This window comes from Pteropus medius, unplaced genomic scaffold (assembly GCF_902729225.1).
Source record: "Pteropus medius unplaced genomic scaffold, Ma_sr-lr_union100, whole genome shotgun sequence".
NCBI classification, from domain to species: domain Eukaryota; kingdom Metazoa; phylum Chordata; class Mammalia; order Chiroptera; family Pteropodidae; genus Pteropus; species Pteropus medius.
In genome coordinates this window covers 20,244,582-20,316,670 of record NW_024351073.1, presented here as the reverse complement: position 1 = coordinate 20,316,670, position 72,089 = coordinate 20,244,582, and the positions used below count along the sequence as shown (strand labels likewise).

General features: G+C 42.6%; 3 long non-coding RNA genes across 4 annotated transcripts in view; all 3 read left to right on the top strand.

Moving 5' to 3' along the window:
* The first annotated feature begins 46,804 nt into the window (after positions 1 to 46,804).
* Positions 46,805 to 52,867, top strand: LOC120586261 (uncharacterized). Of its 2 annotated transcripts, XR_005648663.1 has the most exons (4): positions 46,805 to 47,428; positions 50,058 to 50,510; positions 52,004 to 52,025; positions 52,125 to 52,867. It is a non-coding gene; the product is annotated as an uncharacterized LOC120586261 (long non-coding RNA). The 2 variants fall into 2 exon arrangements; XR_005648662.1 differs by lacking the exon at positions 52,125 to 52,867 and having other exon boundaries at positions 52,004 to 52,084.
* Positions 52,868 to 54,733: 1,866 nt separating this feature from the next.
* On the top strand, positions 54,734 to 60,253 carry LOC120586263 (uncharacterized). The gene is made up of 3 exons (XR_005648665.1): positions 54,734 to 55,394; positions 58,667 to 58,828; positions 60,150 to 60,253. It is a non-coding gene; the product is annotated as an uncharacterized LOC120586263 (long non-coding RNA).
* A 9,872-nt stretch (positions 60,254 to 70,125) lies between these two features.
* LOC120586262 (uncharacterized) overlaps positions 70,126 to 72,089 on the top strand; it is a 36,961-nt gene continuing 34,997 nt past the window's right edge. The window contains exon 1 of the long non-coding RNA XR_005648664.1: positions 70,126 to 70,231. This is a non-coding gene — a long non-coding RNA (uncharacterized LOC120586262). The remainder of the gene's footprint in view (positions 70,232 to 72,089) is intronic.

The following is a 72,089-nucleotide window of genomic DNA, read 5'->3' as shown; positions in this document are numbered from 1 at the left end:
AAAATCTCAGTTTAGAGAGAAACAATGTTTCTGTGGAAATGAAAAGGTGGCAAATTTAGGATCAACGTTAGAAGCGGAAGTGGGAAGGGTACAACTATCTGCACGGGGGTCTGAGTAGTAAAGCGCTGGGTTCCTCCCCTATGGGGATGGAGGGGGCAGGACTGCAGCCCCCCCCCGCCCCCATGCCTCATGCTGCTGTCTCTGTCCAGACATCGCAGCCCCCGCGGTGCGTCACTGAAGAAGCTTCAAATCCGAAGACCGTCACACTTTCCGGAAGGCTTTGCACAGGACAGAGTCTGTAAAAGTGGGGCTCCAGGAACTGCAGCTGTTTCTGAGGTTCTAAGGGACGTCTTTGGGACATAGAGTTTTCCCCAAACGCTTTGCTTGACGTGGAGGAGGGAGAAACTGCTTCTTTCTTCATTAAGAATAAATTGAAACCGATTCTTTCTGATTAAAGACACTTTAGTCTTGGGGGGTTTGGTTCTTGTAGAGTAAAGACACCCTTTGGGGGCCCTTTTCTCTGTCCCTATTTCATGAAAAAGAGGCCTCTGTGGATGGGAATATGGGCTCAAATGATGGAAAGAAAAGTTAGGAGGGAATGGAAACAAAATAGTGTAGTATACAGGTATTCATTGCTTTAAAAAGCTTTACAGCATCTCTAAGTGCTTGTTGGTATTTAAAATAAAGTATATGCTGTGTACTATATATTAACTGCTATTACAGCTAATCAAAATAACAGGAATGCCTTAATATGGCCAAACACCTTTTCCCTGGTCGTCTCATACACACTACAATTTTGTGTGTGTGAGTGTTTTTTTCCTCGATGTGTTTGTTTGAATCAAGATGCAAACGAGGCCCCTGAGAGACACTGGGTGACATTTCTCTGACGTCTGTGTTACCCGCCAGGTCCTCCCTGCAGTTCTCTGCTGAGACTGGGCATTACGCCGCAGAGCTTCCGGCAGCCTGGCTTTTGGTGATTGTTCCTCGTTGGGACATTGAACCTGCCCCTCTGTCTGCTGCCCTTCCTGTGAAGTGGTAGGTAGACGGGTGATCTGATTCGGACTTCGTTTGTTTGGCAAGGCTGCCCCTGTGAGCTTCTGGCCACTGGAAGCTCACGAAGGTCACCTGGCTCTCTTCGTGGTGTCGGACACTACGAATGAGCGTGTTCTTCTTGGTTTTGTTTTCTTTTACAACTGTTGAGAAATGTAAAAACTGTTCTTAGCTTGAGGGCTGTAGTAAAACATTAATTCATTGGTGCTGGTCTAACTCTTTACTCGTCATTTATCAGCTGGATTATTTCCACAAAAAAAATTTTCCACGTTATCACTTATTTAATTTCCCTGAGGGACAGTTCATTTAGAAAAGGTAGGATAAATGGTTGAATTTTTCTCTTTAACAACTGATTTTAATAACGATGAGTTGGTTCTCAGACACCAAAGATAATCAAGATTTTTTTTTGTTTTTAGTATCATTATGAATTTATGGATTTAACCCTATTTGACACGTTTCAATCTGACGCATTTATCATCCTTGTCAAGGACCGAATTTGCCACCTTTGACCAGATTGGTCCCTGAATTTTTCAAAAACTGTTTTATTGAGATATATAATTCACATTCCATACAATGTATCCATTTAAAGGATATATATAATTCAGTGGTTTTGAGTATATTCAGAGTTGCACAGCCATCATCCGAATTAGATTTAGAACATTTTTGTCACCACAAAAAGAAACCCTGTACCCATTAGCAGTCACTCCTCCCCACTTCCCCCAGACCTAGGCAATCTCTAGTTGATTTTCTGTCTCCATGGATAAGCCTGCTCTGGGCCACCCACGTTATGGAATCGCACGACATGTGGACTCTTGTGTCTGGCTTCTTGCACTTAGCAAAACGTTTTCAAAGATCATCATGTAGCAGATATCAGTACTTCGGTTTTTTTTTTTTATTGCCAAATAATATCTTATTCTATGGATATATCACATTTTATTATTCATCCATTGGTTGGTGGACAGGTGAGTTGTTCCCACTTGGACCCCAAGTCGTTTTGATAGAACCCTAGCAGTCTTTGATAGCTTCCCTGCTTTCTGGTATGATAAGATGTTCAGAATCGTCTCAGACATTTCTGCCCTGGACTCGGAAGAGCATTTATTCCCTTTAGTGGGAAAAAGGATGTCAAGACCAAAATTTGGGTGCGTGGGATTATCATTGCTATTGGGCTGGTCATCGATTCTAGGACTTGGCAGTAGACAGCGCTCAGAGAGTTTTGTTAGTTTATGTGTTTGTTTATTTGCTGTTTAAGGTAAGCTCTATCCAGTGTTCATCCTAAAACTTTCAACTCAAAGTTAGGGATGTGGTGTTTTTTACTAAGGCCCATCAAGGCTAAAATTCCAGGTTCTCAATGACACCAGTGCAATCGCTCATTTGCATCATCGTATCACACACACACATGCAAGTTTTAAATCACAATAGCAACACTGGCAGGAGCAATTTATTTACTGAAGACAATTAAGATTTGGTTGAAGTTATTTTTGCCTTAGAGAATTGTCACTGGAAGTGTACAGTCAGAAATGTGTTTTAGCAGCGTTTGAAAGAGTTCCTTTGTGAGGTCATGCTATCAACTGGATATACCATTTTAAGTCCATGTAGTTCCCTTTATTTCTGACGTTTAGGGATTTTTTTAAAAATTAGCTTTGTTTTATGACTTTGTTCTAAAGTTAAATATACAGAATAAGATTTATTCAAAGCAATCTAGCTTCTAGCTTCTGTCTCTACCCCTCTATTTAATTCCTCCTTTCTACAACCATTTAAATATTTTTAAAATCTTTTTATTTAAAAAATTTCTCTATTATTCATATCCCCACCCTTTTTTTTCTAGCTTGCCATATTTATTATTCTTTGCCTTATTTTTTTCCGTGTGGCCATAAATCCTAGAGATCACTTCATAATAGAAATCTTCCTCACTGTTTTTGTTACTGTTGCGTAGTACCTGAATAGTTTGTAGGTGTACCCTAGTTAATTTGCCCTGTATCAAATCGATGGACATTCGTGTTGTCCCAAGTTTTGTGCATTTGCACAACTAGAGCTATAAAATAGACTTTTCAATGCAAGTGTTAAAATTTTTGCTAGTATATCATTGGGTTAGATTCTAGAAGTGGGATAAGGAAACACACATATTGTCAAATTTTGGACTTTTGGCAATTTATTAATTCATTAGGGGATGCAAAATGGTGATATTTAAATTCCATTATTCTTCATTTATTAGCTGGAACAGTTCTGTAAAGAGAAAGTTCCCTTTATCACCCCTTTGACTATACCGAAGGACACTGTTTAGAAAAGGCAGGATAAATGTTTGATTCTTTCTCTTTACTAACTGATATTCACAATAATGAATTGGTTCTCAAGAATCCTTCAGGGGTGACTAATGAAGACTTTTTTTTGCTTTTCTGTATCATTATGAGCATATTGATTTAACCATATTCAATGTGTTTCAATCAAATGATATCTCAGTGTAATCTTAATTTGCATTTTCCTTTTTATGAGTGAGCTTGAGCATCTTTTCACTTGTTTAAAAGTCAGTCATTTATTTTCCAATAAGCTATCTATTCATATTTCTAGATTACTTTTTGGTAGAGTTGTTGACCTTTTTCTTCTTTATATTTAAAACCTCTTTATAAATTAGGCTTATTGGTTGTCTGATGCGTGTATTTTTTTTCTTAGTGTGTTGTTTGTCTTTCTACTTTGCTTATGCTCTCTTTTGAAATAAAAACATTTTTGATTATTGAATTCATTAATCTTTTCACTTATTGCTTATAGATTTCAAGTCATAATTAGGAAAGTTTATTCAGTCTGAGGTTATAGAGAAATTCACTCATATTTTCTTCCTGTATCATATATATATATATATATATATATATATATATATATATATATATATATATATATATGTTTAACTACATAGCATTTGCAATTTATCCTGGTGTGAAAGATGAATAAAGATTCAATTTAATTTTTTTCCCTGTGGCTATGCAGCTATCCCAACACCACCTACAAAAAAGTCCATCTTCTCCCCATCGACTTAAGGTGTTGTTATCTTTACTGTACACCAAATATTTATATTCATGTGAGTCTGTTTCTAGATTTTCTATTCTGTATTATGTCTGTCTCCTCAAGCACCAATATGTAAACGTCTAAATATCCAATCGGTCCAGCCACTCTCTTCTTCCCCCATTCCTGTTCTTTTTCAGGGTGTTAAGTTTGCTCGTTTGTTATTCCAAAGAATTCTATAATTGACCTTTCTGGGCCAGAGAGAAAACCCAACAATTTTTAAAATTTAGATCATATAGAATTTATATATTAGCTTAGTGAGCACTGATATGGTTTTGATATCCAAGAATGTGGGATGTCTTCCCATTTGTTCGAGTCTATTCTTGTGTCTTTTGGGAGTGTTTTATGATTTCTTTCATATGGGTTTCAAACACTCCTCTGTAAGATTTATGCCTAGTATTTTCTTCTCTTTTTTTGCTTTCATTAATGCGACCCACCTTTAAATCTTCTTACTAGTTTTTGTTTATAATATATAATGGGTATTTATTTTTATTTGTTAATTAACAAAATCGCTACCTTACAAAAAGTCTTTTATTGTCATAGTTTCTTTTCCTTAGATTCTTTTGGGTTTTCCAGCAATGTAATCATGCAGTAAACATTTTCTTATATTAATAACTCTGTAGAAATGTTTGAAATCTGAATTTCTGAGTAAGTATGCCTCTTATGAACCATGTGAATGGAATCAATACAATTGCCACAACTTTCTGGCAATGTGCTAGGAAAAAAATTATCTGCAAGGAAAGAAAATAAGGCTTTTGAAGTGCTCAAACTGGCAGCCGAAAGTTATAAAATTAGAGATAGCATGCAAAAATGTGTAACGAATGTTCTCTGTCTTTCTCCTTTTTCCTGATGGCTCTTCCTTCCTCCTTTACTCAGTTTTCTTGAACGTTAACACAACATCTAAGAATGGTCATCCTGCCAGATCTACACATCATTCTGCCATTTTAGGCTTCGTTTGTAGTCGCTCTTTCCTTTGTGGCTTGTGTCTCCTTTGCCTTTTATTGCTTTTTTTGGTCTTATACCTTTATTCTTCTAGAATTTCATTGGTAAGAACATTGGAGTATAATTAGGACTAAGAAAAAAAATTCAATCCAGGAAACGGGGTATTAAAAATATTATGTGAAAACATTTTGCTATACACGTTTAAAGTTTTGTTCTTAGAAAGACTGATTTTGTGTGTAATGTAAAGCATACAGTACCTATCTTAACTTATCCTGATGATCTTACCTAATAAGAATAATCTCCCTTTAGTGGGCAGCTTGTATGTGACAGAGCCTGTGCTAGAAACTAACCCATTCGTTCAACAAATTTTTATCGAGTTCCAGGTACCCTTCAAAGTGCTGTGGATAAAGCCTGCAGATTCTCAGTCCTCATTGAACTTACATTCTAGGATAAATGAAATTAATCAACAAAATATATAAATCTATCTCAGCTCTACTTCTCTAGAAAGTAGAGGTTGGGGGCAGAGTGAACAGTGACTTTTACTTGGCATGAGATGGGAAGCTATGGGTAGGAGGTGTTGGAGCAGAGAAGTGACATAATCTCACTATGTTGTCACAGATCATGAAAACCCTGCAAAGTCTGTGATTCAGGCTCAAGAAATGGAGTAATTTCCCGATGGTCACACAGAGAGAAGGTGGTGGAGCCAGGTCCCCTTACTCTAAAGTCCTCGCTCTATCTACGAGGGTATTTCTTTCCAAATATATTAGTAGCCGAGTTGTTATTCTGTCTCTTTTATGCCTCCTTACAGGCCTGCACTTTTCTGCTGGATGGAGAGTTACGCTGTGTTAGGTCTGTATTATTTCACTCATACCAAAAATATTTAGTCACTCCCTGCTGTGTGCATTGCTCCAGAAATTGTACTGTGGGGAGTAAAACAAGTGGAAAACAGGGTCTCTACTCTCAAGAAGTTTATAGACAAGCTGTAAAGACAGAATGTGTATTTAAATTATTTAAATCTGATGATTTTCACTTTTAGGGGGTTCTTACTTGTTTTGTTTAATCACCTGAAAGAAAATTCCTATTTCTTTTTAAAGAACAGCCACATGTGAGAACTGGAAGCAGACAAAATATGAGATTTCCTCTTTGATTTTATGGATTTTGACTTCCAGCTTGACTCTTCAGTTAACATATTAAAAGATAACTCTCTCCCTCCTCAAACCTAAGCCTTGCAAACTCAACCTGTGATCAGAAAATCCAGCTGTGCATTTGCTATTTCTCGCCTCATTGCCAGGAATAAAGATTCAGCAATCTCTGCTCAACTGACTGTTGCCAGTGACACCTGAGGCAAAGTAAAAACTAGCTCAGCAGTTCTGTTCCAGCTGAGCCACTGTGACAGAGCGTTAGTCAAAGCGAGACAATTCCTGGGCTGCCTCCACCTCCCACCCATCACTGGGATGGGAGGCTTCTGGGGCAGTGGGCAGATTTCTTCAGTTTTAGAATCTGCCCTCTCACTTGGAGCAGATGTGACAAAGCTAAAGAGAGAGTATTGAGTCAAATGACTATCGTGTTTACCTTTGGCCACTGTGTCAGATATTTTTAGGACTCGAGTCCAGCAGTCATACCTGTGGCCTTCTGGCTAAAGACTCAGGAAAGCATTACATTCTAGTAAGAGAACCAGCTCTGGTTACAGACTGAAAACGCAAGGATTTGGGGTCTACCTCTGTAGCAATCTGTCTATGGACTGTGCCATCTCCAAGAAATGATTCACGAAGTCATCTAATTTTCTAAATAACCCACACGAGCTTTATTTGGATCTTGCAAAGTCTACAATGGGAAGCCAACAGAGCTTCCCTGGGCTCTGTTGTTCTTAAAACATCTGTATTCTGCTTGAGTTTGCCTCCTTGCTCTACATGAACATGCATAATCTCTCTGGCTCTACAGATTAGAAGAAATCCATGAGTCCTATTGGAAATAAAAATGACCTCATTTTTAGCTCATTTGGTGTGAGATAATGTGTTCTATTAAGCCAATATCTCCATACTGGTTCCTTGTAGCTATTCTTTAATGTTCAGTAGTCCTGGAAACACATTTTCTTTGCCAATCATAGCTTCTTCTTACATGGTGATGCAAGTCACCCATCTGTTTATCCATCCATCCAACCGTCCACCCATCCAAAGAGTAAGTGCTTATTAAAAGCCTATTATATTCCAAGTGCTATGAAACCCAATATTCATTCCCCTCCTTGGGAAGGGTGATGGTTCAGGGGGTTCATATTTATGCCTTTTGTTTTCCTATTTGTGTGTTTTTCTTGTGATAAGTTTATGAAAGAGGAATCTTTCCAGGGAAATATGGTTTCTTTACTGATCAAGTTTCTAAAGTTCTCCAAGATTCAATTAAATGTCGTTATAACTAAGATGTTTTGATTTATTTGTATGGAAAAAAACTACTTAGGAATAGTGAACTTTCTCCCTCCAAGGAGCCACAGTGATAGAAATAATTTTAAGAAAAATTATTTTAAATTTCTTTCTTAAGAAAGTAAGTTGTTTGGGCAAGTTCCTCCATACTACAAAAATATGCAATAATGGTGTCAGTTTCAGAAATAAGACTGTGGACGTGACTGCTATATTAACTAGCTGCAAATTTCTACCTAGAATAAAGTACATTAGAAGCATGCAGAATTTAGCCTGCCAAATAGTTTTGCACTGGTTATGGAAAAATTATAATTCTGTTTCATACATAGCAATTGGGTTTAAGTATGGTTTCATACCAAAGAGTATACAGCATAAGAATGTATTTTTTTTTCAATTCTCATATCATTTTACTTTATTTCTCACTGAAAATATATTTTACAGTCAATTCCCATCTAAATTAAGTTTTGGGTGTGTGCAAAGTGTGTATTCAAATGAAAGTGATATAGCAGATTGTGGTCATAGAAGGATGATGAGGCTTGGGATGAAGAGTTCAATGGGTAGTCTGCTATGACATATCTTCCAATGAGAAGATTCCCCTATTCTATTCTAAACTATCGTGCACCTTTGGACTTCTTGTCTCGTTCCAATGTGTGCCCCATTGTAGCAGTGATTGAAGAAAGAACAGAGCAGAACCAAATGCAGGGAGAGTTAAAAGTTTCATATTTCACATTCTACCTTCTCCGAAATCAAGATGTATCCTACAATTGTTGTGTGTTCGATCTGTTGAAATATAGTGATCGGTGGGCTGGAATGCAGAAGTCTTAATGCTGGCCAGTTAGTCAACCATGGTCGTGTCTGTTTCAGCTTGCAATCCCTGCTGTTCTAACACATGCATAGCAAACTCCTAAGTATATATTATTGAAGACAAATGCTGAAGAAATATAGCCGAAGAATACTGAATGACCAATCATTTTAAAGAATAGTGTTAGCTAATTTAATCAGCTAAGAGGGAAGGTCCTCTTTAAATTAGATTAATAGTCTCATTTGAATAATTTAATCCACATGTGATTATTCATGTACGATCCACTTATGGTCTCTGCATTGAACAGTGAATAAAATATATCCTTGAAAATGTTTCCAAGTTCCCTTAATTCTGAGAGTCTTGGAGTTATTACCTTTGAGCTTTCAGAAGATCCCCAGGTATGGTGACTCCTGAGAAGCCAGCTAGTTTCCAGGACCGGCCAACAGTGAGATGATACCTTGGATTCTACCCACCCCAAGGATGGAGATGACTCCTCGGGGTCTTTAGGTTATCTCCCAAAACAAATATATATACTTTTGGTGCCTCCTTTGGGAGCTCATGATACAGTGGTGAGCAGGACAGATGAAATCTCTTTTCTGATGGAAAGTTCTGGAATGCTGGCACAATGCGTGTAGAAACGTAAGTGCGATGCCCAGCATTCAGCCGGTGTGCCATAAGTGCTAGTTTCCTTTCTTCCCAGGTAGAGTTCACGAGCTAGAAATGAGCTCCCCCCACCCCAACATTTCAATCCCCTGATATTGTTTGCTTGCAGCGAAACTTTTGCCATGATATACTAGAAAAAGACATGTGGTTGCTACCAACGGGAGCCTGGCTGGAAGAAGCTGTAGCAGGTGTCCTTACATATTAAGAGTCCAAGAACGTGTTCCTAATCCTTTAAGAAAGCCATTACTTGGCTCACTGCAAGCTAATTGCATTTGTTCAGTCATTGTGAAAGTGGATGCAGATGGGATGAGGAAACTAAGGAACACCCTACTGTTAAATCAGAAAGAAAGCCACTTGGTCAGGGTGCACTGTTGCCCAGGGGGAGGTTTTTACCAAGAACTGGGAAATTGCCTAGTAAATTTCTCTTTTCTGCCTAAGTAACACTTTTAATTAATTTTACTGACGTACTCCTCCTTAAACACAAAAGGTGCGAAGCTATAAAGAATTGGGCTTGTTGACAGTACCTTCCAGAGTCAAAAAGTAAAGATGAGGAAGATGGATTTGTCCTGTTTTTCAGTCTGGGACAAAGCGTTATTGTGTTAGAATCTGCATCTTTAATAATGAGCTGCAGTGGTGGCAATTTTGTCTTATTAACTTATTATTTCTATATTGGTGCTTTAAGGGCTTATTTTTTAAAATAAAATACCATAATGAGATTAATGATAAAAAAATGAGAATCATGTTTTAATGAGAAGAAGTACACGACATTATGATAAAAAATATGTGGGAACTCTCTATTGAAAGGAGACAGGTTATAACTCTAACGTAGTTTCTTCTAATAAAGCCCATCTATTGGTTGGTTAATGAAGCCATATTGTTCTCTTTTCATTAGTAATTAAATATAAAGGTGTAGTGTCATTTAGTAAATTTCTTCCAAGTGGCAGAAATTCTAATTGGCTTCAGAGTTTGGGGAGAGATATTAATCCTGATTATTAAGGCGAAGAGGAATTTTCATTCAAAAGGCTAATCAGCTTTCTGTTCTGCTTCTGTAAATACGCTTGCTGCGTGGGTTGTACTCAAAATTGACTAAGGACTCACCTTCCCTTTTGTTTGATCTGTCTAAGTTACAAATGTAACTGTTGGTACCCCCTAGCAACTCTCGCACTTTGTAACACTATGTAACTGCCCCTAACCCATAGCAACTTCCATCTTTTGTAACACAATTTGCAACCATAGCAATTCAGGTCGCTTTGTAGCAGCCTGAGTTCAAATTACCCAATCTGGCTGTGCCAAAAAGGGTCTATACAAGGAATCTTGCAACTGAGCTCGGGGCTCAGATCTTCAGAGTCCCTCTGGCAGGGTTAACACCATGCGGCTGGGGAGGGATAATACAGAGTGGGACATCTGGGAAGAGAAAACCAGCCCTACCCGCCAGTCGTCTGGTCAACCAGTTGGCTAGTCACCCACACAGGTGAAACAACTTATTCAAGTTACACAGCTGATCAGAGCAGCTCCAGGACAAGAACCTAGGCCTGCCTAACTGGTCAGGGCTGCTTCCACCTTTATGAAGAAATATTATAGTCGCCCCTCTTAAATATCCTGAAGGGCCTGTAAGGAAAGAACACTCGGAGGGCTTGTCAACTCCTGAGTTTGTTTGTGGGACAGTTTTTATGAACTACGTATTTCATCTCCAATGGTTTGGTTTCCAGCTCCAAATGGAAAGTAAGGCAGATGGCACCTTTTTATGTTAGGATCAGAGGATAAATGGGTTTGCATGGCTTCTTCAAGGTGCTAAGGTCTTCAATCAAGAAAAAAGGCTCTATCGTGAATAATGCTGTGATACACGCGGGAGTGCAGATATTTTTTCAATGTCTGTTTCATTTGCCTTTGGATATATACCCAGAAGTGTGATTAGTGAATCTTTAGTATTTCTACTTTTAATTTTTTGAGGGCAACATGGATGGTCCTAGAGGGCATTACGCTAAGTGAAATAAGTCAGTTAGAGAAAGATAAAATACTCTAAGACATCACTTACATGTGGAATGTAAAGAAGTCAAACTCATAGAAACAGAGAGTAGATTGGTGCTTACCAGGAGCTGAGGGGTGGGAGAAATCAGATGTTTGTCAAAAAGAATAAACTTCTAGTTAGAAGATTTATAAGTTCTGGGGATCAAATGCCTAGCGTAGGAATTATAGGTAACAATACTGACTATATACGTGGAAGTTGCTGAGAGAGTAGATCTCAAATGTTCTCATCGCCACAAAAAATGGTAAATAAGTGACATGATAGAAGTGTTAGCGAGCTGTGGTGGTAATCATGTCGCAATACATCAGTGTATTAAATCAACACGTTGTACGCCTTCAACTTACACAATATTATGTGTGAATTATATCTCAATAAAAGTGGAAAAAGGAAAGAAAAAAGATTCTACTACAATTTATTGCAGCATCTGAAAGCGTTGGGGCTAAGGCTCCTGTGGCTAGGGAAACTAACTGTCCGGGTTTGCCTACGACTGAGGAAACTGGAACTCTCCAGTGCTAAAACTGAGAAAGTTCTGGACATACTGGAACAAGCTGAAATCACACACATGCGCACACATGCACATGTGCACACACGCACGCACGCACACACGCACATGATATATGATTCATTGATCTGACCTTAAAATGTTAGCTACCTTGTTAGCATTTTGGGCATTTGATCACAATGAAATAAAAAGGTGGTAAAATACTTTGACTAAAACCTCATTCAAAGTTTGCAGATATGTAAATGTCTGTCCTCTGTATCATAATTTGGAAATTGTTTTATACTGTTGACCACGAGAGACATACAGCACCGAAGTTTCTGAAGTGAAGCTTTTCAAAGTTTTAATGATTCAGGAAAGGGTGATGACGGACTCCAAATCACAGCGCTTCTAAAAATTCTTTTTTCCCAAGTCTCAAAGTCCATCTGTTTTTAAACCATAAGGGAGCTGCTGCCACTTTTATTAAGCTGTCGTCTGACCTAAATCGCAGTTATCTAAAGTGATACTCCCCCCACCCCCCGCCACCCCCACTCCTGCGTTCCACGGCGCGGTAACCATAACTACTCCTTATCTGGGAAATTGCATGTGGCTGCTTGCTCCTCCCTCGCTTAATACACGGAGTGGATGTTTTGACTTTATTCTGAAGCGTCACAGCAAGTGGCTGTGTTTCTTGGACATGCGCTTCCTCTTTCTCTCTCTTTTCCCTTTCCTCCGGCTGCAGTTGTGGATACGCCGACATCCCATTTCCAGCGGGAGGAAGAAACCTGCGATGGGAGGAAGGTTGTGTAAGTTTGCTGGTTATTTTTGTTGATCGTGACCTGCAGCATCCATAGAGATATTTGTCGTTGTCATTGCGGGTCTCAAAATGAGACAGAGCCAGGGTGTCTAGATGCGGTTGTTTGACTCGTCTGTGAAGAAAACTTCTTCCTGAAATTTAAGTTCCATTCTTTTTTTCTGACTGTCTCATTTTCTTGCACATCTGCCTTGATCTGGGTCATAGTGTGGCCGAGACACTGGATCTAAAAGGAACATCTGTTAGGAACAGTTTTCAAAAGACTCATCAGATTCTTGAGTTAGGGGGTCTCAGCTCCATGCTCTTGGTATTTATTCAAGTGTTTTTATTTACATCTCTTACATTTTCTCAGTTTACTTTTAGCCATTACATTCAGAAGAAACACGAGAGACATAAAATAAAGTGGAGTGGCCTTGGAAGGGTTAGAGAAGATTAACGCTGTGTATCTTTAGGTGTTTAGGGTCTTCTCTTTTCTTCCTCTTCTGAGCTTCTTGATTTTCTTTTCCTTTATTATCTAGTCAATGCCAACACTCGCTGGGCTGGCGATGAAGCCCCCACCTGAAGGAGTGATTAGGGGCATTCCAGGTAAGAGAATGAACAGGAAGGACCTCAGGGCAGAGTTCTGGCAATCTGAAGTTCACAATCTGGCATGTGAAGAGTGAGACTTGGGTGTCCAGGACAGAATCTGGGAAATATCGTGGAGCAGGGGAAGCAGACTTCTAGGAGAAGGAAGCTTTTGTTGCACAGAGTTAATCCCTTGTGTGTTTGGGATGTAGGACTGTGTGTGAATGAGATACTAGGATTCAATAGTGCAAAAGGGCAGGAAGAAACCAGAGGGCCGGCGAAATAAAAAGCCCCAAACAAACACAACTGAACCAATGGACTTCTTATCGTTTGTTCCTAATCATCATGAAGTCCAAATAACTTATAGGTATAATGTGTCAGATTTGCCCTACAGCAAGTTTACTTGTCTGCAATAGAACATTCTACACAATCCTGGCTCCTGCATGTGTAGAGGGGCATGTGGCCTCCCAAATGGGTGGACCCCAGGGATGATGCACTTTGCAGGCTAAGGCTCCATGGGCAAAAGGATCCTTCGCATGTTCAGGTCCTCAGAGCTCTGTCGTCATGTCCTATCCTTTCAGGCCTCTCCTTGGGGAGAAATAGGATTAAGGGAAGGGAAGAGCAGGGGACGGGAGAGGAGGCAACCCTCCATATACCCTCTTCTGACCCAACCTCATGGCTTCCCGAAATGACTCCAGCCAGATTATCTGCAGGACAAGGCTTAGCAAGAGCCGACAGGACATCTTCTTGCACATCAAACCTCTTCTCTTGGCTTTGGCCGAAACTCCATTCATTTGGACTACTGCAGACTCAAAGGCTTGCCGTACAAATATAATGGGAGACAATCGGTTTGGTGCAAAAAGCTTTCTGGCAAAGTCCGAATGATGGAATCAGACCCTATCTTATTTTAATGGGGAGGGAGGAGGGATAAAGGAACTGTGTGGACATAAAATAGTGTTTTCTCTTCCTCTGGACGGGTTTATTGAAGTTCAAGGCAAAAAGTGGCCATAAAGTTCACATAGGCCAATATGGTCATTTCACACGAGAGGATCGTGTGCTCCCAAAGCTTAATGCCTCGCTAAGAGTCATTGAGCTTGTCTATAGCAGAGGTGAGTCCAGGACCAGGTCTCCTGATTTGCAATTCTGTATTCTTTTCACTGCAGCACATTGTTTCCAATGTCCACCAGGGCAAAATGAAGACCATGGGCCATATTCCTTTCCGAAGCTCTGTGCAGAGGGTAACTTCGCAGGGCGGAGGGTGAGGGCGCTGAGTTGGGAAGCCTTAAAGAGGACTGGGAGCAGCCTCATCAGCTGTCTCCTAGTTCTGCCTCTTCCTGCAAATCCTCCCCAGGGTCCTGCATCTGAGACACCTCTGGGGGCTTAATGTGACTTTTTCTTTTCTTTTCTTTTTTGCAAACTTTCAAGTTTCCAGTGCTTTAATTCTGGTCTAAATGTGATCCAGTTAATGATATTTTTTCTAGCTGAATTTTCTTTTTCATTCTGATTTTGTCCAAACAATTGTTTTCTGCCTTGTCTTCCCTACCCCCCACCCCTTTTTTTTCCCCCTGAGGTTTTTATGTTAGGTTCCATTTTTCAAATTCAGGTGGGCTCCATTGCCTTTAAACTTTTGCCAAGCTTTTTATTTTTCCCTGTCTTGGTTCAGTAGCAGAGTCTCAAAACTTGATGTACAATGAATGGAGACCTAATCGCCATGGAGCCCAAGGAGAAGATACCTATCAGGTCCACACCGGTTCTTTGCTGTGTGATGGATGCCACCGTGCTGAGAATCTTCAGGTGGTGTTCATCTCAGTGCTCTTCGGTCATGTAATCGAGGCAATTAGCTTACTACGCTCTGTGCCTAAGTCTCTTCATCTAAGAGTGATAATAGCTCAAACTATTTAACTCACAGTGTTGTAAAAATAAAATGTAGATATTAAGACATGGCTGTAGGTCGAAAAGTGCTGTGCCAATATTAGATACTGCATAACTGGACCATCCATTTTTATTTTTTGAGAATCTTAAAGGTCTATTGAATATCATTAAATGTAAGCCAGATTTTATTTTAGAAAATGAGTTAATTAAAAAAAAAAAACTCATGTTCTTAAAAAATGAGAGATCTAATTATTTCAAACAAAGAAGAATGGTTTTATTTTATAACTCTCTAATAGTTCTCTGCCCTCTTGGAATATAATGACACGTTATCATACTGTTTATTGCTCTTTAGTGTGTGGAGTGTATGGTAGAGTATTATGGAGTAGCTAGATGGCCAATTCGCTGGACCAAAAATGAGAGGACAAACAAGCTGCTCTCAGTGTCCACTGACCATTCATTCCAGTGGTTCGCATTATGGAGCCATTTCAATGAGTTCATGAACCAGGGGTCATGTGGAGTAGGGAGCTACAATTCGTGTCTCAGAAACCCATCGCTTTTGGATCTGTGACTTGGAGAGCCACAAGTTCTTAAATATTAAGTTCTTAACATATATAATATGTATTTATACTATACTCCTTTTATGTATTGCTATGATTTAAAAAAATAATTTTTAATTTTTCGATTATAGTTGGCATACCATATTATATTAGTTTCAGGTATACAATAGTGAAGATATTTATATGACTTATAAAGTGATCACCCAATAAGTCTAGTACCTATCTGATACCATACATAGTTATTACAATATTATTGACTGATTCCTTATGCCATTCTTTATATCCCCATTACTATTTTATAACTACCTATTTGTACTTCTTAATCCCTTCTCCTTTTTTATCCACCTCCAAAACCCCTCCCACCTGACAATCTTCAAAATGTTCTCTGTATCTATGAGTTTGTTTCTGTTTTGTTTATTTTATTCTTTAGAATCCACATGTAAGTGAAATCATATGACATTTGTCTTTCTCTGTCTGACTTACTCCACTCAGCACAATAGCCAAGGTCCATCCAAAATTTCATTCTTTTAAAATTTTTAAAATTATTTTAAAATTTTTTCTGGCTTTTTGAATTTTTGCCATTGTATATATGTACCACCTCTTCTTTATCCATTTACCCATTTATGGACACCCAGGTTGCCTCCATATCTTGGCTACTGTAAATAATCCTGCAATGAACATATGGATTCACATGTCCCTTCAAAGTAGTATTTTGGGTTTCTTCAGATATAGAATTTCTGGGTCTTTCTTTGCCTCTTGTTATAGCCTTTGTTTTAAAGTCTATTTTATCTGGTATAAATATTGCTGCACGCTCTGTGTGTGTGTGTGTGTGTGTGTGTGTGTTCTTATTTCTATTTTCATGAAATATCTTTTTCCATCCCTTTACTTTCAGTCTGTGTGTGTCTTTTGATCAGAAGTGGGTCTCTTGTAGGCAGCATATGTTAGGGTCTTGTTTTCTTATCCATTCAGCCACCCCATCTTTTGATTGGAGCACTAAATTCATTCACATTTAAAGTAATTGTTGATAGATATGTAGTTATTACCATTTTATTATTTCTATTTTTGATCCTTTTTTTCTTCTCTTTCTTAAAGAAGTCCTAACATTTCTTCTAATACTGGTTCTGATGTGGATGAATTCATTTAGCTTTTCATGTCTGGGAAGCTCTTTATCTGTCCTTTGATTCTAAATGATAGCTTTGCTAGGAAGAGTAACTTTGGTTGCAGGTCTTTGCTTTTCATCACTTTGAATATTTCATACTACTCCCTTCTGTCCTGCAAAGCTTCTGTTGAGAAATCAGCTGATGGTCTTATGGGAGCACCCTTGTAGGTAACTAACTGCTTTTCTCTTGCTGCTTTTAAGATTCTCTCTTTGTCTTTAAGCTTTGGCATTTTCATCATGATGTGCCTTGGTGTGGGACTTTTTGGGTTCATCTTGCTTGAGACTCTGAACTTCCTGGATCTGTACATCTATTTCCTTCATCAGATTAGGGAAGTTTTCCATTATTATTTCTTGAAATAGATTTTCAATTCCTCGTGTTCTCTCTTCTCCTTCTGTTAACCTTATGATATGAATGTTGGTACACTTGATGTTGTCGCAGGGGCTCCTTAAACTATCTTCATTTTTTTGGATTCTTTTTCTTGTTACTGTTCAGAATAGGTGTTTTCTGCTACCTTATTTTCTAAATCACTGATTTGATCATCTACTTCATCTAATCTACTGTTGATTCCCTCTAATGTGTTCATCATTTCAGTTATTGTATTCTTTGTTTCTTACTGGTTCTTTTTGTGTTTTCTATCTCCATTTTTATGTTTTCAATCTCTTTGTTAAAGTTCTCACTGACTTCATCTACTCTCCCCCTAAGTTCATTGAGCATCTTTATAACCAGTGTTTTGAACTCTGCATTTGGTAGATTATTTATCTCCATTTTGTTTAGTTCTTTTTCTGGAGATTTGTTCTGTTCATTTGGGACATGTTCCTTTGTCTCCTCATTTTGGCTGCTCCCTGTAATTGTTTCTATGTATTAGGTAAGGCTGCTATGTCTCCTGGTCTTAATACGATGGTCTTATATAGTAGATGTCCTATGGGACCCAGTGGTACAGTCTTCCCTGGTCACCTGAGTAGGTGCTCCAGGTGTGTCCCTTGCATAGATTGTTTGGGTCCTCCTGTTGTAGATGAATCTTGGTTGCTATTTGCACATCATTGGGAGGGATCAGCACTTGGGCTGATGGGTTGTGAGGACTGGTAATGAGGGGTTTACCGTATGGAGCAGGATTTACTTTAGCAGGGGCTCTGGCACCTGCCAGCCTGCCAGTCTTCTCTTTGGGTGTGTCATTCTTGGATGCAGCCCTGGTGCTACTCCAGCTCAGTAGAAGCCAGCCACTGAGTGAGCTGGCTTCAGGATCTCCTGGGAGGGGACTTGCTGCAGGCCAAGTTCAGCCGTAGCCTATTCCCTTCCCAGGGCAACCTGGTAAGAGTCACCAAGCAACCCACAAATGGATATCACCTGTGCTGGGCTTAGAGGTGCTCCAAAAGGCCACACCCAAAACTGAGGCTGGCCGCCACTAGTGCCGGCCTTGGGGATGCTCGGAAAGATGTATGGGGCACACTGAGGCCAGGTGCTGCTTGTTTGGGTTTTGTGAATCTTTGATAGATTTTAGGAAAGTCCGCAGCATGAGCTGAGACAGGCTATTTGTATGCAAAAGCCACTGGAAGTGGCTTGGGCGGGCCCACACTTTGGAATGGGCGGGGTCTCAGGGAATCATCTCGGTGGGGCGAGCGGTGTTAGCTAGGGTGATGGAGACTCAGATATGGCTGCCACCTGTGTCTGCACACCAGGAGTGGGGAGGGCTCAACAAAGGAATAATGGATTCTGCTAGCATTTCTGTTTGGGAGAAAGCTGCCCCTCCAGCCCTTGCCCTGCAGCCAGACAACTCAGCTCTTCCCCACGTGTCCCTGGCACCTCTTGAGCTGCTGCCCAAGTGCTGGAGCCTAGAGTGAATGAGTCCATCAGTGGTAAGTCTGCATGTAGGCCCCTAAGGAGGAAAGTCAGACTCTCTCAGCCTGCCATCTCATTCAGCAACAATTTCCAGTGATTTTCACAGCTAGAGTTTGTGGGAGACTTCTCTTTCCAGCACTGGAACCCTGGGCTAGGGAGCCTCGCTCCTCTGGGGGGACCTTTGCAGCTGAGATATTTCTCCTGATTCTCAGTCACCACATGTGGGTGTGGGACCAGCCTGTTTCATGTCTCTGTTCTTCCTATCAGTATTGAGGTGGCCTTTTATATATGTCCCTAGTTGTAGCACTTCTGTTTAGCCAGATTTCAGGCAACTCCCAGTGATAGTTGGTCTGTAGTTTAGTTGTAATTTTGATGTGGTCATGAGAAGAGACAAGCACAGCCTGTATCTACTATGTCATCTTCGCTGGAAGTCTCTTAACCAATATTTAAAAAAATAGTGTACCTCTCCCATTTTCTACTTCTCCTTCTGAAACGGTTTTTTAGTCATTTGTTGGATCATTTCATTTTATTCACTATGATTTCTCATGATGTTCATTTGTATGTATATATACACAGACACATATGTGTGCACAAACATATATATATATGTAGTTTTAAGTTTATATTTTATTGAATACACATGCAATGTTTAAAAGCCAGATGCTTTGACAAGATAAAGAGTAGTTCCTGTCTCATACTAGATTCCAACTCCCAAACATACCATTTCAACTCTTTTTTTTTTTTTTGGTTTCTTTTAATATTTACCACCATATTTCTACAATATGTGAATGCTATTATTGAGTTTCCAGGTTTCGAGATCATTACTGATTTCTTACTACAGATGAGGAATTAGCTCTCTTGTATAGCTTCTTGACTGCCCTCTCCTTTTTTTTTCATTGTCTTTCAAACTTATCATGGAAATTTTTCTTTCTACCATCATGTTTTTATTTTTCAAAAGATTGCTGTTGTCCCCCAGTTGTTTATTTTTAAATCATCTCCTGTTTTTTTGTTTAATGTTTGTGCTGGCTTCTCTTATAAGTCAGGGCATTAGTCATAGTTTTTTTTTTCCTTCTTTTTCTGTTTCTTTTGCTTCTGTGCATTGTTTCCTTTTACTCAGAGTTTCTTTTCTTTTCTGTTTTCTTTTTAACACACAGAGTTTCCAATCAAATTTTTAATCATCATTCTTCAAAATGAACCCAGCCAAAAATTACTAGACAGTGGAGGAAAGCATTTTATATATAAAAAGAGTAAAAATTTTCTCTTGAGTTGCTCAGTTTCCCAAGAAGACATTCTGCACATTCCTGTCTGAGATGTAGACCTTGGCTGTCAATATTCTTAAAGCCAGATGTAAGAGGGGGCCAGGGCCTCATCTTGCAGTATGTAGAATTTCACTTACTCCCTTGGTTTTTAGCATGATTCTTGTCTCAAGCTTAGCCGTGGTTTGCTGAATCCAGAGTCCATTTTGTTCAACTTCTCTAGAGCGTTTTCTGCTAGGAATGTGAGGGGGAACTGGATCCAGCCTTTACTCATTCAGTATTTTTCATCCAGTTCTAATTTGAATAGTACATGCACTCTTGCTTTGTCATGCCAGCATAAATCAGCCTACTTTAAGATTTGCCATTGTTGGCTTAGAGTTGAGCTTCTTCTGGGTGAAACATTATTACTAACATATTATTACTGCATCTCTTCTCTCATTCTGTTTGTCATTTCGGGTTTCAACTTCCTTTTTACCACTATCTGTTTGGTGGAATTTTCAGAAAGGAGGGGTGATAAATGTTTATGTTAAAGCTGCCATGTTTAACTAGAAACTCTCTGTCTAAAAATATACCTCATTTTCTCTCTGTGCTGCTTTCTGGACAATTTGTTCAGATTTAGAGCCATCAGTTGGTTAACTCTCTCTTCAATTTTGTCGCATCTGCTATTTAGCTGAGTTTTGAATGTTAATGAACATATTTTTCTTTTCTAGATGTTCTATTTCACCTGTTAGAAAAATCTGCCTCTTTCCCCCCATGTTTTCTTGTTCCTTCATTATGATTATTTTCTTTGATCTTTCTGTTATGATTTTAAACAGATATATTTTGTAGTCTCTTCCAGATTTTCCCAATTTCTTAAGCCCTTGACTATACCACTTCTGTCTTCTTTCTTTTTCTTTGATTTTGTGATCCATGAATCACCATTATGGTGAATCATTTCCTCTTCTCTCTTTTAATTGTTGATAATGAGCTCACCTTTAGTGGAAATTTCTTTCTTTCTGTGGGAGGCCCATGTATCTTGAGTTCTAGAAGGGCTTGACAGAGGATTTTTGCATTTGCTCCTATTATCAGCCACAGGGGGTCCCTGTTTGGGGTGTTTTGTTATTTTTTGAGATTTCTATATTTTTTATATAGTGTAAATTTAGACTCCACAACTATGTTGTGTAAAAAATTACTGTTTTGATTTCTCATTGGAGAATAATATTATTTTTCACCTAGATCTTCAGACAGAGATAAGCCTCCTTGCCACTTTCTCTGGCCAGTGGGAAGATAATTCTTATCGCTGTTCATGCTAGTTACTCAGATACGGGCTCTCAGCTTTAACTCCCTCCTTTTATACTCTGCTCTCTGATGCCACAGCTGGGATTCTGCAAACCATATTTCCCCTGTGCCATCTGGCTCTTTTCAGCATTTGCCAGTATAGGGCTCAGAGTGAAAATGGATGACAGGGGAGAGAAAAGGCTTACCACTTCCTGTTTGCTCACTATTCCCAAAACATCACCTCGGCAATGGTTCATCATACCAGTGATGACAATGGTTCTAGTTTCTAGCTTTTTTTTTTTTAGACTGCCAGTGTCAGACTCACCTCCTGTGACATCAATATAAGTGAGACCGTACTTTTTTCTTAGAGCTCTGGGTCTTCAGTCTGCAAAGATCCCTTCTAAGATTCTAGGTTCCAATAACCCCACTCCTGGGCAAGAACATATGAGTTCATACCAAGAACTGTGTGTTAAGCAGTTTAAAGATGGCTCCCAAGCATTTCTGTCTTCTGGTATCCATGCCCTTGTGTGATTCCCATCCCTTGGGCATGAGCTGGATGTAAAAAACAAATAGAATGCAGAAAAAATGATGTGATGTCACTTCTGAGATTGGTCACAGAAAGATTCTGGCTTCCATATTGCTTGCCCTTTTTTACTCTCTTGCTTTGATGGAAGCTGGCTGCCGTGTTGTGAGCTGCCCTATGGGGTGACCCAGTGGGAAGGAGCTGAGAGAGACCCCTGGTCAATTACCAATAATGACCTGAGCTCGTGTTAGACTGAATCTTTTCCAAGCTAGATGAGTGAGCTTGGAAGTAGATTCAACCCCAGTCGACACTATAATTGGAGCCTTGTGAGGGACCATGTATCAGAGGGCCCAGTTATATCACACCCATACCCCTGAACAACAGAAACTGTGAAACAACAAAAACCGTTTGTCATTTTAAGCTTAGAAGTTCTGGGACAATTTGTTACACAGTGATCGATAACTAATACTACCCTGCTTCTGATAACAGCATAACTTTTTGTTGGAGACAGAGGATTTTCAAAGGGGCTGACTTGATGTAACTCTATCGGGGTCTAAGACCTCTAGCTCTATTTCCCGAGGGTCCAAGATCTCACCACCTTTCCCAACAAGCGCATTAAAACTGTGGCCCTCAGCTCATGTCCAGGATCCTCATCTCACAGCAACAAGTCCCTGAGAGCTCCTTCTTAGTTTTTGTCAGTATCAGGAAATTTTCCTTACTTTTGATGTTGACTATGTACTTTTAAACATTCTGTAATATTTACCAGCATTTCTTTGTGTTTAGGAAGAAACAGACGTCTGTATCAGCCCAATTCTCCTCATTGCCAGACCAAAGTTAAGCGGAAGGTTCTGGATATTCACACATAACATCAGGAAGTCTCTGTATTTTAATTCACAGTATTTAAACAGATCGATCTTTACCAGTTGTTAAAACACAAACACTAGTTCATAATATGAATGATCTCACAGGATGAATGCCATTAAGACAATCTGGTGGCTTAATTACTTCCTCCCTGATGACTTATGATGAAACAGCTAGAAAAGTAAGGTATCAAAATAAATACTTGAAGGCCAAGTATAAAAAATGTTAATAATTAATAACAGCTAGAAGCAAAGTTAATTCTCAGTGGGCCCATAATGCCAGCTATTTAATGCAAATTAACAAATGGCATTTTAATGTAAAGGGCTTGAAAGCTAATATTCCAATTTTCCAAGTAAGATCAGTATTTCAACAAACAATATAATGTGTTGGAGGAAGGAATTTACAATTAGAGTGATAAGTTTATTTCAGAGGTAAGTGAAATGCTATGTAAAGTTTATATTTGTGGATCCAAAATTAGACCAAATTAGTGCTAGATGCCACATAAAAATGAAAGATGCAAGCACTAGCTGATCACAAAGTGATACAATTGGTTTTATAAGACTAGAGAATGAGGCAATCTCTTATTTATTTGAAGGATTATGAAGGATAATTCTGAATGAAAATGTTTTGAATTTTTGGATCTCGTGCCATAGATAAAAGTTTAATAAATAAATAATGAAATAGCACTTTGGTTTCTGGCACTGAATGAATAATTTTCACTTGAAGTATAAAAACACACCCTTATATTCAGACTGTAGCCTCACTGTGGCCAGGAGTAACATTATTTTTGTGGCTAGTTTATATAACTAAAAAAAAAAACAAACAAAAAAACACTAAAAGATAATTTTCATTTGTGTAGTACCCTGACAAACGTATTTCTATACTTTCTCCATAAAACAAGCCTGTGTGCTAGGTATTCTTAGCCTCATTTGATAGATAAGGGAATTGAGAAATTATGACTTGCCTGGGGTGATATAATTTGCAAATGCAGGATTCCTCTCTGGCCCTCAAGTGCATTACCATATTCAGAGTGATTTCTATTGCCCCATTTATTCAGTTCCTTGCTATGTGTCTCTGTGTTTTGATCTTTGTAATGGCTGGCAGGCAGTCAAATGAGTGGCCTCCATGATCACATTTCAGTGATTTAAAGTGTGTTGGATCCTCTGGCTGTCCCAGAATTTGTTTACAGTCTTTTATTTGGATTTGTTCTTTATCAGACAGAATTCTAGTGCATTTTAAATGACAGTGGGCTAAAAGCACTTTCTTCTGGGGCAAGTTCTGTACTGTTCTTATCTGCATATTATTTTCTCATGTCAATTAAGAAAAAATTTTTTTTCTTGAAGTATACTTTGCATACAGAACAATTCCATGCAGTAAATTTTCAACAGTGGGACATGCCAATGTATTCAGGGTCCTAGGCAAGAAAAAAGTAAGCGTCTAGCCCTCCAGAACCCCCTTCAAGTCCCCTCACAGTCATCACTCCTTCAAATGGTAGTCGCAGCCTGACTTCTAATGGCATATGTTGGCTTTGCCTGTTTTCAAACTTTATATAAATGAAATCTCTTGTGTCTGGCTTCTCTTGCTCAGCAGTGTGTTTGGGAGGCTCATCCATGTATAAAACATTTGTTTTCAATGCTGCTTAATATTCCATTGTGTGGACTTTATTGTCTTATTATAATATCACTATTATTTATAAAATTATATATTATAATAGAGTCAACAACCAATAGAACAGATAAATATTCTAGAATAGCTGTATTTATCCATTCTACAGTTCATGAGTGTTTGGGTGGTTCCCAGTCTTTGGCTATTCTTAATAGTTCTCATCTGAACAGTCTAGAATAGGTCTTTTTATGAACATAGGTATACAGTTTTTTGGAGTATATATGGCCCAATTTTTGTATCTTGACATCCTTCCACTGGCATAAATAAAAATATATAAAGAGTATAGTTTTTCATTTATATATTTTATGTTAATGATCTAAATCATAATTTCTCTAAAGTCAAGATCTTTGATAGAGAACATACCTTATTCATGTAGACATCACCAGTTTAGCATTTGCTATCACTCAGATGGGAACATTTTCTTCAAAGATAATGTCAATTAGTATTTCAATATGAGGGGTAAATTTCAAATTCAAGATCTAGCCATCAAACACTCTTTAAGAAACTACATTTACATATATAACTCATAAGGTAATTGCAAATGGATCTTATCTATAAATAAAGACAAAATACCCCGTGAAATGTCCTTTATAATAATAAACCTTGTTAGCAGGTCTGAGTTGGCGATACTTTAATACAGGAGAACAATTTCTTTTATATGTAATTTTACATTCTATCATTTCAAATGGTCTGACTTAATAAATCTAGCTTGTATATGAGCACAGAACACATATCAGCATGTAGAACTTTCTTCCCAATTAACCAAGAAGGACACAGGTAATAAGGTAGTTCTTGTCATGTTTCCATAAGGGAGAGTTGTGAGTGATCTCCCCACCCCACCTCATCCTTTTCTAAATGTTTCTTCTGCAGAGTTACAAATGTGGACTTTGGTCATTTCCAACCTTTTCTCCTGAACATTCCCCTTCTAGTTTTTTTTTTTTTTTTTTTAATTTTATTTTTATTTATTTATTTTTTAGCCCTTTTTTAGTATCTAACCCCTTGGCTTAGTAGAGTTCTTTTTTTACTAAGCCAGCCTTTCTTCAAAGGAATTCCATTACCTCTTAAGAACAAAGCTTTTATTCATCTGCTAAGCAATGAATTGAGAGAAGAGCTAATTGTGGAAAGTATTTGCTGCCCTGGGACCACAGAAAAGGAGCATTAAAGCTGCTCTGGGAGGAGGGCGGGTGGCTGGGGGAGGGGGACCTCAGAGAAGATATTCCAGATGAAGTTATCTTCAGGAGAAGGGTAGGTAAGTATGTAGTAGTGGTGAGGTATGAGTTAGCCAGAGTGTTTGAGGCATAAAGAGATCTGTTTAGGACACTTTAGATGAGCCCAAAGCAGTGACTGTCTCCTTTGTGTGCACGTCCGAAGGCACTGGTACACCAGCTCTCTCTTGTCATAGTAACAAATAATGGCACAACCACACCTGTGTGCAGCAATGAGTGTTTGCTACAATGTATACGAGGTGGTTAGAGAGGAGACTGTGAGATACATATTTGGTAAAACTAATCATATTCTTATTTACCCAGGGAATGTAAACCTTAGAGGAGGCTGGACTCCCACACATCTGAGATGCATGGTCCTGGGCAGGATGTTTATATACTTCTTCATCTGTAAAATAGAAATAATAACACCCTCTTCATCGAATTGTTTTGATGGTTAAAAAACTGGGCATTGTGCCTGGTCCATAGTCAGCATTCAACCAGCAGTGGACTCTTTTATATGTTGAGTTGGAGAGTGAAATTCTTAATAGTTCTTCATTAAGTTTTTCTCTGTAAGTTCTTTATAGAATCGATCATTTAGAACAATTCTGATAACATTTATATAGTGCATTAAAATTCATAAAATGCTTTCATATACCTTCTATGATCAACATAATAATCTGGGTGGTAAATAAAAATGAGAAAATTGAAGTTTAAGAATGTTAAAGGTCTCACACAAGGTTATTCAGCTAATATAGCTCACAGATGGGATTCATCTTCTGGCTGGATGATAATCACGCTCCAGATGTTCACATTGGAAGTTAAAGAGTGAGGCCCCAGAAATGTACATGCTGACTTTCCTTCAAAATCCCCCCCACAGAAGAGTGTGGGGTGTAGGAATAGACAACCTGGGCTCATACCCTGACTGCCCCTTAAAAGTGTGGGAGGCTCAAAAGGGATAATAGATGGAGAATCTCTTTCTATGTTATAATCTACCACATGTATTAGTTATAAAATTCCTATTTTGTTCAGCAGAGTCTTGACCCACTAATATGATATGGCTTACATAGCAACTTTTAACTCCTTAAAGTTTTGCAAAGAAAATTTCAAGTCTCATACATAAAAAAAGCTGTTATTAACAGCATAAGTCAACAAACATTTAGAATAAGTCATTTCTCTGGCTCAGTGTTCTCACCGAACTGTGACAAATGTTTGCCACAGAGATTGTCTTCATGCTTCTTTAGACTGGGTTCAGGGTAGGGCCAATTAAAAACTCACGTTTTAAGAGCAGATTTCCTGTCTTTTCCAGATTCCTCATAGAAAGTGTTGGCTTGTGTGTGTGTGTGTGTGTGTGTGTGTGTGTGTGTGATGTGTACATGTGTGCATGTATGGGAGCAGGTGTCCTTTTCACATCTCTGAAGTCTAACCTCTCTGCCGGCAGAAGCCCCAGGGCTGCCTGCTTTGTCTCACTTTCATATCGACCAGTGCCAGAGCCTATTCTCTCTACCAATGCCTGTAATTTCCTAGTAGAATGACACTCACGGCACTTAACTGCCAGCACCAGGCAATCTGTATGCACTGTATTTTTAGGTAACCGTTGTGACAGCCAACATATATTGGGCACTTTGTGTCAAGTGCTGTCTTAAACACCTTACTCAGAATAGCTCATTTAACACACAAAACACTCCATTAAGTATACAATAATTTATAAATGGACATTTTTAACTCCCCAACAATATTTTAAAGGGCTTTGAGCCTTGCTCTTTTGGGGTGGTGGATGGGGGAGCAATGAGTTGAACCTTGCATGTGATAGGCACAGGTTAATCATTAAGTGGCAAATTTACCAGTGGAAGAAAACTTTCTCCATCGTCATCATCCCTTTTCCTCAACAACTTTTTATTATAAATTTTTTCAAATACACAGAAAAGTAGGAAAAATTGTATAAGATCTAAATTCTAAGCTCAAGAAAATTGCACATATGTATTTTTGCTGAATCACTTGAAAGCGAGTTGATAATGTGTTGACATTTCATCCCAAAGATGTAGCACACATCTCCTTAAAATAGGGCAATCTCTTACATAACCACAATACTGTTATCGCACTTGAGAAAATTAACAATAAAATTGAATATGGCTTATATTTTCTCTCTCTCACTATTTGACCAGTGAAAAGACAATAGAGAAAAACATTCTGAATTTGAATTCTAACAATTTAGTATTCCATATTCTTTGGTTATCTGTAAGTGTTGTGAGTTAGTCTTTCTTCTTTCTTGGAAAGCCTTCGCTCCTTTGATGAGGAGAGAGACAATTTTTTAATACTTTGAAAGTTTGAACTTTCTTAATAAGGTAAATATTAACATACCCATGGCATGACTGGGGAAACTAAGACTGAGAGTTATAGATAAATAATTTCAGCCTCGATGGATTAGGACTTTGGATTTTTTCCCAAAAAACTCTAATTAAATTTAGGGCTAATCAATAATTCACAGATACAAACTCCAACCAGGGGGTTTAACAGTTTAATGAACAAGAGACCATACACAGGTCCAAAATGTAACAGTTAATAGATGAGACTTTAACCTCCATTTTCAAGTGTGCACTAGCTAAGGATCCAATTACATTGGTGAGCTAGGGACAGATTATGGCTTCCTTTTTTCCATTTATGAAATAAATCACTGCTTGCTGGCCACAGAAAACTGTAACTTTAAAAATCTTGAAAAAAAATAATGTGTAAATTTTGCTTCATGTTTATTTCCTCCAGGCTGTCTAGTGCTTTGAGACTTTTAACCTTTGATTTGGAACTATGTTTGGTCATTTCTGGTTCTTGTGGATAGAGGAAAATGTTATATAATATCTTAAATGAGAATATCCAAACAACCAAGAACTATTCAATAATCATACGATGTTAATGTTGGAGGAAATGTTTGTTTTTGCTTTCAGAAAGAGACTGAGCTATTAATGAGATCAAGAGGTGTTCCAGAAAGAAATAATGCTAAAAAGCTACCACAAGATGTCAGTTTTAGGGAGTAGCAATGAGATTTTTTGTGTACTTAAAATATCTGATGTGAAACCAGGCTGTGATGGTTGAATTGTGTCCCTCCAAAATGATATCTTGAAGTCCTAAGCCCCAGATCAGAATGTGATCTTTTTAGGAAATAGGATCTTTACAGAGGTCATCAAGTTAGAACGAGGTTATTGGGGGGTAGATCTTAATAAAATATAAGTGGTGTTCTTATAAGAAGAGGAAATTTGGACAAAAGACACACACATAAGGAGAACGCCATGTGAGGTTGAAGGCAGAGACGAAGGTAAAGCATCTAGAAGCCAAGGAACACCAAAGATTGCCAGGTAACTGCCAGATGCTCAGAGAAAGGCATGGAACAGATTCTCTCTCGCAGCCTCAGAAGGAAACAGGCCTGCTGACACCTTGATCTCAGACTCTGGCCTCCAGAACTGTGAGAGAGTCAATCTCTGCTGTCTCAGCCTCCCCGTCTGTGGGCCTCTGGTACTGCAGCTCTGGTTGACCAATATCCCAGGTTAAGCTCTTGAGCTGATGTTTCTTCACTGACTAGGTTACAACTAACGTCATTGTGACATTTCCTTCCAGGAACTAAACAGTGTTTCCTATATTTACTTAAGGAATCTTCTCCCTTGATTGCCTTTGGAGTTAAATTGATCAGCTATTTTACTTCGAAGTGAATTATGTGGATATCCATATGAAAATTTACTTAGTGAATACAAACGATTAGCTATTGACTACCGAAATATCAGCAATGATTACATCTTTCTCTTTTGGGTGGTGAAGTGGAATATTTTTGGTCTGCACCACATCTCCTCATCTCTGAGACATTCCTGAACCACAATAAAATCTCTGCTGTGTCTCGTGGTGTGGGTCAACTTCACTGGATTCCAGATTGCCCCAGGGATAGCCAATAAGAGTTCTCCATTTCTCTGGTCATGGTGATTGGTTCAGCAATGAGCATGTGACCCAAGCTAGACAAATCAGAGCGTTCCTCAGGAACTTGCCCACATGATCAGGAAGGATTCTTTTTTTTATTAGGCATTAGAAGTCCTAAGGTCAGTGCAGACTTCTGTTTTGGGATGAAAGCTTCACTGAAAATGATGGAGTCAGGCTAGGGTATGAGATACAAGGTCAGTCAGAATTCTTACTCCCTTCTTCAACTCTACCTGAAATGAGGATATTTTTTGAATTTTCCATTTAAGTGAGACGAAACCTTCTCTTTTGTGGTTTAAACCAGTTTGAGTTGGGTATTTGACACTTATAATAAAAAATGTCTTAACACATTTGCAACATGTTATCTTTATTCAGTTTTTGCCCCCTCATGACCTCTGGAAGCATTGAATTATTCCTGTGCTAGAACTTTCTGGAGTGTAATGAGCCTTCAGTAAGAATTGATTGAATTTTTTGTCTTACATTGTCAGAATAAAATTGATATCTAGATTAAAATGTCTAGATGGTTTTCCCTATAATGTGGCATGGTGATAGTCGCTATTCACCAATGTCATTGTGGTGGGTTGTGTTTCCAACCACAGCTGCATGAATACATATATGTCACCTCACAGCCTCTTATTATAATGCAATTTGCCTGTCTTCCCACCGAAAGGTGGCATCTGTGTTTCCTCCCAGTGAAACTGGGTGAGGCTGAGACTGCTCCAATCAAGACAAAATGGCAGAAGGGAGTCTATGTGACTTCCAAGGCTCGGTCATAAAAAGGATGCAGCTTTTTCCTGGTACTGTCTCAAATGTTTGCCCTTGGAACCTAGTGACCATTCTGTGAAGAAGGCCGAACCAGGAGATGCCTGTGTGGACAGGAGCTTGGCCCCCAGCCTCAAACCAGCATCATCCACCAGACATGTGAGTGAACAAGTCTTCAGATCTTTCCAGCCTGCAGCCTTCATGTTCTCAGACATCGTGGAGCAGAGATGAGACATGGCTGCTGTGCTTCATTTGAAATCCTGACTCACTAAAAACATGAGCATAACAAATGGTTGTTTTACACCGCTAACTTTTGGGGTAATTTATCACACAGCCATGGTGAGGTCATTTGCAATGTGTCAGAATTCCCTTTCCTGTATGTTTCTTGTCAGGGTGGGCCACAAGATAGATTCTTCTGGGAGATTTGGAGGGGAGAAGTGAAGCGGCAACCATTTGTAGCTGACTCCTTGGCCTGAAGCAGCCCTGGGGCCTGCGTCTGCTATTTTGGGCTAGTGTGTGCCTAGCTCTGCAATGAAAGGTCAGGCTTTTTCGGACACTGCTATCATTAAGGTCAGAGGCAACAAGAACTGACACGTGATGGGATCTAGTTTGTGTTGTGGGTACCAGCTTGTCCTTGCCTGCTTCCAGTTTATAACCATCTTCTCTTCCCGACTGCCTGCCCTGTAGATTTTAAGCTCCAGCATCAGATTCTGGGATGAGAGCTTTACACAATCTACTTAACCAGCACCCACAATTGCATAAGGTCAAATATTTGTCTATAATATAAAGTGTATTATGTGCTATGCATAAGATAATATTTAGTTATTAACATAATAATATATAAAACAATGTAAAAGGTATAATATACATGATATATAGCATAAGATAAATAACATAATATATATTATATATTATACGCATATACTCACACATGCATACATATATATGTATGTATATATACCTCGTAGGTTTTGTTTCTCTGACTGAACCTTGTGTGATACACATAGGACTCAATAAGCAGGCTTTCTTCTGTTTTCATTTTATCGCCCTCCCATTTGTCACTCAGCATTGTGTAGCCACTGGCTTCCGGTTATCATTGCCCACAGCATCCTGCACCTGTTCCCTGTTTACATGTGTACCGCCACAGTCCTCACTGATTTGCAAATCTGAATACATTTTGATGATGTAAATAACCGTTGAATGCAAGCTGTGTCTGAGAAAAACTTTCCCAAGTATATAAAAATAGATTTATATACACATTGGACCCAATGAATATTCACATTAAGAGGAAAGCTCACTTCTTTCTCTTCACTCCTTGGATGACTCTTCATCCAACTTGTCAGGCCAAGATGTCTTAGTCTGTTCAGGCTGCTATAACAAAACACTGTCGACTTTGTGGCTTAAACAAAGATGTTTATTTCTCACAGTTCTAGAGGCCGCAAAGTCCAAGAACAGGTGCCACCATGGTCAGTTCCCGGTGAGGACTCTTTTCCTGACTTCCAGATGGCCACCTTCCTGCTGGCTCCTCACCTGGTGGAGAGAGAGGGCTCTGGTCTCTTCCTCTTCTAACATGGACCCTGATCCCATCAAAGGGACCCTGTGACCTCATCTACATCTGATCACCTCCCAAAGGCCCAGCCTCCAAATACCATCACATTGGGGGGTAGGTTTTCACAAGATGAGTAAACACAAACATTTAGTCTATAACACAAGATAAGAAACTAATGCAAGTAACTATGACAGCTTCTGCCCAAGGACTTGCAAGTTTACTCATGGTTGAGTATGTTCAAAATTTGGCAGTTAAAAACTACGCTCTGCACATTGGACATGTCCTGGGCTTGGCAGATGTGAGGGGGAATGCCTACAGTTTGTCCATGGTCCCTGAGGCTGACGGAAGTGGCCCCTCCACCAATATGCTGGGGATTCCATTGTGTGCTAACTGAGAAGCTTCCTCACCAAGAAGGTGACCAAGGAAGCCAAGGACACTGGTGAACAACATACTAGTTACTCCGAGTGAAACATGGCGCCCCTTCAGAGAATGACCATCACACTCTCTGCTGGAGGAGGCGCCCTCAAAGAGAGATGTCCTTCCACACCCAGTATATTATAGTCTTCGTCCCAGATATAACAAGGTTCATCAATACACCGAGAACATAACCAGGGAGGTAGAATTACTCTTTTTATCTCGGGTGCAGGAAAGGCCAGGGAAGACACTTATGCATTGACACATTGAGGTAAGTGGCACATGGCATACATCTGCCTGGCTTTCAGTGCGGCTGCCACCCACTTCTGCACCTGCCCACACCCATGATGGTATTACAAAAGCCTCTGGAAACAGCTGGATGGACTATGTATGAACACATGACCCAAGACAGGCCAATAAGACTCTTTGTCCTGGGAATTTAGATTTTCACTAAGAGATTCTCAGTCTATGTGTGTTACTAGAACAGTGCTATGGACTGAACTGTGTCCCAAAATTCATATGTTGAAGCTCTATCCTCCAATGTGACTATTTAGAAATAGAGCCTTTAAGGAGGTAATTAAGGTTAAATGAGGTCATAAGAGCGAGGCCTTAATCCAAGAGAACTGGTGTCCTAATAGCAGGAGGAAAAGACCGCACATCTCTCTCTCTGCATGCACACACGGGAAGCGGCCAGGTGAGGACACATCGAGAAGATGCTGTTTCTGAGGAAGCAGATCCTCACCAGACACCAAATCTTGGAATCCCCAGCTTCCAGGCTGAGAAATAAATGTTGTTTACAAACCACTCGATCTATGGTATTTTGTTCTATCAGCCCGAATGGACGAAATCGGTTTATATTACTGGTACCAATGATGTTAACTAATCCAAAGACTAGTTATGAGCTTAGATGAAAACAAATGGAATGTCTGTAGTGGGAAAACAATTGGAATATCTCCCAGCCCCAGGAATCATCTGTCTGCCTTGTAAGGAAAAGCTACACGCTGTAAACTGCGGCACAATTGGAGACAGCATACTGGACATCTGTTGTTTCTGCCCCAGCATCCTCTCCTTGCCTGTGGAAGCATTGCCCCACCATTCTCCGACGATGCATTTTAGTATGTCCACCAGAGCTGAGAAGGCCACGTGTAGGCCCATCAGCACATACCATCCTTCTGACTTCCTGACGGTCACAGGGAACAAATCCCACCCATCACAGCAAAGGAGATTCAATTTTTAGGTTTTTGTTATCAGGGAAGCATACTTCCTTCTCCCGTTGGCATGTATGTGAAAAGATAATGGGGCTGGAATTTTGGCTGACGTCTTGTGAGCACACAGGGTCTGAGCAAGGACTGAATATCAATGAAGCAGAACTGAGAAATCCAGAGACAGAAGCTCTATGCCAATGAAATCATTTGAGCCTGGATCAAACCACACCTGAAGCAAGAGCTCCTTCTGGATACTTCAGTTCTGTGAGCAAATAAATTCTTTTTCCTCTTCTTAAGCTGGTCAGAGTTAGGGTTTTTTGGTGGTTTTTGTTTGTTTGTTTGTTTTGTTTTGTTTTTATATCACTGGCCGCAGCAAGAATCGCAACTAATATAGCTATGGGAAGTTGGGTTTGAGGAAAGGTGCCAGGTAATCTACAAGGTGGAGAGGCTGAGTTACCAGCAGACAGGTTCTGAAACTCCAGTGAGCATGCTTTCTCTTTTTTCTGAAATCTTAACCACTTTGTTTCTAGAATTGATGTGGCATGTATCACACATTGCCTTGAGTTGCAATTACAGTTTTTGTATGGTGGGTACAAATTTCACAACCATAAAACTCCCGTGTGCAGAAATATAACTTTCTTTATTGTTTTATAATTGAGCTTAATTTAGCTCACAAGCCCTCATTTCCGCTAATGGCAGAGAACTTAATCTTGTCGATTGCAGGCAATTCTGTCAGTCCTGGTTTAAAAGTCGGGGTACTTTCGGGAAAAATACTTAATCAACTCAGGGTTTCTAATACCTTCACCCCTATCCTCTCCCCTGGGGGTGATCTATCTCCTAGCAAGTATGGCCAAGAGGCCAAATGTCTGGTCTGGATGCTAAACTTGAACATGGCGGAGACTCGTGTGGTTCAGCCACAGGAGCTGGGCAGTCATCTGCTGGCTTTGTCCACACCCAGCTCTCAGCCACGCCTGCTAGTCCCCAGCTGGCACTGTCCACACAGTCCTGATCTCATGGCACAGTTGTCACCTTGCCAGGCATACCAGCTCTCAATTCTTATCTCTTCTTGACATCCCACGGCAACATCTGGTGACCTGCGGGAGTGAGGGACACCAGGGAATGGGGACATCTTAGTATCTGGTGTCCCTAAGCCAGTTCTGCTCTCTTTTCTGTGCTATGAGAATTACCCCATGTGGCTCAGAAGACTCGGGGAGGCAGCTTCCCGGCAGACTCTCAGACAATCCACTCAGCTCAGGGTGGGGGAGTTTAATCTCAAGAGAGGGTTCAGAGCCTCGCCCCACCCTCCCCTTGTCCTGCCTACTCTCTGTGAGCTCTGAACCCTGGTCCAGGAAGGGTTCTGGGTCCTTCCATGGGCCGAGCTCTTTGCTCTGGGTACCCCCAGGCTGGCTCCTGATATTACCTGGAAGCCCTGTCCTCTCTCACCTGTCTGGCTCTTCCATCAGAGAATCATGGTTTCTAAGACCACACCTCCGCTCCTGATTCCCTGAGGTTCGCCCCAGGGCTCCCGGGATGGAGAGCCTGGTGACTTGTTGCGACCGCCTCTTTGGGGTCAGATTGTCCCTGTGGCTTTGCCTTATGGATGTAGCGAAGGCAGTGCTGCGGGGTTGCTGGACAGGACACACACTGAGGGCCGTCGCACAGTGTGATTCGGTCGCGCTTCCAGCCACTGAAGCTGCCTGGCCTGGGGCCTGGCCTGGCCCCCCCTGCAGGTGTGTGGTGGTCCTTGGCTGCTCTGCTACCTTTGCTGGCCTTCAGACACACTTGCAAGGGCCAAACTCCAACTGCCGTACCGACGAGCACAAGCAGCAAAGGAATTTCTGGGCTGTGCCAGTGTCCTTTGTCATTAGGCCAGCCGGCCCTGGGTGGCCACTGCTCTTTTGCCTCTGAAAGTTGGCCTTGGTATTTCCTACCAGCAGCTTCCTTCTCAAGGAACCGACAGTGATTCCCAGGAGAGTCAGCGTGGGGTGCGGTGACCTCTGAGGTACTCTGTCATCCTCAGTGCTTTGGGTTAAACTGTGTCCTGCAAAAGCTCTGTGGATGTCCTAGACCCTGGAACCTGTGAAGGTGGCCTTGTTTAGAAAAAGAGTCCTTGCAGATGTAAGTAGTTAAGGATTCGATGAGGCGATACTGGACCCTAAATTCAATGACTAGTGTCCTTATAGGAAATGAAATGGACATTCATGGACACAGACACACAGGGGGAGGGCCACGTGACAATGGCAGCAGAGACTGGAGGGAGGGACTACAAGCCAGCGAATGCCGGGGACTGCTGGAGCCACCGGACGCGCGGAAACATCCTTTCCTGGAGCCTTGGCAGGGAACACGGCCTTGCAGGCACGTCGGTCATAGACCTCTGTCCCTCCCGGAACGGTGAGAAAGTACGTTTGTGTCCTTTAAACCACCTCGTTTCCGCCACTTCGTTGGAGCAGCGCCCACTGGCGAAAGCGCCCACTCCGGCCTCGTTTCTGTCTCCTCAGTCCTAGGGACAGATATTCTGAGGGCCGTGACACCGCAGGCATCTGGAGGAGTGACACGGAGGATGCCCCCAACGCTGTCCCTTTACTGCACTAGTTCCTGGGCTGCTGGGGGTTGGGATCCAGGCTCCTCTCCGAAGATCGCCCTCTGTGGGATGGCAGCTGCCGCACCTGGCGTGGGGCACAGCCCATGACCACCTGCCTGGCCTGGGCAGCCACGGTGGCTCCTCTGGCCTTGACGGGCCTGGCGCCGCATGCTCGTCATGCTCCGCAGTTCCCAGAGGGCCAGGCTGAGGGGCTCTCAGGGGAGACCACGTCCCTGTTCGCTTCTCCGCTGGTCCTGCTTCCTCCTGCCCTGCGCCCCAGTGTAGGACTCCAGTGCTCCACTGCCCCTGTCGCTGTCCCTGTCTCAGGCTTGGCTTCCGCGGGGACTGAGACAGCAGGTCATGACTCCCAGAGACTGGACACTCTCTCCCCGGCTCGGTCCAACATTCGGGTAAGGCGTGGCCGAGGTGTGATTCTCAGCCTCCGGCACGCTGAGGGGTCACCTGGAGAGCTCATTGAACTCATTTCCTGTTTGCCCCGAGAAAACTTGCGGGCGTTGCTTGTGGCTGCAGCATCTACCCTGAGATAACTTGCAGATCGCAGCCCTAACCTCACCGCCAAAGTTGGCCGTCCGTCTCCCGTGCTTTTCAGAGAATTACATCACGACAGGACTGAGGCGGTTGGGACAGCTCGTTTGAACAGAGATCAGATGCCACATGATCTGAAAAAAAGGATGGCCAAGGGGACGGCTGATTCCGTGGCGAGCTCATGGCGCCGAAGCGGTGTGACGAGAGGAAGGTGACGATGTTGTCAACATTCCACAGCGATGCTGTGACACCAACAGACAACGGAAATGGAAAGAAGCCGTGTGTCCCTGTGCGTTCCCACGAGAATGTGGGAGCAGCGGACTCTGCCGATCAGACGTTCACTTCTTACCCAACCGAGCACAAAAGGCACAAGTTTTGGTATAAAATCCTTTCGCTACCTTCTACACATGACAGTGCTGAACGCCTACATCCTGTTCAAGGACCATCCCAAGCACACGACCAGCCATGTAAACTTCAGACTGACGCTGATCAAGAGAATGTTGGAAAAGCCTCACAAGCCAGGGCAGCGATGTCTTCGAAGTCGTCCGTGCTCCGATAATATCATTCCTCTTTGCCTGTCTGGAAGACGTTTCTCTAAGAATATCAGGGAAACAGAATCCAACTGGTCACTGCAAAGTTTGCCGCTCCTACAACGACAAGGATGGCAAGAAGATCTGGAGAGAAACGTGATGTTTTTGTGCAGAATGTGATGTTCTGCTGTGTGTCGTTCCGTGCTTTGAAATTCGCCACACGAAAAAAATGATCAGGTACTGATCGTCATATATATTTCTGTCGCATTAGGATTAGAGACAAGTTCTGTTTAGAAATCTCTCCAAGAACGGTTTTTATGTTTTATTTTCACATGGAAAACCAGTCAGAATTGCCTTAGCCTCAAAGAGTGTGTTTATGTAAAATTAAATTAACGCTGGCAGCGAGCTGCAGTTTTTTTTTTTTCTAAATGGGAGACGAGTTAAACACAGCTTCCTGGGCCTCACTCGGGAGATTCTGATGCCGTGCATCTGGGTGCAGCCTGAGACCTGCATTTCTAACAAGCTCACAGGTGCTGCTGCTGTCACCAGAACAAGGGCCGGTGACACTCGCTGGTCCAAGTCACACGGGTCTATGGGATCTCATGGTCTCTGGGCAAGACCGACGGCCTGAGAGGGTGAGCGTGCCAGGAGAGGTTTGTGGAGATTAATTTCACACAGAAATTTTGAGTTTGGGCCAAGGAGGAAAAGAGTCTGTGTGATGGGTGGAAGGTGGAAGAAGCCAGGCTGGTGTGTTTGGAAAGGGCTGTCCCTGGGCCCGGCCCCTTGGAGCGGGGAGTGTCTCAGCTGCTGGGAGGAGTGAACAGCGGGGGGCACCTGGAGATGGCTAAGAGACAGAGGGGTCCCCAAAGCCATTCTGTGGGATAGAAGAGAGAAAGCTTGACTCAGAAAAGAGGAGTGAGATGTTCTCGCGTGTGCCCGTGCATGTGTGTGTGCACCTGCATGTGTGCATGCATGTGTGTGTGTGCACACTCATGTGGTCACAGGCTTGTTGAGTGCTTTCCCCTTTACACGTGCAAGACAGAGCCACCAGCAGCAGTGGCGGCAGCTCCCAACACAAAAGCCCCACCCTGACACACACACACACGAACACACGCACACGCACACCCTCATCGTTTCTATTTGAATTCTTCACTCGACTGCCGTGATCTATTTTTGTGTGAGAGCCCTCGCCCCTGCTTCCTGGCACTTTGGGGTTCGCTATTTCCAACCTGGCTCCCACCAGCGGAGCCCAGCATTTCATCTTGCTCTGCCTTTTCCATGCGAAGGAAAAGGCAGAAGGAAGTTCTGACTTGTCTCTGCTTTGCTGTTCTATTCACTTTTGACCACGCTTCGTGGCTATAGATATTCTGCTTCTCAGAGAGGGGACTGGGGTGCTTCCGGCTCTTTGTTCACAGATGAACCTGGGCCCAGAGCCACTGCCTGCTCAGCCTACAGGTTGTGTTGTGCCGTTTGCCAGCAGGTGGCAGGGTATCCATCCTCTTTTTTCTAACAGATTCAACCATATGCCAAGCGTTGACCCCTCCCTGAGCGTGGCTTCCTCTCTTACACAAGTCACAAAGAAGGGGCTTTAGGCTCAGAGCTGAGTCGATCGCATTCCTATTTCTGGCACATACTGTCATCACTCCGTCTGAGATGCTGCTCCTTCTTTGCCTGCACCCCTCCATCTCCTTGTCCTCCATAGATTTCTACTCCAACCTGTTCACTAAGTGTTTGTATCGGTAGATGCTAATGGCGCCCTACCTGGACCCCTTCCCAGGTGGTGTACCCGGCCCCCTACCACTGGTGGTTGCTGACAGCTCCAGCTGCCCCAGCTTTGGAAGATGACAGTCACATTCCCTACAGGGAGCCTCCTGGCTGAGAGTTAAACAGCCCTGAGTTGCGGGGAGCCCCAGCCAATGACTGGCTGATAAAGGGTACAAAAGGCCAGTCCCTTGCCTCAAGGTGGGGTCAATCTGGGGTGGCCTTACGCCCCAGAGCCCCCTGGGAATCTCTCTCGACTTTCCCCAAGCCCGCATCCTTGCTGAGCTCCTTCTCCACCCTGTCCCACTGCCTTACGCTCTTCCTCCCGAAAGCCCTCTCTCAAAGCGTCACGTCATACATCTGAATCCTGTCTCAGGCTCTGCTTCTGGGACCCAGATTAGGATGGCGTCACACAGAATGTATAGTGTGTGTGTGTGTGTGTGTGTGTGTGTGTGTGTGTTTCAGCTGACTTGTAGAGTGTTGCTCTCTGGACTCTCAGCCTTTCCCTGTCTTCCCACGTAGCACGGTCTGTCCAAGCTCTGACCCTCGTGCTGTTCGTTCATGGCCGGCCGGCCTGCTGCTGCTCTGTGCTGTGACACGTTCTGCAGTGTGTGCCACCGCCTTTAACTGGCCACTTCCCTAGTGAGAAACACTTGGATGGCCTCTTCTGCACGGCCACAGGCAAGACCTTAATGGACAGCTGAGTGTAAGGCTCCTGGGGGGTGTGTGATGACTTCTTGGGTGGCCGGCCGGCAGTGGATCCTGAGCCACGTGCAGGCTCAGCTTCAAGGAGCCCCCTACACCGCCCCTCAGAAGCTGCGTACATGTGTTCCTGTCTCCCCACATCCCCCAGCATCAGGGAGGGGCTCCCCTTCCTGTTTTGGCCATTCTGATGTTGGTTTTCCAACACAGTTTTATTTTCTCCTCCACTGCTAGTGACTCAGCATCTCTGCATGTACTGGTTGGCTATCGGTTCCTCCTCTTTTGTCTTTATTTATTTATTTTTAAATGTAAAGAACTTCTTTGTTTATTCTAGACATTAAGCCCTTGTTGTTTTATACAGGAAAGCTCTCTTCTCTGAGTGGGCCATCTGTCTCTGTTCCTTGGTTTTGGCATCCTTCATTGAGCAGAAATCCTTATGCTGTCACTGTCATACAGATATACTGATGGAACAGCTCATTTATATGTCACTCGCTCTGTAACCGGGACTCAGGCATGAGCCCCTAGGGACCCGGGGTAAGGGACAAAGAGTTACAGAGACCATTTTCCCACACAGTCACGCTCGCTTTTCATGCTTGACCCACAAAGTTAGCCTTTGCACCCCGGCTCTCTCTTCTTGGACTTGAGTTCTTGTTCCAGAGCTTTTTAGTCCTGCACGGGGACCCTGGCTGGCCACCCCCCGAACCCCTGAGGCTCAACTTGCTAGAGCTGCAAGAAAACACATGTTATCACGCCAAGCTGGTCCCCATGCTACAACATAAACACGAGTTTAATTCTTCGGCAGACCCTCCTGAGAGGGACTTTTCATCTCTGTGCGTCTCAATAGGTCCCCCGTCATACGCTGTTGCTCTTATAGGAAGCAAACAATATTATAGCGAATGCCCAGGTGGATACGCAATGCTGAGCTGTGTGATCTACATTCTGAGGACTGAGAAGGAAGGTTTTTTTTTTTTTAATTTAGTGGCATCCTTGGGGACTCCTGCTGGCATCTCAGAACATGCCTGGGCACCCTGGTAGGCCGATGCCCTGAGGAAGAAGAAGTAAGAAGATGGTCACGGCTTCCTACGTGAACAGTTACGAGAGGTCCGCATAGTAGGTTCTCAGGGTACTGAGCACAGGTACTGGGCCTCCTTTTTCTTTGAGCAGGTCGTTCTTCCAAGACCGAAACCTTAGAAGATCCCCCAATGTCCCTGAACTCTGTACTCCTACGTTACAGGTTGTAAGGGAAGCCTCTATAAGTAGGGTGTCTGGGGTCATGGAGAGGATCCTCCTGCAGTAAACCTTGATGGTGAAATGTGCTGACTCCGACTGACCTGACAGTAAGGCTTTCTCCTTCTCTTCAGCACCATTTCTCTGTCGCTGAAGTTGGTGTCCCTGGTTCCACATTTCCGGCCTCCAGCGAACTCACACCCAGCACCTTCTCTTTCCAGGTTTCTGTGCCATGCCTCGTTGTGTGCTGATTATTGTGGTGGATCCAAGTGGATGTGGGTCCTTGTCCTCTTTGTATATTAGAAGTGTGTTTGTTTGAATGAAGTCTGGAGTTTGATCACCGAATTAGAATAAGATTCAAGCGATGCTAAAGAAGATCTAGAGACCCCAGGGTTGATCGGATTCTTCAGAACATCCACTGTCCTTGATTCAAGGTGGCAAGGCGGTCATTTTGTAGCAGCGTGATGTTCCAAATAGTTGGGTACCAACCTATTTAGTTGTATGGGCATGTTCTATGAGTTTCTTAATGAGAGTGATAATTTTTATCCAATCGCGCCACACAACTCATTTGCTAATCTCAGGAGTTTTTAATCTATCTTTACTTTAAATGCATGACGATTGGTAAGAGATCACAGCCTGGCAGAACATTTATTTGTTTGTTTGTTTGTTTGTTTGTTTGCAAAGCCATGCTGGTTTTGTCTTCTACTTTTCTAGGTTGTTTCCAATTAACATGATAGTGATTCTCCTCCCACAGTCATGTTAAACAAAGTAAATTTATACCTGCAACAACCCGGGCTACTGGGTACACCTGGCAGTAATGACCATGGGGAAAAGGAAGATCCCGGGCTTCTTAAAGCGGGGTCTTCTGCGAAACGCAGCGTGCTGCTGAAGTGCAGACCCCTAGGTCCTAGGTCTCCTGAGTTGAGGGTGATGTGGAGATCTGCATTTTAACCAGCATTCCAGATACCATTTGAGTACAATTAGATTGAAATGCATTAAGTATCTACTCTGTTCCAGGTGTTTTCATGTATCATCTCATTTAATTCCATAACTGCCCTGTGTGGGAGGTATTTCTAACCATACTTTATAGATCTGGCCATTAAAGTTTATGTCACCAGCTGTCTTAAACCCTAGGTGCTTAGAAAAGGTGGAATGAACTTTCAAATCTATATCTGTTCATCTACAAAGCCTTCAGCCTTAAGAACAAAATCTACAGGAAATATGAGAAGGGGGAAAGAAGCAGTTTACCCTTTCGAGGCAAGAAGGAGTTTTAGATGTAATACTAGATTTAGAGATAGATTTGTTTCTCTCAACTGAAAAACTGTGGATTCCCGTAATGGGAATCTTGTCTGTAGTCTGTATCAGTCAGGAGGGGCTGGGTTAGCTGCTGTAACAAACACTCTCCAGAATCTTGAAATCACCAGGGTTCTTTCCTCGCTCATGTTACATGTCCACTGCAGGTTTATAAGGGGAGTTGTCAACATAGTCACTCGAGGACACAGGTCTCAAAAGTTGTCAGTCGTAAGTGAGAGAAAGAAGACTCAGGAGAGTTTGAACTGACAGTCACATGCTCCTGCCTAGAGGTGGCACTCATCACTTGTCTTCGGAACTGGTCACATGGCCTTACCCGTGTCTGTGAGGGGACCATGACGCACAATCCCACCATGTTACCGGAAGCACGTGTGATCACCAAGGAGTCTCTATCAGAGTGGCGATTGGGGTGAAGCAAACGAGGCCAAATCGTTAAAATTTTAATTTTTTACTCATCATGAGTTCCTTTTTTAATATTCATTTTTATTTTCAAAAAGATTGCATTGATACGTTGTTATCTCGAGTACTGAGCTTTTGGCGCTCTAATACATTTTATAGAGCCTCCTCTTTGCTGCAAAGAGGAGGATTAAAAATATCAGAGCTGGAAATTCTGTTTCCATGTTGGAGACTTAGAGAAAACAATATTTAGAAAGCAATACATAGCTGACAGCTACATGAATACTGACAGAAAAAGAAAGGAGTGAGAAACGCACTCTAAACTCAAAAAGAAGACACAGAGATCAGCTTGAGATTGAGATTTCTGAGGTGCGTGCTGCCCAGATGCCTTTTTGTCTCAGTATTGGTAGGAAATGTTTTGCGTTCAGTTTCCCCAGTGACCTTCCAAGTACATTAGGAAGACAATTAAAACCCATATCCTAAAACCACAAAGTTTTCAGTGATGGCGCTAGGGTTAATCAGTGTGAATTGAATGGAACAGCTTGTTCAAGCAAAATCGATTGAAATCTGGATGAGCAAAAAAGGAAATTTTGGCCACCAGTCTTTACTTCCTTTTCCTGTGTAAGGTTTTAAAAAAGTATCACTAGAATCCCATTGCATCTTTCGTAAGATGCCAACGAAAGTGATCTGGTTAAAAACCTGGGATATTTTCCATTTATCAAACTGTAAGCAGATAGCAATTTAGCTTATTTTGATACTTGGTGTGATTTTTCTTTTCACAAATCTGTCTCAAGATTTGTACTATGTGGATTTCATATGAGTGCGAATCTATAAAATTGACCCAGATTCTCTCTCAGCAGTAGAATTGATCTCCCTCTTTTCCTACGTGCCTAGTAAAACACATCTGTGAACTTGCCTGATGTAATTGAAAAGAAATTCTTCAAAGACCTGAATTATTTGCTAAATGTGCGTCTCTTTGAACATCAGTAGACTGTACACCAAAATGTGGGGCGAAAGCGAGACAATCTTCTTGACCATGACATTGCTTTAATCTCTGGCGTTTTATATTCTTTAGAAATCGCCAACACCCCTAGAGCATCCCCGCCATGGGACGACCACTGCACAATTATCTATGAAAATAGGAAAAGCCCAAGTTTCTGAGGAACTTTTTAAAATAAGGTTCTTGAGGCATGACATGTTATTCTCCGAATAATGCTCTTTGTTGTTGGAAATTAAGTTTTCTTAGAAACGCGTTCATACGATTCTCTCTGTATCTTCAGAATGACCTGGCAAATAGGCTTTGCCATAGCTGAGAGTCATTTAGCATTACCTTAGAAAGTCACAGCTGATGGGCTAGCTTTCCCCTACCGCCCCCCTGGGGAGAATTAGGGTCTTGGAGAGATGTATTAATACCGATCTCCTGGGGTCAAACTCACTGATAGGGAGCCCCGTTGGCTCTTGGGGAAAGTCATTTGATTGTAATGACAAATGCTGCTCTAGAAGGAAATTCCAGGTGAAGGAAGAGCATAAAAGAAGAGGTTCCACACTCGATGACCCCTTATCAGAGAATGTGTCACTAACACCTGGACAAGGTTTTGAAGGATAAGCAGGGAGTCTTCAGGAGGGAGGACCTTTCTCAGCTTAAGGAGGCCACTGTCAGCTGAGGCTTATCAGGGACCTGCAGATGATTGTCCCCTGGCACCTGACTTCTCCTGAACTTAAAGACAGAGTGCCTGGATGTTTAAGTCGTCCTCACTTCCCGTAAGGATGGCCCCTAGTGCAAACACCAGTCTCCTTTGCTGCAAGGTGGGACAAACGTGCAGGTAGCGCGGGCACTCCAGAGCCGCCCCTGCACCCCTTTGCTTGGCTTCCGCTGCCCTGATCGGCACTGCACACTCCACGTAGGTTTCGGGGTCGCACACCTCAGGGGATCACTGCGCTGAATCCTTGGCCCGGGGCGCCCCCGAGAACACCGTGTCAGACAGAATGGGTAGCAGCTGCGTGCTTCCGAAGTCGTAAATACTAGGTCACATGAATTTCTCTGCACGCGAAGATACTTTGTCAAGTGTTTTACTATGTTAGCAATTATATTACGTTTGATTTTCAGGTCCGGCCTTGAGAAAACTCTCAGCGTCACTATATCCTGCTCATCAGTGCCCTCCGTGACGTCGCTGTGGCCCCAGTGACTGAGAAAGTAGGGTGCCGATGGAAATAGGTTGCTTAAGTCCACGTGACGAATCATTTTTTTTACTTTTTTCGATTCGTAGCTTTCATTTGGCCCATTGGAGCTTTTCTGGAGCTTGTATCTCGGTACTTTGCTTTCTATCACAGAGTTCTTCGTTTTATAAACCCACCTCCTAAACCCAAGGAAAAACGATTTCTTCAAAGCAGCTTTGTCCATTCTGTGAATATACAAAAAGAAGGTGGCAAATCAGAAATTCCTCCTCTCCGATAGTCTATCTTTGTGCATTGGCTCTCGGAGATCGGGGGCCAGAATCAGATCGGGGGCCCTCTGCTCCTTCTGGAGCCTTCTATCACTTAGCTGACGTCCTGGCTGGATCCAGTGTGGGTGGAGGCCGCTGCTGCAGCAATTCGATGCGCTTTCGCTGTAGTGTGTTTGCCCCAGGCTCAGTAAGCCATAAAAATAGTTCCTCTACCAATGTGGTGGCCTCCGCTTCAGAGATGTAAAGTCGTAGAGAACTCCTACAGCAGAGGATTCTCCTTGTAGTCTGCATGTTTGGAAGAATGAGCCTCGGAATTAGTGATCCCTTTCAGCAGAAGGTGGGTAGAAACGTGGGCCCTTTAAAGAATTTTCCTGGGTTTTAAAATAACAATTCCTCTAAACTTTTTCCTCCCTCCCTCTCATCCTCCCTCCCTATCTTGAATCTGACTATATGGCTTTATAATTTGTTAGAAGTTAAGTGTGAATTTAGAAGTAAACTTACAGAGATTCTATAAAAATTGAAAAAACCATTGGCAGCAGAACCTATCAACTCATCCATCAAAGCCTTTCTCGGCCACTGCTTATCTTCCCTAGGGAGGCTGTCGCCGGCCTCCTGTTCAGGAGAGAACAAGCTCGGGCCCTTCAACTGCAAACTGTCTGACTTTGGGCAAATTTAATCCTATGAGTCTCAATTTTCTTAGTTGCAAAAAAAAAAAAAAAAAAGAGAGATAATTATGCCTCCCGGGCTGGGAAACAGGAAGGAGAGAGAGAGAGAATGCTCTAGCATGGTAAATAGCACATAATAAGAGCTTAATAAATGAGAGGCATTAATGTGAGACAAACTGGCATGAAAAAGGCATTAGGACTGAAAACAGAAAAGCAGAAGGATATCTTTGGGAAATGGGATTTTAAAAAAATGTAGTCTTGGAAGCAGCACCGCAGTGGTTTCTCCGAGCCTGTGGTAGGGGAGCACAGCATGTGGGTGTGGGTAGGCAGGCGGGGTTTGATCAACTAGAGCCAGACCAAGGGTCATGGTTATTGTGATAGCTGCCAGCATGCAGGTGTCAAGGGTCAACAGTTCAGGGGGGTTGGGAGACCCCCCCCTCCAGTATACGGGAGACGTCCGCTTAGCAACACCCAGCTGAACTGGACGACAAAATAGGCGTTAACATTCACAGTAACTATTTTCATCTCAACACAGTTTTCCCCCCGATTCTCTTCCTTCCCCTCCCCCCCCACCTCCTCCTCTTCCTTCTTTGAATAAGCCTCCAGTTTAGGGAACTATTTTAAAAATAGTTCTCCCTATCACAAATAGTCACCAAGTACTCATCGGAACAAGTTAAGCAGACAGCCTTCCCAAGGCCAGGATACAAGTTTTGTTGTTGTTTTATGATCTCCTTTCTTTCTGTCTGCAGTCAGAGACCGTTATCTGAAAATGCAGATGATGTTGAATGGCCCCGGAGTGGGTTTAGGGTGAGTCTGGATGTTTTGGGCTGGAGTCAAGAGCCACGAAGACCCAGGGCAATGAAAGGATTTGGGGGAAGGAGCTTTGTTTCACATGTGGGAGCTGCGTGAAAATTGAAACTCTTGCATAAGTGTTATGGACACACACACGTTCTGATCTACACCCACAGTTACGGTGGATGTCGTAAGTGAATTATTGGGGGAGTGAGTTTCTTGGCAAATTTCTCCCTCTGTAACTCCACCTTACAAACATCTCCCTGCTTTCCTTTTATAAAAATCAGAGCCTTTTTAGATGGAAATGCCCTGGAAATTCACATGTCCTCATTCTTTAGAGAGGCATTTTCAAAATACCCATGAGAAAGGGAGGGGGAGAGAGAGAGAGAGAAGCACTTGCAGATTAATCACTGAGAAAATGGTAAAACTTTACCACTAGCAAGTCTGGTTTTTTAAATCTGTTCATTTCCTAGATTCAACTTAAAAAAAAAAAAAGAGGTTAAAACATGGTATTTTAAAAGGAGACTCTACACACTAAATTGGGAGGGAAATCCTGGCATGTCTGTGCATCCCCCTGAGGAAATATTTTGAATAAATGTGTGTGGGTATTGCATCTCTAGATAACTTTATATTAGGGTCAAAGACCAGCTAGGGTTCGTCTCACAAATTGGACAATTATGAGTACTCCTCAAATTGATCTACTCTATCAAATTAAGAGTAATCTTAGGTATGTAGAGCTGCTTAATTCACACATATTTGAAGATTTTTCCACTTCTCATTAACTTATAGTAAAAACGGTAATAAAACATGGAGATCTCAGTCTGGACACAGTGGTGATTTTAGTTGATATTAAAAAATAGCCTCATTATTACCCACATCTGTTAATGATCTAACCCGTCACAGACACTGGCCAAAGTTTGATCTTGAGTCACAGCGAGTATATATTGATTTATGATCCCGTGTTGGGTTGTTTCTTGAGCAGAGCGATTGCGTTCAGCAGCAGAATTCAATCTTTGGATTCCCAAACTTTCTATTCAGAGTCCAGTAAATGTGAGTGGTGAAGGTCATGGGCTTTACAAATAAAACGTCCATCCCGGACAAGCGGGCAGTGCGATCGGGCAGTCGGGTTGCCCTTGAGTTTACATCAGATGCTTGGATTCTCCGTGTGTCAAGCCTTTGGCGACATAGCTACGTCTAGGACACGTGGACTCCTTTTCTTTCCAGCATTTGAAAATCTTATCTAATATATTAATTTCCTGTGAATGTTGTCACGAATTACCACAAACTGAGTGGCTTCCCAAGACTATAATTTATTCTGGTAACAGTTCAAGAGGTCAGAAGCCTGAAATGGGTTTCGGCTGGTTGACATCGAGTGCGGGCAGGACACTCGCTCTCCGGAGAGGAGAATCCCGTTCTTTGCCTTGTCCAGTTCCTGGTGGCCACCTCTCTTCCCGCTGCCTGTGGCCTCGGGCTGCCTCTTCCACCTGCAAAGTGCGGCCCTGCAGCTTCCGCTTCTCTCGTGACATCACCTTCTCCCTCCGCCTCCCTCGTATGAAGACACTGCAGTTGCCCTCAGAACCTGCTCAGCTAATCCAGGTAATATCCCCATCTCTAGCCTCTTAACGTAATCCCCATCTGCAGAGTCATTTGTGCCACAGAAGATGACATTCCCAGGTTCCAGTGGGGAGGAGCTGCATATCTTTGGTGCCAGTATTTAGCTTACCACATCTTAGAATGCAAATGATTAAAGTTGACCAGGCTCCCCGGTGTACTTTGAAAAAAAAAGTAATTATAGAGCATCTTGCTTTTTGTTTAATTAAATCTTTTAAACTAAGAAAATAATATGCTTGTGATTAAAAAAACATTCTAGTACTACAAAAGATATGCAAGGAAAAGCAAGTGGACCTTTCGCTTTAGAATAGGTTGGCCTCACTGGTCACCTGACCCCAGCCCCTGACTCTTACCTAGAGCTAACCACCGTTACTTGCTTCCTGGATATCCTTCCAGAAAGCTTCTACATATGTAATATATATATATTTTTAACATGAATCAAAAACACTGTATATATGTTGTTCTGTATTTAGAATTTCCAGTTACTTTATCTTGGCATTCTTTCCTTATCGACACATCAAATTTTATCTTTTTTTTTTTTTTAACTGTTGTGTGGTATTCCATTGAATGGATGTACCATAATTTGTTTAAACATTCCATTTGAAAAAATATAGACATTTAGATTATTTCCAGAATTCTCTTTGCCATTATGATATAATCTACATCATCATATGTGTATTTCTTGCCTTATATAGATATATAAGTATATAGACCAGTAGTTTGTTTATGGCTGAGTCACATTTTATGGTATCAATATACTAAATTGGTTTTTTTTTTTTCTCCTGTTGATAGATGTTTGATTGTTTCCAGTTTGGGGCTATTATGAATAAAACTGCTATAACAGTTTGAATATAAATTTAGGTGCACACATATTTTCATATCTTTTTGGTAAATACTGGGAGTAATCGGAATTGTTGGGTCATGGGGTTCATGTATGGTCAACTTTAGTAGATCCTGTCAGATCGTGTTCAGAAGTGGTTGTATAAATTGACTCGCCAGCACTGTGTGAGTCCAGTCGTTCCTTCTTGCCAACATACGGCATTGCCTCTTTCCCACGTTAGCCATCCTGATGGATGTGCACTAGGATTTCATTGTGCTTTCAATGAGCATTTCTCTTATCCCTAATGGTGTTGAGTGACTCTTCGCATATTGGCCATTTGGTTATCCTCTTAACGAATGAATTGCCTGTTTACATCTTTTGCTTGTTGCTCCTGTGGTTTGCCTATCTTATTCTTATTGATTTGAAGGAGTTCTTTACATATTCTGGATACAACTTCTTTATTAGACATATGCATTGAAAATAATATCTCCCTCTCTGAGTGCCCATTCACTCTCTTAATGGTGCTTTTTAATGAACGAGAGTTCTTAATTTTAATCTATTCCAGCTTGTCAAACGTTTTCTTCATGGTCAGTGTGCTTCGTATTATTTTATGAAATCTTTGCCTGTTCCAAGGTCAGACTGACCTCCTTGTATGTGATCCTCTAAGGACATAACCACCTGGAATTGTTTTATGTGTGTCTGTGGCTGTGTTTCTGGACCCTCTATTTTGTTTCACTGGACATAATTTGATTTAGAAAAAATAAAGAATCATGCTCTTTCTTGCATCTGTGTGCTTGGAGCAAATTTGTACCTTTAGGATAATTCCGTTTTGGTCAGAACGTGCCAAAGGAGTTATTTTGAGCACTTTGACTTTTTCCCTTCAGTAAGATGAAGTGCTTAAATTAATCTTAATTAGAACCCCAATCCCTTTTCTAGATCTTTGGAGAAAATAAGCCAGTAACGGTTTTGGGGTAGAATGTCCTGGGAGAGATTCTGCTGGGGAGAAATGAGGGGTGGGCTCCTGTAAGCAAGGGTCCCTCCCGTGGGTGTCAGCCTGTTTCCACAGTATTCCTCTCCCTGTAATGTCCCAGCATATTTCCCCCTGGCTCAAGATAAGATAACCTGGATGGTTCTTTAAGCTGTTTTCAAAACCCCATCTGCTCATTTTCACCTTGGCTCATTCTGGGAGCCTCTCCATGGATGGCCTCTCCTCTGCTTTTTGGGTCTCCTGAAAGTTTACCACCTGCCCCACCCCCGCCTCCCTCCTGTCCGATATCTGCTAGAACGCCTCCCCTGATCCTGTCTGCCGTATTGATTTTCCTGCTCTCTGAACCAATGGCTGCTACCATTCCTGAATCACTTGTTGCAGCCTTTGTATCGTTACTAAATATTTCAAAGGTGCTGTCTTGTCTCTTAAGCTGGAAGCTTAGCTCTGCATGAGGTCAAAGTCTCACTCTTAGTCCAAGCAGGTGGTCAATGAATATTTCATCCTTGATGAAGGATTGGAGGCAGCCTAGTGGAATTAACTGGATGTGACCTGCTTTGAGACACAGAGAAGCAGAGGAAGTCCTGATGACTTAGGGGATCAGAAGCTGCCTCTCTATATTGGATGTCTGGCAGTCCTATGTCCTTAACGTTGGCGTCAGATCACTGGGAATGGCTCTAAACTCTCTTCCTGTTTCTTAATGTTTGAATCAGAAAACCAGCTTCGTTTCACATGGGACAGAGTGGGGCCTGGTCACGGTGAGGAGAGAATGACTCAGGATTGAGTCAGAACTTCTTTTTGTTTTTTAGTTGAAAATAGAAGCAACTCTGACATTTTTTTCCCCCATCCGAGAACAAGCCTGCAACCGGAGAAGCTGTCAGAGACTTCTCGGGACGGGCCGAGACTACTGACTCTAGGCTGCGCAAAGCTGTGCCATCTGAATAGACAAAAGCTGCACACCTGCTGGATGCGACGCCCTTGGAATAGACGCCAGACAGGATCGGTGTCATGTGCCTTCAGCGTCGGCGTCATGACGCACGGTGCGTGCCGGCTGACGTGCTTGAAAAAGCTGTGGAGTTGCAGGTAGAGTGACGCAAATATGGAAAGACAGTCTGGTTGTGTGGAGATTTTTGTCACTCGCTCCTGCCAGATGTTCTCCACTTAACTTCCTCGAGGTTTCTGGCAGAATGGAAGGAGTCACCTGAGACTTGAAAAGTTGAGAAGATAAATTCCGCCACTCTAGTTTCCTCTTGCGTGGGGAGGTGAGCAACCAATGTGCAGTCTAAAAATAAAACCCTTGGTCTGGTTTTCGGGAGCAACCGGTGTCACTTGTGGTCACTGGTCTGCTGATGGCGGCTTTGCGGTGTGCTGTGGGGACATTCCAAGGAACTCACTGATCCGCCCTCCTGGATATGCCTTAGGTTCCCAAGAGAACTGAAGTTATGTGGCATAATGCAGTTCTAATGACAAAAACTCAGGACTCAACCGTCTGAACCTTAAATTCTCCCCAGCGTCCTCTGAGTGGAGAGGCATTGCACCCCACAGGCGTCCCAGGCCATGCATGTCTCCTTGACCTTGTCAGAACCTTCCATACTCTCCCACTGAAGCTATAACCCCTCTCCCCTCTGTGCCCCATTAAACTGACTTACAAACCCTCACCCCTGACTGTTCAGGGGGCCGGTCCTTCTCGAGTGCTCCTGCACGCTCCTGAAACAAACTTTCTCCTGCTTGTCTGTCTGTCATTAATTAATTTGCAGGCCCCTGATCACTTGAACATAAGTCGGTAATAGAAAAAGTTTTCCTCCCATCAGAAGGAAATGCAAAATCCAATGGGAGAGTATTATGATGACAATATGGTTGTCCTGAGGGGTAAAAAACCCCACAGAATTCATTTAAGCAGTGCTGGGAGTTCTTGGTAAAACCTCCTTTTCCCTATAGGAGCCCTCATCTGCGGGCCTTCGCCACCGTGGGGCACTCATCACTCTTCGATTATACTTTCGACTCTGCTTTGTCTCATATTGGTCCCTCTTCTTCAAAAGCTCTGAACCTTTCTCACTGCTATGAGAGCCCCTTCTGATAACATCTAAAGGCTTTATCTTGAAATCTTCTGCATCTGTATTGCCATCGGGCAGACAGAATCAAGCATCCTCATCTGTGTTCCCTTAACAACGTACCATATAGTCACCCATCTTTGTGTCCCTACTGACCGCCATTGCCTGAGCCATTTCCCTGTTCCTTCATGTGTCCATTGGCTCACCCATGTGCTTATTTTTTCCTTCGTCCAACATTCCTTCCATCTACCGGTGAAAGACATATTTATTTAAAACCCCGTATGTGCCTCCCCCTGGATTTGATATTCATGTGGATCAGATTGATTTCATTCTGTCCCAAGGCCACAGAGTAGCGAGCCAATTCCAGAAAACACCTTGAGAGTGTGGCTCTTCGCCCCGTCAGGTTTCATGTTGGTTTGGGGGAACCGCCCCTCAGGGCCAGCTCTGGTCACTTGCCCTTTTGACCAAGTGGGAATCGTGAGAAAAATGTTCAGTCTGAATTTTGGATCAAGAATCCAGGAATTCTGGGTCCTGTCTCTTCTGACCTAGACAATACCCAGAATAAAGTGTGGGAGAGCCAAGGACAGAGCCACCAAACTGATGGCAGTCGCATTCACGGGTTTTAGCTTCAGGATGGTTATAAATGTGGAGAATCATGTGTATTTTACCACCGGACGGATATTCAACTACTTTTTTTTTTGTAGGCTTAAGAACAAATGGACTCCGGTAAGATGGATGAGATCAAAAAACTTTAGGGTGGTGACACCAAGCACTCGGACACAGGGAAAAAAATGCAGTCGTTTCTAACTTGGAGTTCTTCCTTAGGCGCCTTTCATCATGAAGATAAAAAGCATGAAATAGTTTTCAACTCCGCCTTAAAATTTCCTTCATAGGAAGGGACCCCCGCTTTCTTCACATGGCAGCACCTTAACAAGTGTGCGCCCCATAAAACATTTGTCGGCCTCTGTTAACACTTGTCTAACCAGAAAGGTTATAACTCAAAAAAGAACCGAGTTGTCTTCTCCGCTAATTTCCAAGCTCCCGCAGCAGCTGGACGTTCGTGGTTATTATGAATTAAAGATCCCGCCCGCATAGCAGCAATTTCAGCCTGTTAACGGACTTCGACATTGTCTCTAAAAGGCAGGTATTTTATTTGTAGAGGAATCGGGGTCCTTTTCTCTGAGTCCGGCACCCTTTACTTCCAGCCTGCAAATCAAGTGATGTGCAGCTCGTTTTTCCTCCCTCCGTGGAGGCCGACTCTCCGACTATTCCCTTCATTAGATGTGGAGTGAGGGAAACGCACACTTCATTCTCCTCATGGCCACAACCTTATTTTCCTTCTTTTGGGCTGAGGAGAACCAATAAACCTTCTATCTTCAAATTTTCAGCAGAGTGCTTTCCATCTAGCCGATTCTCGAATGCTTTGAAACGGAAAAAAGAACTGAAAACAGGCTGCTGTTTGGGTGATTTGCAAGCTCTCTGAAATTACTGTTTTTCTGCTTCGCAGACTCAGTGATTGACAGTGCCTTCCCCTGGAGAGTCAAACAGCTGGCGTCGGCCATGCAAAACTGCTTGAGTCTTTTTTTTTTTTTTCCAGTTACTACTGAATGCAAACTAGAATTAATTTTTCATGGCCTAATGGTCTTGCACAGCTACAGTGTACCTACTGAGTTTATGGACTTTGCAAGTAACATTTTTTTCTTTCTTTTTCTTTTCTCTCTCTCTCTCTCTTTTTTTTTTTTGCCATCTTTTAGCCCATCCTCATATCTGATTTATTTTGATAAGAGCACATCAACCAGCCAAACTGAGATACAAAAAAACTTCGCAGGTGAGGTCCCGTGGTCATAGTGACCAGTACATTGGACGAGAGCCCAAGGTTTTAGCACAATGTCCTCTTCCTGGTAGCTTTCCCCAGGGTTAGAGGCCATTGGCTTAAGGCCACTGCATCGCATTGGGCCTTCCTGTCAGCCTCTGCATTATTAATATTTTGGCCTGGGTAATTCTTTGGGAGGGTGCTGTCTGGGTCACTATAGTATGTTTAGCAGAATCCACTGCTTCCCCATGGTTGACAACCAAAAATGCCTCCAGAAATTGCCAGATGTCCCCTGAGCGGGGCAGACATTGCTCCCAGTTGAGAACTATGACTGCAACTACTCTACCCCTATGCTCCTTCAGTGGGAGTTTCCAGAGAAAATTGGGACGAACAGGGTAAGAGGAAGAGGAGACTGGCAGGAAATCAGGAATCAGATGGTCTCTGGGCCACTGCAGCCTCTGCTGAGAACCCTGACTCACGAACTCACTGGTTATCAACCCTGCAGGCATGTGAAAGTCACCCAGAGAGCTTTAAAAACTACCCACTGTCTGAGCCTAGTCCCGAGATAATGAATTGATTTGAGGAAAGCATCCTGTGTGATGGTGTCTGTGTGGGATGTAACAGGTGCTCAGATGTTTCTCTGGCTGACAGGCTGAATGTATTAGATGACTTAGGTCACATAAAATATAAACCCCCACATTCTGGGACTCTGATGAACTTGGCTAGAGCTAGAAATTCGTAAGAATCAAGAAACCAGAGACAAAAGACCAGTGACAGGGAACCTGGGATGACATTTATGATTATAAAAATACAGAGAGTTCTAATAGGTACAGAGAGTTCTAATAGGTATCCAATTAATACTAATAAAAATAAGAAAGGAGAAAAAAAGGAACCAAAACTGATGGAATGAACAGAAAACAGGTGATAAAATAGTAGACCTGAATCCCATCATATCAAAAGGCATACTAAATGTAAATGGACTAAACATGCCAATTAAGAGACAGAGATTGCCATTGTCAGAATGAAAAAAATATCAAAACCTAATCCCACAAAAGCAAGATGTACTTTAAATATCAATATATATATATATATATAAGTTGAATGTAAATGGATGTTAAAATATGTACCATGCAAAACAATATAAGAACACTGGGGCAGCTATGTTAATATCAGATGAGAGACATCACAACACAAAGTATTACTGGAGTTAAAGAGGAACTTTTCATAAAGATAAAGGGTCAGTTAATTAAGAGTGTGTATGCCCCAAATCACAAATCTTCAAAATAAAAATACACGTGACTAATTGATAGCAAAAAATTATATCGTGGTATTTTGAGGTTTCTAATGTATGTAAATGTAGTACACCTGACAACTCTAGCATACATGATGGCGGCAAGGATCAATCAACCTATAAGTTTGCAAGATTCTTTATATCTGACATGAAGTGACATAACATTAATAATAAATAGATTGTGAAAAGACAAAGAGGTATGTTCTAATCTCTATAGCAACTACTTAAAAGTGGAAAGTGAAATCCTTAAAAAACCAGTAGAGATATTAAAAGGAATTCTAAAAAATATTCATTTTACACAGAAACACCCACATTCCCACTCATATGCATTTTGCTTTGTGATGTTGAAATATACCAACTTAGAAGAGAGGCCATCTTTCATGAAGGTGTTTCCTTAGTTTTTTTAGGATAAAGTATTTTTACAATTAGTCGTAATTATTACTTATCATAAATGGCTGCTCTGAAGTGTCCTTCTTTTTGTGGTTAATTTAGGAAGTCTTCGCAGTGTGGTTTGCTCTGGGTTGTGGGTCTGATTTTGTTAAGGGTCAGCTTTCAGATATAAGACTTAGAGGAAATAACCCAGTTAAAGTCTCAGCTTTCCTGGAGATACCTGTAAAAGTTCCTAGAATTCTGAGATATTTAGATGTTAATGAGTTCCTCAGAGAGAAGTATAATCACTGTTAGTATTCCTAACATTAGAGAAAAAATGATTTAGGTCCATTGGGGAACAGGCTCGCTCCTCTCTCTCGCACACACGCAATGACCTGCTGACACTATGTGATCTTGTTTTGGATCTGGTCACCACCTCCATGAGTACCACCCCAGGTGTTTGTGCCCTCATACAAGGAGGGAATCTTATCAAGAGGAAGAAAAATAGCTCATGTCATCTGAGAAGTGTGCAGACGATGATTGCTGAATGAATATTTGAATTGGATTTTAAAACGGAGGAAATCATTTAAAAGAAGTACTTTGGACTGGCCTGTGGATCCAAGTAAGTGTAACCGAATTTAACAAACATTTGCTTGTGTACACTGCCAAGTACCAGACTAGACGTGGTCCCCTGGGCTCCAAAGGATATTATAATCCAATAAGGGTGTGGATTTAGGGATAAAAAATGGACGCAAAGATAACCATCATAGTTAAGTATCAAATGAAAAGTAAAATTAAGCATTCGTTGGGTTAAAATGAATGATAAAATACAACTGATAGGGAGAAAGAGGTGAGATGTCCTAAGAGCAGAAGGTTCTTGAAGAATGGGTAGAATTATCGCAGAGGGAGATGGATGAGGCAGAGAAACCAGTATCATCAAAGATGTAGAGATGAGAACCCACAGGGAGGTGCTCCCGGTTCCTCCAGCAGTGGAGCTGGGCCAGCACATGGAGGGGCTAATGCTGGAGGTTCGTTGGAAGGCTAGAGAGGTGGATGGGGGCCAGATTCTGCAGGGTTCTGAATACTATTGGAAAGTGCCTTGTTTGGAGCTGGGCTTTAGGAAAATGAATCTGGCACCAGTTTGAGTTGGAGGAATTAGAGAAAGTGGAGGGATTGAAAATGGATTGAGGTTTGTTAGCTGAGCTGGCTCCTCCTTTGTCTACGTGAAGAGATTTCTGGTTGGAGTAGGGTAATTATTTTTCTTCCTTCCCTGTTTTCTTGAGAAGATTTCCATCTCGAATGATGTAAAACAACTCGAAGGCTTATAATGACAGATGCAAAGAGCCCTCACCATGTCGAGAGCCTTAGAGAGCAGGTGATAGACACTCGGAAAAGAGCACAAATGGTCTATTTCAGTGAAAGGACCCTTGAATTGTTAATTCCCAAAGTAACATATTACCTGTACATACAGCTGCTTCCATGCCGTTCATCAGTGAAATGGGACTTCCAGTTATAATCTCACGTCTTTCTTCCCTCTTTCATTCAAAAAAGACTTACCAAAAGTTATCATGTGCCAGGCACTGTATCAGGATTTGGGATATTCTATTTAGTTAGTTTTTTCAATAACCCATTACCGAAGATTATTATTATTATATACCCTGTAATATATCCTATAATAATTATCATCACTTCACTTTACTTGTGAGAAAGCTGAGGCTCAGAAACGTTAAGTAACTTTCTCATTGTCACACACAGAACAAAGCTGAGATGTGGTTTCTAATATTCTGCCTGGGAGAATTAAATAGTACACAAAATACCACTTAATGTCTTCCAGTTATCGAGAGAGTCCGTGTCCCAACACCTTAGACAAGTACGTTAATCCTCACAGCAACTTTATTATTAGGTGTTATTGTCCCAAACTGAAGTGCAAAAGGTAAAAAGAATTGTTTAAGGTCTCTTAACGAGCTATCGAGTGAGCTGCATTGAACCCCTCATCAGTGAGGGGAGATGGGATGTGGACACTGGAATTGGGGTCTATCTGATCCAAAGCCTGTGTGAGAGAGATTCGAATGATCCTCACCCCGTCAGCCAGTCATCTAAGGTCTCGTGAGCACCTACTATGTGCTAGACACTTTCTTGGTTATCACATATAATCCTGAACGCTGTGAGGTCACATTCTTCCTTCGCAGCATGGGGATCCGTATCTCAGAGCGGCGAGGTTATTCACCAGGGTCATTTGCCAGTAAGCGACTGATGAGAAGGTTAAAATCCAAGTGTGTCAGATGCTGAATCCTGCTTCATACAAAAATCCATTCTTCACTGGGAAGACCTATGCTTCTCCAGAGTTAGAGTCAGTTTTCCCTTTGCTTCCATGGGCCAGCCTAAGAGAAGGGGAGCTGCCTAGGAGAGGGGGAGCTGCCTGGCTTTCTCCTCAGACCCTCTTGAGCCAGCCTCCAGAATAGCCTTCTTCTCTTGCTGAGCGCAAGGTGGCATATAGTCCCTATGTTTAATGCACCACGTGGTAGGTAAAACATGGAACCATGAAAATTAAACTCGTAGCCACCGACTCGTGGGGAAATGTTTATTACATAATGTTTAAAGGGAAAGGCAGGAGGCAAAAGAGTGGGCATAAAAAAAGAAACGCACATGCGCAGAATCTGGAAGGAAGTACACAGAAGGGCAGAATGTGAGGACGACAGACTTACGGGTGGTTTTCTCTTGGCATTTTCTAAATTGTCTTTAGTGTTGCTGTGTGTGTTTTGAGGGGAGAGAGGGAGTTTGCTATTGAAGTGTCACACATTAAACTGTAGAAGCCGGAAGCGTATAGTGAATTTCCACACACTGAAGCCCCCTTGTGAGATGAGCACCGGATGAAGAAAGAGAACGCTGTTGGTACCCCAGAAGTCCCATGTGCACCTCCTTCCAATGCCACTCTATGTTTTAATGTAAAATTAAGAAAATCCATTCTCTGAGCACATAATGAACTGTGCATAAATATGCACCAAAAATAACCTTGGCAATCCCCAAAAATCCAAGGAAGAGGTGGGCTGGTCACCTGAGCCAGTAAGGGTTGTGTACTCCTTAGATATACTGTGTCCCACTGATGTCAGGGGGCCCACAGGAGTCTGAACCCCAGAGCTGACAGAGAACAAACCCTGGAGGACCTTCAGTATGAGGAGAAGGGGCTGGAGAACATGGTTTGGGAAAATTGAAAGGACGAGAGAGAAACAGTTCATGGACACAGGCATCGCTGTCACGGGCCTGGAATCTGGGGGAGTCGATTTGTCCAAGTGGTGTGATCACTCAATATCCAAAAGAAATTGAAAAAATGAGAAAAGGGGTTGACACCCAGGAGATGAGTTCTTGAGTTATATGTAAGTGCCACGAGAGAGAGGTTGGAAGATTTTTTTCATGAACTGAGCTCTACTGATAAGGAGCTGTTAAGGACTGAATTGTGTCCCCTTCGACATTCGTATGTTGAAGCCCTAACTCCCAATGTGACAGTATTTGAAATAAGGCCTTTAAGGAAGTAATTAAGGTTAAGTGAGGTTATAGTGTGGGACGCTAATCTAATACGACTGCTGTCCTTATAGGAAGAGGAAGAGACCCCAGGATGCTCGCACAGGGAAGCCGTAGGAAGACAGAGTGGGTAGACGCCACCTGCAAGCCAAGGGGAGGGGCCTCAGAAGAAACCACACCTGCCGACACCTTGAGCTTGGACGTTCAGACTCCACAACTGTGGGAAATAAATTTCTGTTGTTTAACAGAAATCCCGCCCAGTCTATGGGATTTTGTTACGGTGGCATAGCTAACTAAAACAGGAGTTCTATACATTTTTGCTGTTTTTTTCTAAGACTGTATGTTATTTGACCTTTGTCTCTTTGCTTTCATCAGGTATAAATGATGCAGCCAATGCAGGATTACTTATCAGTTTTCATACTATCATTTTCATATCTCATTTGTTTGGAAATTTAAAAAAATGAGAGTGAGATTTATTCTTGAAGAAGGAGCTTTGCAAAATCACCATATGGTGGCCTACTCCGGCTCACTCAGCAGGTACGTCTTTAGACTTGCAGTTTGGATATACTTTTTTTTTTTAAAAATTGAATAGTTGTGTTATTGATCTAGAAAAACAAATAATTCAGGGTTCATATTTTTTAACATATCTAAATAATTTTTATAGCAACAAATGTACCAAAGTCTCAATAGTAATTAAAAATACCATGGCCCATTGGAATACTGGAACACCAAAAGCCTACCAACTAGCTGTGAGATTTGGGATAAGTCACCCTGAAATCCACTCTTCTGAGCAATGAAACAATAGACATGTTACAGGGTGATGATCAAGATGAATAATAATGTATGTAAGATGTTGGGCGAAGTGCTGGCTTGTGGAAGACCTTGGGTACATGGCTGTTGCTGTTGTCTTGAGACCACTGTGTTGAGACAGAGGGTTTTTCCAGGATTCCGGAAAGCATGGGCGTCACCCGGGCTGAAGAGCTGCAGGCTTGGGCAGCCTTCTCTGAGGACTTTGTCACAGAGGCAGAAAAGCAGGACTGAGGTTGACTGGAGTCGCCTCTGGCGGCTCTGGGTGTGTCTTGCCAGAGTTTCTGTGGTCAGGGCTATTTCTTGTGCTGTAATTTGGTTTGTCAGGAAACTGGAGGCCAAGAGCCCAGACATCATACAAGCAAAAGTGAAAAGCAAGGTCGACACAGAGGAGGGTCCTCAAACTCTTGTGCACTAAGGTGATGCTTGTGCGAATGCCTTTTGTCATCGTGGATGGGTTTGAGTCCGCTCTGACTTTATCTGCTTGAGAAATGGAGTCGGGAAGGATGGTTGGGACAGGGCCCTTCTGAGGTGGTCCGGGAAGGTGAGTCAGGGTGCCTCGCCTGTGGACCAGCCTTGGCTCATGACTGGCCTACCTGTCCCTGTTGGCCAACAAGGCCAGGCTGTAGCAAGGGGCCGGGCTGCTCACACACAGGATCATAAAGTAGATGCCTGATTTTGAACCTCCTTTTTTCCCCTGTTTTGGTGTCCAAGAGCCCAAATGCCCTCCTTGATGTCCCCAGACTCTTCGATGATTGTCCTGTCACTTATGAGAGCTTCCGTTGGGCGTTTCCACCAGCTCCTGCGGGTGGTACTGGCTTATTCTCCTTACATGAAACCTGCACCTAGCACCACCAGTCCATGAGCACGATGCTCTCCTTCTTGTCAATGGTCCCCAATCCTGATGACACAAGGAATCACCTGGGGAGCTCATTTAAAATGCCAGCGTGTGATGCCCCTTCCCCCTCCCCCGCCCTTTCTACAGGTCTGGGAGGGAGGCCTGGGAACCCATGGTTGAACCAGCTCACTGGTCCTTCTGATTTGTCATCAGGTCGGGGACCACAACTGTAGCAGCAGACTGGGAGGTAATCGGCTTTCATTCGGCAAACCAGCCACAGAGAATGCATTAGCTACCTCATCTGCAACCTTCTGAAAAAACGTCTCCTTATGCCAATGAGCAAGCCCGAGCACCGTCAGGATCGGGGTGAGTTGGGGTCTCAGCCACTGAGTTCCGGGCGGTGTGAGGGGAGGCGTCACAGGCCGAAAGAGCTTTGCTCTTTCTCAAACCACACCAGTTAAGGGGTTTATCTGTGGGATGTAGATGGTCACGTCGTGGGGATGTGGTGATCATTTCTGGGTGTAATTCTGCGTGTGTTGCGTCCACCCCATTCCCCGTCTTCCAGTGGCCTAAGGCAGCAGGGAGTGGAAACTCAGGAAATTTTGACATCTGCTGGGTGTGGGATAGGATGAGGGTTTATCTCTCTATTCATTCTGGGTGGAAATGAGTTGAAAGAGAATGGGGAAACAACAATAATTAATAATAATAATAGTAGAATAAGAAACAACTTCGTGTTTTTCAGTTTATTTTCCGTACTAAAAGTAGAATCAACAACGGAGCAGTGAACTATGACTTAGTTGGTCCTAGCAGCCATCCGACTCCGAAATCTTTCTCTATCCAGCCTAATGCTGCCTGGAGGTGCTGTCACTAAATACTAAACGCTGATCGACACTGCCTGTTCATTCACTTACACGCTGTGTGTGATTCAGGGCAGCAGGACCCCTATACTGGTGATGAAGCCAAGGTGACTCCTCTCTACAGCCCAGTTTGCTCATCCCCAGAAACCACAGGAACACCTGGGGACGACTAGTGTGCCAGCCTTCCAGCTCCGTCTCTCAGGCTGCTCCCGGCACCTGCAATTAGCCCACAGCCCTGTGTCTTGATTCTATTTTAAAATCCATGGTTACCACAAAATACAGAACAGAATATATATTTCTAGACTTTACCTTCTGTCACAGAATGAGTAGTTGAAAAAAAGTCTCTGAAGCCGCGTTCTCTTGGACAGGCCAGAGGTGGGATTTGTGGTTGGTGGCAGCCTCATTTACTTTTGCAGGTGGCTGTCACACGCACATGACACTCCTTCCTCAACTGATTCGCCACACTCCTCACAAAATGTCTTCTGACCTTTTAACCCCAAAGAATACCGTGTTCCCTGCTCCGCTCATACCCACGTTGGAGGAACCACATCCCGTTGTTGGATGGAGGCGGCTATTAATAAATTCCAGATTGCAAGCACACAGCTCCACCTCAGGTTCTCTCAGAGAAACAGAAGGGATAGGAGGAATAGGAAGGGGTGGAGCTTGGGGGAGGGACATCTCGGCTAACCCATCGTCATCATTAACAATAAAATTAGAATAGACACCTTCTGATTCCTTGGTGAGGCAGAAGCAAAATAAGTTGGAAACATTATCCCTGAGCTCTGACGGCTCGGTTCCAAGGAACAGCCTCTTTTCTTCCACGTGACTGCGGTGTCCTTCCCAAATGTCACACTCACAGGTATCCAGAACCAACTCTCTCAGGACAAGGTGGGCAATGACGTCAACCTGGGCAGGTGGCCTCAAATTTTCAGGGATCGGTGAATGAGGGTAAGGTAGACTCTACTGCACAGATCTGCTGGAAGGCTTAAGGGAGCTAGTTAATGCGCATAAAGTCTTCAAATAGAGCTGAGCACAGAGATGTCAGGACTGGGAGTTTCTGTCGTTATGTTTACTATTTTAGAGACCTTACACTCATTTGATTAAGAAGCAATGCAATTCAGTGGAAAGAACTTTGGGGCAGGACTCTGGGGACCTGTAGCCCAGTGTTCACTCTGCCCGATGTTCTGTGTGAATGTGGAAGATTCTCCGACCTTCTGGATCCCACACTGGTGATTTGTAAGCTAGGAGTGAAGATGTCTGGGTTATGTGTGGGTTTGTTTGGATTGCTGGGAAGACAACATCAGATGCGAAAGACCCATGGTGTAAGCAGACCTAACAAAGCAGAATTTTTCTACTCTCGATCTCTGATTCAACTTTCTCTCCTTCCTGCCACGTGGATCAAATCCAATTCAGGCATCAAATTAAATTATAGAAGGTCAACACCGAGATGTTAATGCATCGGACCGCACCAACCTCCAGTTCACTAGGCCAGCGTTTTCTGGATTATTAGCAATCTCATGAGTTTATTACAAAATCCCATTTTAAATGCATGTGGTTTGACTTGGCATCTCTGCTGTGACATATATCACACATCCAGCATATCGTTTGTCACCATCTGACACAACGTGCTGTTACTTGTTGTTTGTCAGTGAATGACAACACATTGCTTCTGTTCACTCTTGAATGGAACTTTCACTGAGTCCAGGGGTTTGTGGGGCTGGGGTGCAGGAGAGAGTCAGGGCTGGAGATTAGAACTCACTCTTTCCTGGAGAGGGGAGTAGGGCACCCTATTTCCAGCAGGGGCGTTGGCTATGCTGAGCAAAAAGAAGCAAGAGAAAAAGGTAAAATGCTACTCAGACCCTAGTTCACACACAGTGAGTTGCTGTCGTTATGTTTACTATTTTATAGACCTTATAAAATAGTAAAAAAGGCAAGCATCTCAGACTGCTGGCTCAGTTCAGCGTGCACAGCATTTCATTTACTTAGAAGTAGGTTGGTTCAAGTTCATCAGCTGAGGATTCCGTCCCCCACTGGGGCCAGCGTCGTGCTTTCTATCATTCGTTCATCAGCTCATTCCCTGTATGTGCTGTGTCCCGGACTTGTTTTGTTCAAAATACACCTTTTTATCCCCCCTTAGCAAAATCGGGAATTGTTGACAAGAGGTTCTGGTAATTACTCCCTAAACAATAAATCACTGCACCTGAACTGTCGCAATTCCACGTGGGGGATGAATGTGTGTCAAGGGAGCCCTCTCGAGACGCATGGCACCACGTGCTGTGATTACAGCTAGGCAGACCTGCTGACTGCCAGGCTGCGGGTTTTCCTGAACGGCCATGGTGAGGTTGCTGGGGAGAAAGGGAACCTGTTCCTGGCTCTGCTGCTGCTGGTCCTGGGGAGGAGGAAGCACAGAAGGAAGGGTTTTCAGTTTCATTCATTCATTCATTCATCTAAACATCATGCCCAGGCTGACGGTCAGCCAGCACATGTCCACGTGGATTACCGGTGTTCACCGCCAGCCTTTGTCTGATGATTTGTCCTGATTGTTGCTGTCTTTGCCGTACCCAATGTTAATTATTGTGAATATTGCTCATTAATCAAGTTTAGTTGAGCACCAACTAGTCTCTAAGCACACTAGAAATTATGGAAATATGAAAATAAATGGCCTTGTTTTTGTCTTCAAGGAATATACTAACCAGTGGGCTAAACATAGCTGCTTAAAGAAAAAAAAAATGCCTGAATTCGGTTTAAGGAGAAGTAGCACGGGGGTCCAGTGTTTGAAGAACCAACGGAGATGTCTGGAGCAGGACACGGTGAGTGGGACCTTGAGGAAGGAGGGGACACAGACTCTCGAGAGAGCATGGTCCATGTGGGAAATGGCAGTTGTTGACAGTGGATCCGTTTCGGGGATACTGGAGTGCCATCAGCCGTGCCTGGGGACATGAGAGAGAGCAGACAAGAGCTTGACTGATTCTTGCAAGTTTCTTGCTAAAATTTTTAGCAGTAGAGTGGTGATATCATGTTTGCAACTTAGGAAGCCTTCTCTAGCTCAAGGATGAAATAAGAGATGTGGCAAGAAAGAGAAACCAGTTAGAAAACATTCATTTATTCATTCGACAAATAATTTTTGAATGCCTGATCTGTGTCATGTGACCAAAACGTTTACAATGTAATTGGAGAGTTGGGTTTAAGCACGTAGACACCAAAATACAAACGGCGTTAAGTGTTATTAATAGAACTCCATGATGCTAAGTGCACGTAAGAGGGGGGAGGGGCTTTATTCAATAAGTGACCAAGAGAAGAACTCCTTAAGAAAGGGGCATTTATTCTGAGACCCAAAGGATGAGTAGGTTTCATCCTGGCTCCTGCACAAAGCAAGACTGGGAGCAGGAAAACCTGTTGGGCAGCTGGTTCAGTTGCCCTTGGCAGGGAGGAGATCCGGCATTGGAAATGTGGGGAAGAGAGCTGATTAGAGATATATCTTGGAGATAGAGTTGGCAGAATTGCTGTAATCTGGGTGAGAAAAGATGAGGCTATGCTTCAGTTCAGTGGGAGGCTGTGTGGACTTGAAACAGGTTTAGACAGGAAAATCCACAGGGCTTGGTGATGAATAGTGTGGGGAGTGGATCAGGGAGGGTAGAGCCTAGGATGATTTCTGGTTTTCTGCCTTGGTAACTTGGATCGACAGAGGCATGGTGAACCATACATGGGGAGGGGGCAGGGGGCTGATGATTACTTCAGTCTCAAGATGTGTCTGAGATGCCCATGACACATCCCGAGAGATATGTCTATCCAGTAGGCAGGCAAGCCTTGGGCTGGGAATTACAGCCCATAGGAGCCGAAGGATGAGGGTGGATGAGTTCATCCAGAATACATGTAAGATGCGGGCACCACCGCTGAGCCAGGAGCCTGAAATGGGAACCCATCCTGCTAAGTGCTAAGTGCCATGCTTCCATCAAGCATGAAGGCCAGAGCAAGGCAAGATCGGCCACAAATTGATAACTGCATGGTTACATCTTTCTTAACCCCCCCGAGTGACCCAAAGTTAGGGGACAGTCTCCACTTAATACAATTTCATTCTTTTCATGGAAAGCCTGTTACTAATTAATTAGCAATAGCTATCTCTGAGGGATGAGATTAGGAACGGATGGTTGAAGGGAGAATTTTACTTTTTATGTGATAAAATTCTGTATTTAAAAAAATTTTTGTCTTGCAGCAACCTGTTACATATTTCTTATTATAAATAACAAATAAATAGAGTGCTTTTAAATACTCGATTACAATAAGATCGGGCTTCCCTCGTATGATAAATAAAACGTAAAAGTGTATACTGCCATAAGACTTTTCGTATGCATAAATTCTTAAAGAAGAACAAAGATGACTCTGCTCACCGCGTCGGAGTTTCGGTTCCTGAACAGGCCTCTGCGAGTGAGTGCTGGCGAGTGGGAGGTGAGGTGGAAGAGGGGGCAGGGACACAAAACGTGAATGGCAGCACTCCACACATTTTTGCCCGCAGCCCAGGGCTTCTTCGGGGTCACGTGTTCATCCCAGAACCGAGTTGAGACATGTTCTCAATGCGCCCAGGGGCTCCTCTGAAGCCCCAGATTACAGAATTCTTTGGCGGTGGCGGGGGCGGGGGTATGGACTGAGTGGAAGTGGAGGGAGATAGCAACCTTGCAAATAGTGACCACGTGGCTGAGAAGCCATGTGGCCTTGGACCCACGGCGGTCGGCTGCACATGGATGGTGCTTTTGCAATAACGTTTCCCTGCCGTCTCTGTGTGTTTAAGTGGCCCATTGAAAAACTAGATAAAGGCCCACGTCTGTGTATGCAAGGATTTCTTTCCTAATGAAATTTAGAGAACAGTCAGATCTTTTTATCTTTAATGGAGGACCATCGATTTGTTTATGACTCAGGGAAATTTACCCGCCAGACTCATTTCTCCAACTCTGCTCAAGCTGGTTGTTGTTTTCTTCCTGGGGTCAAAGATTGTTTTGATGATCTCATTCCTTCTACAAACTAAGAGAGAATATTAAAAGATTGTGGATGATTAGAGTTTTTTTGCTACGACTGGCGCTCAGTAACATTCTCAGAGAAAGACAAAATGTGCTAATGAGATTCTATTAAGAAGTAAGATAAAAGGAGTTTTTGCAGAAAGGAACTTAAACAGTTGGGTTTATCTTGAATAAAAGAGACAAGAACAGCAGGTGACGATCAGCCCTGGATTTAACTGGAGTCCAGGATTCTCAGATGTGACTGTTAATAGTGATGTTTCAGTTCAATTGCATGTTTTATGTTTCAATAAAGAAAAATGAAAGAAGCCACTTTAAAAGTAGATCAGAGTAAAAAGATATTAATTCTAATAAAAGCTGACTCTTCTCTTTGAGACATCTGCTTGTTCGGTGCCATCTCTCTGTATAGGGCCCCACCTACTGGCCTGGTAGGTTACGAGTGGGAGGAGCAACTGATGAATTAAATGAGGGAAAGGAAAACCCAGGCGATTGGTTAACTGATCTTTTGTGTATCTATGCCTTAGCTGTTTGATTGGTCAAACCTTAGAGGTATGTTAATAAGTTAGCAAATCTTTGCCATCTGGGTGATACTGTGCTGGAAGAAGGGAAAAGAGAATTTTTTAAAAATGTCCTTTCCTTCATCTAATACAGAGATAAATTCACTCAAAATGACTTCTAGACATTTCTGAAACTATTGTAGTTTAGGAAATGAAGGAGATAAATTTAGAAGGCAGGAAAGGGAGTAAATTTGGATGCTGTTTATTTTATAATTGCACGTAGGAGTCAAGAGGGGCAGGTTGTAGAGAACAAGGTCAACCCAATGGGTAAGGAATTAATTCTCTCTTTCTGATGATTCCGAATTAGTGTCACCTCTTGTGATCCTGAATCCACAAAAGTGTCCTCAATCACGTAACCTGTTCGTAGCCTCAAGGTCTGTCTTGCGTAACGACTAGTTCTCAAGTCTCCAGTTGGAGGAGGTGCAGGCTCATTTAGTGCTGCAAACACTGGACGTCTCCTGTCTGGCAAGCAACCTGTTGGATGCTACAGACTCGCATCTTCCTGCATGTTTAGGTCTCACTAGACTGCACGAATTTTCCAAACTACAGTTACTCAAACCCTCATCTTCTTCGGTTACATGAAAATCCATTCTTCCCAAGAATATCTGAGAAGTCTCAGGAATTTCACAGATGCTTCCCAATCTCTCTCGGTTGCCAGGTCAGCCACCACCTAGCTCAAGACCATCGTGCAACCCGCTCTGTCCGCGGCCTACACTGGCTCTTCTGCGAGTCGCTTCCTGTTGCTTCTGAAGCCCCCTTTTGGCTGCTTCCCTTTCCCTCAGTCTCCTCCCCACTGTGACTTTAGCCAGCCTTTACCAAGTTGTGGGTGCCGGTCACTGCACACACACACCTTAATGAGCGCACCACTGAATTTTTATTTCCTGTTCCTGGGACCTCTGTCTTCCAGACTGGTTGACAGTGGCAATTTCCTGAGCCCTCGTAGAGTGGTTTCGCCTTATGATCTCCTAAAAGAAATTTCACTGAAATGTTAGTGAAATTAGCAGTCCATCATTAGTATTCCCCCAAATGTGAATTATTTAACCTAAAATGACATCATGAGTAGAACATCGGTCTGGAATGCTCTTAGCTAAGTCCACTGATGTTCATTTTTATAGACTTTCTTTCAGCTTCAGGTGAAGCTTAGGCCTGTTTGTTCCAGTATCTTCAGGCTCGTAGTTCTCAATCACCGGGGGGATCCAGGTGGAGCCAGAATACTCACACCCACTCACACCCACACTGCTGCAGGACCAGCGATAGTCAGCTCAAAGAAGTCTGAATCCACACAGAGGGAGAAACTTTTCTACAGGTGCTGTAACATCTGCCGAAATTCAGTTCAACTAAAGTCACGAGCATGTGCACCCCCGAAGAGAGAACTTGGACTTCTCCTTGGACAGCATCTGTGATTGAGGACTTCACAGCGTTGGGGAGCATGCTTTGCATTTGCATACCCAAGAGAAATTTGGGGGTGGTTACCCTGGAGCAAAGGGCTACATTGCCTCAAAAATAGATTCCAGTTGGCATATTTTTTAAAACAGAGAACTTCTCAGTCTTGTCATTTCAGTTTCTCGAGTCCCAACAAGGAAGCCTTGGTCAGAGGTTGCAAACGGCCAGCACGGCCATGGAATCCATCAGGTTCATGTGTGAGACCAATCCCGACTCATTTCACTTACCCACATATCTGGTATGGATACTGATCTGCGTGACTAAGTCACAGGTGATGCTCTCGGGGTGATCACGCTCAAGGGTGTGGGGGCCATGGGAGGTGACACACACACACGGTGCATCCCCTGAGCATTAGCCTCCGGTCCTCCAGCAAATATTGCCATATCCTTATCCCTGAGCCCCTTTCTGTTCTGCTTTAGGAAGCATCAAACTCACAGGCTTTGTGATCATGGCCAAGTCTTGGTTGCCTATTCGTTACCATCGCTCTTGGCCAAGGACTGACCCAGGCTCTGCTGCCGATGGCACCGGACCCCCTTTCATTCTTGCTGCTGTGCCATTGTAGCCACCTATGCCGGACTGGGCAAGGCTGCCCCTCCTCCAGTCTAAATGTCCCTGCTCTTCTGGGCTCTCCTGTCCTTCCACCAGGAAACTTACAGAAGGACGTCTTCCTCACATTCTGGTTTTTGCCCACTTGACCTCCTAGGGAACTGGGGCGGGGGAAAAGTGGTGATGTGTGTGCCCTGAGCCCGGGCGAGCAGATCTCACCCCTCTCCTTTTGGGGTTCTTGCTACATATATTTCAAGAATTCGGAAAAATGCTAACACGGAGCCGAACAGTGGGTCAGGCTGTTCCCATGTTGTGTGCATCTTGAGCCAACATACCAATCACTGCTTCTTTCAAAGCATATTGTTGCGTTTCATTTTTGGCCAGATTCTTGCCAGAGTCCTGTATCTCCAAACAGTTTCATGAATCGCCTTGTGGCTTTGGTCCACGAAGCACCAGAGGCTAATTGCTGCATCCAACGATAAGTGTAGGGTACAGTATCTGGGTATTTAGCCTGTATTTATGGCCCCAGAGTCATTGATTTATACACTTATTCATCCACTGAAGGAGCACTTGTTATAAATCTACTGTGGACTAGGCCAAGTGGTAAGGAGGGTGCAAACAGACTCAGGACATGGTTCCAAGCATCTAGTAGCTTTCTGTCCAGATTCCAAGTTTATGTTGAAATGTTTGACACCATTCCTGCTTCCATTCTCACTAGCTGTGTGACATCGGGCAAATCTTTCACAGTGTCTGGGCCTTAGTTTCCCTGGTGAAATGGAGATTTAAAAATGCCCGTCATGGGTGTCTCCATGAATTGTTGTGTGGATTAGGTTCAAATCAGTCAACACCAGAGAGCAGAACTGGACGAAATGGGGCAAAATGGCAGATTGTCCAGTAGAATCTCAGAATGGACTTCTTAACCATCCAAGGTGACCCCAAAGTGTGCTACCTCATTCAGCAGCGAGCTCTCATTCTGAGCGTTCAAGTTCAGACCAGGTGGGTCTTGGCGGAAGTGCTGCAGTGAGGTTATGGAACTTACTCTCATGCCCTGAGATGCTGTAAGAAACACGAATGGACAAATGAACAATGCACGGTGGTCTTGGCCTTTGGTTGGATTCTTTTAACAGACATTCATCGGGCACCTGCTATGTGTCGAACCCTGTTGTTCTGCGTGGAGGGTGTGAACGGGTGAGGAGGGTGCTGGCCCTGTCCTCACTGAGGTGGACACTTTGTTGAGGAGATGGACACATACATGGTACAAAGGAGTGAACCAAAGGCAAAGAGAAGTCCTGAGGGGTTGTTGAGAACACCTGGAGGCCGAAGCGCTGGGCTTCTACCCTAGAGCCTGGGTGGCGTGTTCTTCCATATTATTTTAAGGCCAAGATTTATGAGAAGAAAAAGTATTCTACTGAGCCTTGGAGCAGGAAAGATTTTTTTAGTGCCAGAGTGAGTGAGCTCAATGAGAAATGTTAGGCCACTGTGCTCTTAAATTTGAGATGCGGGGACCCTATAAAACTATTCTGACCCTTCAGTGTTGACAAACTATTTTATTATAAAGCTATTTAAATATAAACATAAAGCTAATTATAAATTTCTTGGGATTATAGTATAACATATTTATAAATTATACATAAACTAAACTGTGAAACCAACAACATTTACATCTAATATAATTTTCTTTGATGGATGATGTTTTCTTGAAACTGAATTGCTTACAATGGACTTAAGAATGGATTTACAGTTCCTTCTTGTCAACTTGTATTATGATTTTCCCCAGGATGGACTGTCATTGGAGTGACTCATTGTGAAAGGTCCACTGCGTAGTGGTTAAAAGCACGGACATTAAAGCCTGAGGCTGCTGCTCTGGAGTCTTTTGGATTTGGGTAAGTTACGTAACTTCTCTGTTCCTTGCTGTCCTCATCTATAAGATGAGAATAAAACAGTAGTAGGAATTTAGTGTTTTAGCAAGAATTAAAGAATGTGAAGTATGTATGTAAATAAATAATGTATATAAAGCACTTAAGAGTGTGGTACATCGTATAAAGCAAGTGAATTGTGAATGCCAATTATGACTTTTAAATGTTTCTTTTTAATTATGATCTCATTTTAAATCAATGATGCATTATCTACAGAAGCCAATTATGAAAAGTAAAAATGTTATTTAATGAAAAAAAATCATCACTGCATAATTGCCACTATGCTCATGGCCCACTAATTGTCCCAAGATAGTGGACCTAACTTGCTTGTGGCCCAAATATGAGGCTCACTACCACAGCTCGGGGGTGGAGTTTGGCTAGCTGATGCTCCTGGGTGCTGGGTGACATCTCATTTCTTACCCCATGTTTCTCTCTTTAAACTACGGTGAAATCTCTGTGCCGTCTGCTGCCAGGTTTTTGACCTTCACTTAGCACAGACATAAACATAAGTACAAGTGCACAGCCTAAGAGCGAGTGGTCCTACATCATCATCATTCAGATACTGATCATATTACTTTTTAAAAGATGATAAATATATCAAGAACATAAAATTCTTATACATTGTTATAGGAATTCAGAAATAGAGCAGATAATGTTGTTCGAAGTAACTAGTCGATGTCTTTGAAATATTGTCTAAGAACAAGGCAAAATGCTGAGCAACACGCTTAGCCTTTTATAAATAGTATTTTTAAAATTCTCAGAACCCTATTGTAGAGACATCTATATGATGTGAAACTGTGGTTTAGAAATTAAATTGCTGAACATCGTTGAAGTAAATGGAAGAATCAAGATGCTCCAGTTATTGGCTTGCAAAGGCACTGCTGTCACCCATCATTCTAATGCCTCCCCTGGGAAGGACAGTGAAAGAAGTGTCACCTCAAGTGGAAACTGAGATGATCCTGGCTTTAAAGGTCACAGTTAACTTGTTGCCGCTGCTGTTCTTGGTCTTTGCCCACTAGCAGGCAAGTCTCTGCGTCACCCCACAGCACCGGTCAGAGGAGAGCAAAGCTCCCACATTTTAATTAAAACAAAGAGAGAAGAGAAGCTGATTATTTTCATGTGGTTATGAGCACATCCAATATTAATTCAGGCTTTAAAGAGGTTCACAGTATTCCAGAAATACATGTTGAAAAGTGATAATGAACCTCCTGGTATATGATGCTTGGGTCCTATTATCATTTCTTGGAATTACTAAAACAATGAGAGAAAGATTTTAAGTGAATATTGACTGGGAACATTTACGAAACAATAACAGTCTTTGTAATCACGGTTAAAAAGGCTATGTGGTAAAACAACACGAGCTTGCTTTAAAAAGTTAAGAATTACATACAACGATATTTTTCTGCTGCGGCACAGAAAGCCTTTGTTCAGAATTTCCCACAGGCTGGCTTTAACCCCGTTGCTATGACCAAGATATTGGATTTTTTACTTCTCTGTTTAAAACTTTTCCAGCCAATAATCTCAGTTGACCTCTACTGTCAACTCATGGCGTCAACATTAAGAAAGAAATATGAGATTTCTTATAGTCGCCCTCTTAAAATCCTGCTGTAAAGAAGACTATTTTTACCTTATCTTTTTCCCCCATGAAATCTCTTTGTTAGTTTTCCTTTCTTAGCAAGAAGGTAGCTAGTTACTCTAAGGCTCTGTGACCGGCTGAAAATGTACTATTTACCATATCGAGATTGTCATAGCTCAGATAGAAAACTGGCAATTTCTCCCCGCTCAGCTATCTTTAATTTGAGTAATCATAACAGGAAGACTAAAG